We start from the raw sequence: 72,089 nt of genomic DNA, 5'->3' as shown, positions 1-72,089 counted from the left end.
GTCAACACTTGAAACCAGGAAGTGTTGGCGGTCATCTTGTTCGTTGCTATAACCGAGTCACAAGAAAACAGTAAAACAAATTTGAGAAGTAAGGGAAGGGTACAGGGTAGAAACATTCTGACCTTATAGGCTTGCTCAAGGGGGCGTATATGGATGTTTAGGGTATATATATATATATATGTAAATGTTTTTTTTTAAAGAAAAATTGCGGCGTACGCGTACGGAAATCCATACAATTATGAGCACGAGCTGCATGCTGATTGGTTGTCAACTGTCTGTCAGCACTCCAAACCAGGAAGTGTTGGCAGCCATCGTTTATTTTGAAGTATGCGGGGGTCACAGGTCTCCGACATTCTTCGGGGACCGCCACCTTCCTGGGGCAGTAGTATTTAAAATAGGGGGGTCTGTGATGGCACGGATTTCCCAGCTCCAGGGACATCCACTTCTCGGGACTTTTTAATGTTGGGAGGGGGTCGCGCGGCCTCCTTACTGGAACCCTTGATGGCCCTGGGAACCATCATTTCCCAGGGCCGTCTATTGCAGTATCTCGGGGTGCCCATCCCCAGGACACTGCTGTTTGCTATGGTAGGGCGGGAGCGCAGCGGCTCCCACTTTAGCACAGCAAACCGGTTTACTATTTGAAAGAGAGAGCAAGTTAATCTGCAGTGTCTTTCAAGTAGGAAAGCAGATTGCTTTTCGTTAGAGAGAGCAGCATGTAAGCTGTTCTCTCTGAGAAAGCAATGCCGGCTCTTGAAGGATACGGGGAGCCGGCAGGGACCGTGGGGGCATTGGCATTCTCTTCACAGTCCCCAATGTTATTTTTTGAGTCCCGGGGGATGGGGTCCCTTTGCAGCTCCTTAAACATTTGTTCATATAACTTTTGCTACATCTTTTTTTGTGTTGGGGAACAGAGTATTACTCCAGTGACTTTGTCATCCATGTATCTTTTTACTTTTTCTTTATTTGAATTCTGCTTTATTTGCAGTATGTTTCTACCTTTCTTCACACTGAGTTCCACAGTGTAGCGTCCGTTGCAGTGTTCTTACCCTTTTTGTTCTTTTGGTGACTTACCAGTTTGTGTTCAAGATTCGGTGACCTATTTGTGTTGCTTTCCTTTGTGTATCTTTAATGCAGCCTTTTTTGTGTATGTTCTTTTGTATCTAACTTTATTTATTGAGTGCTTCATCCCGTGTTCTAAATATAGCAGTGCATCTGTAGACATGTAGTTTACTCCTTTCCTTTGCCTCCCTTAACCCTAATTGAGAACGTAATGGGGTGAGTCAAACTAAGGCAGTGCTGTCGTCATTGTTTTAAGTTTGCAAAACAGTAGGTAGTATAAATAAATAAATAACACACTTGACACAATGCAGAGTGACACTGTATTTATTGTATTTAATATTAGAATATTTTGAAAATAATATACACTCATTTACAAAATAATATTGGTTTAATTGTAATATATTTCATATGAATCACCACATATGCTGATATTACATTTACATAAAATTAAGTGTTCTTGTTTTTGTACAAACACCTACAACATATGAAATTCAGTATGAAAAATCAACAAAATTTGAAAGACGGTTTCGACATTAGTAACAGTGTCATTGTCGGGCGAAGAAGTGTCCAGGCAGAATCCCAATCTCCTCGGGAGCAAAGCTAGTATCGCTCTCCTTCAGAAAGACACCACCCTCCAGGTGAATCAAAGTACACAAAAAAAGGGTAGGTATCTCACTAAAAGAGAGAGACCAAAAACCATAGGTCAGTCAATGTGTGGGGAGTGGGGCCAAGAGGTGCTCAATCGATTAGGATCACTGTAATGTAGGGAGAGAAAAAGACAGAGATAACAATATATTATTAATGTGCATAGTGATAGGGACAATAGTCTACACTCACATACATAGGCCCCTCGCAATGTGCTGTCCCACACTCACCTGACCTGATAATTCTGAGTGCATCGACAGTAAATAAGGAAGAACCTTCCGTTGGTCTCTCTTTGTGAAAGAAAACAGAGGTATCGCTTTATATAGGAAAAGGACGATACTCTGGACAACAAGTTTCTTCACGCTTTGTGTCAGTTTCCATAAAGTTCCAAAAAGACGCTTCCTGCGTCTGAAAACAAAAAGAGGCTTCGGAGCCTGGCAAAAATGTATCCAAAGGAAAAAACGCATCCTCGAGTATATTACTTTAGTGGCTGGAGGCAGGGAAACCAAAAACGCGCCCCTTGCGTTTTTGACTGGAGGAAGGGAAACAACTGCGTGCTTCGCGTTTGTAATGACAGCGGCTGAAGGCAGGGACACACTTCACAGGAGCAACACGGTCTGGCGTATTTGAAAATGCACACAGCAGGTGCGGGTAGTATTCGGGCGTAGACTCAGACAGAAGGATTTATCGGCCAGAGGCCAATCCGCCGTAGGAATCTCATTTGCTGGATTAGTCAATAAAGTTTTGAATAAGGAAAAAAAGGACCAAGCGTCACCATGTTTGGCAGGAGGGATTAAGTACCTCCCATGATATCACATGACTAGTTTCTATGGCAGTATGGAACAGCACATTACCTAGCTCTAGTGTTGCATTCTGGGATATTTAGTGTTTACTGACCACTAATACTAACAGTCATAGAAGAGCTAAACATAATTTTTATAAGTACGAAGAATGAAGAGGAAGATATAAATGCTGTAGATATCACATTGAGTATGATCATATGAATTTGTGTAATCAAGAAATTGAAGTAAATCATCCCAAGCATAGTAAGCAGAGCATAGCGTAAGGAACTATGTAGGAGTTTCTAAGTTCCTTAGCATACATTTTAGTTCTCCATGACGACGGTTCCAGTACTCATTACTACAACGCTGACATGCCATGAGATTAATGAGGTGAGATTCCAAAATATTATCTTTCTGCTGTACTTTATGCAAAAATGTGTTTGCTGAAACATTTTGCAGATGTACACCTGTTTTCAAAATATTGTTTTCTGCATAAGAAGTCCAGACAAATCACTCTCAACCAAAAGATGGAACAAATATGGAATACATTATTGAAATCTTGGATTTTCTGCATATAATATTGATATCCGGTATTCAGATGCAGGAATCTGCACAGGTCGGTCATCACATCGTCCTCTTTTTCGTGTGGGAAGGAACTGAGGGAAAGAACAATCTTCAAAGCTTTTTTCGCATACAGTAATGGGACTTCCCTTTGCTTCTTTCATTTGGAATAACTCTATAGTATTCCCCATCACTTCTTTAGAATGAAGTGGATGAATACTGTAATGTTCGTAGATTTCTTCAGTTATGGAAACATCCAGTTTTTCAATTTGTCCAGATGGGAAGTCAGTATCTTCTACAGTTATTTATTCTTTTCCCACATACACATTTTTGTAATATTATTTTTTTTATAGCAGATAGAACAGAACGTTGCCTTTTTCAGTTTCCTAATATCTACTAATTCTTGCCATATTTTCTTACTCTTAGTAGGAACGTTATTGACAAGAATAACTAAATGTTTATCCTGTACATTTTCTACACCAATTGTCTGTGTTTTAAGTAAATCATGATTGTTTTGAATGTTTTCTGTAGTGCTAGCACTCTTGGTATCTAGTGGTGAACTGTACTGAGCGGAGAATTGATTGAAGGCACTTCTAAGCACACATAGTGAAGAGAAATTTACATTGAAAGCTGAATTAAAGTTGTGAACCCCGCTGTCTGTAATGTAGATCGTAGGTACTAATTGATACAAATATTGATGAATGCTATTTTGTACAGTTAACAGAATCTGAGGACAGAGTAGAATTGTCTCTACGTTAAGGAAAGCTAGGGTAGATTCAATGGTGTCCTTAATGTAGTAGGAAAGCTGAATTGAAGTTGTGAATCCAGTTGTCCGCAGTGTACATTTAATGGTGGACTGTATCATCTGTAATCACAATTGAAATGAAAGATAGAACATGTATGGAATGCAATGTCAAAATATGTATGTTTCAGGGACATAGTAGTTCAAATTGTGACCTGTGTTGTCTGTAGCGTAGACTGTCATTCAGTGTTCTTTTGGACTTGCCAGATGAATTTTGTTATTGTACGAAACCTATGACTGATATAAAAGAAGTTCATGAAATTCAAAAATAATTGATAACCTTAGCCAAGTAAGGTAGCAAGTGTTCAAATTTTTAACTGCGTTTGGGTGGGGTAGTAGCTACATCAAAAAGGCTCAATAAAGTGCCTCAAGTTTGAATCAGAATATACAATTGAAGAATAGTTGATAACCACAGTGAAGAAAGGCAGCAAGTAGGTTTGTGTATGTGTGGATGATATGTTGATTGAGTGGAAGATGAATAAGGTGAAAAATAAGAAATGCTGAAGATGTGCAAGCTACCCATTTCCTTGTAAGTGAAGTGAGTGTTTGGTTTTCCAGTCCATTACACCGACAGGGTGTCGGATTCTGCAGTGGGAGGCTGAGAAATGCATACCACATATAAGGAGGCAAGCTAGTGCAGAAAGTACACACACTGTGTGGTAGAAAGGATGCAAGAAAGGACACAAGTGTGCACATTACCCACTGCTATTCATGGGTAGTAGTATACAAGAAGGGTCAATGAAGGGCCTGTAGTTTTAATTTCAATTTCAAGAACAATAATTGATAACGCTAGCGAAGAAAGGTTGCAAATGTGGGAACTTCTACGACAAAAAGGCTAAATAAAGGGCCTTGACTTTGAATCAGAATATGAAATTGAACAGTAATTGATAATCTCAGTCAAGAAAGGCAGTAAGTGTCCAAATTTGCCAATGCCTTGGACTGGGGTAGTAGCATCAACAAAAAGGCTAAATAAAGTTCCACGAGTTTGAATCAGAATATGAAATTGAAAAAGAATTGATAACTGCAGCCAAAAAAGGTAGCAAGTTGGTGTGTGTTATGTGTAGATGATGTGATGATTGAGTGTTAGATGAAAATTGTGAAAAATAAGAAAGGCTGCAAGTGTGCAAATTACCTAGGACCATTTTAAGGGTAGTAGTTACCAAGAAGGCTCAATAAAGGGCCTGTACTTTGAATTACAATAACAAACAGAAGATTTGATAACCAAAGACTATACTGGCTCTTTTTTAATATTTTAGACTTTTGTTAAGCTTTTTTTTTAGACAGTAACGGCAGGAAGTTTGCAAATTACCCACTACCATTCACGAGTAATAGTTACCAAGAAGGCTTAATAAAGGGCCTGCACTTGGAATTTGTATTAGAAGAAGGATAATTGATAACCCTGGCCAAGGAAGGCAGCAAGTGTTCAAATTTCCCACTGCCTTCGGCCGTGGTAGTTGATTGTAGAAAAAGGGCTCGATAAGGGGCCTGTACTTTGAATAGGAATATGAAATTGAACAATAGTTCATAACCCCTGTGAAGAAATGCAGTACGTGAGCAAATTTCCCACTTCCTTCTGGCAGAGTAGTATCTACAAGAAAAAGGCTCAATAAAGGGCCCACACTTTGAATACAGATATGAAATAGAAGAATAGTTGATAACCATAGCCAAGAAAGGCAGCAAGTAGGTGTGTGTACGTGTAGATGATGTGTGTTGATTGAGTGGTAGATGAATAATGTAAAAAATATGAAAGACTGAAAGTGTCCAATTTACCCACTGCCATTCACGGGTAGTAGTTAGCAAGAAGCTCAATAAAGGGCCTGTACTTTGAATTACAATAACAAACAGAAGATTTGGTATCCATAGACTATACTGGCTCTATTTTAATATTGCTAGACTTTTTAGCTTTTGTTTATACATGAACGTAGGAAGTGTGCAAATTACCCACTGCCATTCAATTGTAGTAGTTACCAAAAAGGTTCAATAAAGGGCCTGTACTTTGAATTTCAATACCAAACAGAAGATTTGATAACCATAGACTATACTGGCTCTTTTTTAATATTGTTAGACTTTTAAGCTTTTGTTTATACATGAACGGCAGGAAGTGCGCAAATTACCCTCTGCCATTCACGAGTAATAGTTACTAAGAAGGCTCAGTAAAGGGCCTGCACTTTGAATTTGTATTACAAGAAGGATAATTGATAACCCCAGCCAAGAAAGGCAGCAAGAGTTCACATTTCCTACTGCTTTCGGCCGGGGTAGTAGGTACAACAAAAAGTCTCGATAAAGGGCCACGAGTTTGAAATAGAATATGAAATTCAAGAGTAATTGATAACCCCAGCAAAGAAAGGCAGCAAGTGTGCACATTTTCAACCTTCTTCGACGGTGTAGTTTTTACAACAAAAAAGCTTGATAAATGTCTAATAACTAATGTTGAGGACAGCGCTGCTCCTGTTTCTTGTTTTTGATGAGGTTGATATAGTGTTTGCATAACACAAAAGGTCATCACAATAAATGCATAGAAATTTAAGTTAACGAAACTCAAGATCAATATGCGAGTATGGACTGTTTGCTAAATATAGTGTTGTAGCTGTTGATGTGCTTGGTGCAGCAGCAAGTGGTTGTCCTGCAATCTCTGTGTTGCAGCGCAAGCAAAGTTGTTGGGGTGCAAGTAGTTTATGGGTTTTGAACTATATTTGATGTGCCAAAGGAGTATTTTTTAGATTGATCACACCTTGAAAGAGTTGTTTGGCAAATTTTATAGGTTACTATTGGTTGGTGCGTTTCAGTTAGTATGTGTTTGGACTTCGCTTGAATGCTTAAGGGACGCATTAGGGATTCCATAATACAAAAATACTTTGTACTTAGTGACATCCAATTCTATTTTATGAAGAACGGTTGAATTCTACATCCACCTCTAGGAGTAGTGGGAGGGTAGTATTTCAAAGTGTTTGACAGGTTACACTACATGTTTCTATGTAGCTAAAGAAAAGTTAGCTTGGTTATTTATGGGCATGCTCTCACACAAAACTCAGCAGTCAGCAGTCAGCATTCAGGATTGCAAAGGCTTACCATAGGAGTGACTGATGAGTTTACATATGTCAGTTTAGAAAAGAGAAAACAAGTATGATTGTTTTACATTAGAGATATACAGACCTGAAAGACTATGCATGTAAATTCATGAAATATTTTTTGAAGGTTTGGAAGAAAGCAGTGAAAGGGTGTTTAGAAGCAATACTGTCCAGCATAAAAAGTGCATAAGCATTTGGACACTCCTGCAGTCTAGTCTTGTGTCCAAATTATCTTAAAAAGTAGTGTTGAGACACACTTTTTTTCACCTGTTATGATTTGCACAATTCTTTTAGAGTTGCAACAGACTTCGTCTAACATTCCTACTTAATTTTCTTTTTGAAATTGAGTAATTATTTTGTTTATCTGTTGAAATATAAATTTAAATCTTCCTCTTTGAAAGTGAAGAAGCAACACCGCTACTCTACACATTAATGTTGACTAAAAAGTAGTGTAATTCCACTATCACCAAGGAAGATATCTGACAATAGAATGAATTATATTTTTAGACCACTATTCTATAGTCCTAATTCAAAAGGTGTGTTTAGACTCAATAAAATTAATACATTTTTTACATATACAGGCAGTAAAAGGCAAGTATGATTTACATTTGCTTTTGTGAATTGAAGGTTTAGTCACCTGCTGCATTCGAAACATTGGGCCTGTTGAGAAGAAAGTGAAAAATATGTTGTAATTAATATTGCATTGTTTAAAGGTGAATAGCTTTTTGAAATAAAAACTTTGTATGTTTTTACATGGTAAACATAGTTCCAGGGTCAGAATGGCCTTTTGAGTCTGTGCAAACCCACTAACTTCCATGTTTTATGCGTTTTTAAGAACTCTTCTCTAATCTTTTGTTATAGTGAAGAATGTTGGAAATTTCTTCCCGGCAATGGCAGACATCAACCTTCTTCCTGAGTTGGGAAAAAAGGTGTACGAGGAAAAGTGAATTTGCAAACAATCAGATTTTCGCACGAGCAAATCTACACATGCAAATTTGCTCATGTTAAAATGTAGTTCACAAATATTTTCTAGGAGTACTATTTCTTGTCCTGCTTGTGTACATTTTTGGGAATTCACAAAAGCTGTATAGCTGTACTTAATGCTAGGACATATTCCATGGGTGCACTTTTGAGACTTTCTTGAATAATTGGGCCCCTAATTCGGTCTGGCATTGACCGTGACCTTTTGCTTTTATTACATCTCTCTCTCTCTCTCTCTCTCTCTCTCTCTCTCTCTCTCTCTCTGTTAATTCTACTCTCATCCGCTCTGCTCTCTCTCCTGTCTCTCTCTCTCTCTCTCTCTCTCTCTGTCTTTGTATCGGATGGCTTCACTGTAAGTCACAGCATTATGCTGTTTCACAAGGAGCATATCAGCACACAAAGTGGTTTTGTTCAGTGCCAGTAACTACTGTGGAAGTTTGTGCTTTTTAAAAGCAAAAATATTTTTTGCTTTTGCTAAAGTTTGTTATAATAGTGAGGGCGCAAACACGATGCCAAAACAAGTCACACATTGACAAAAGTAAAAAGGTGATCATCAATTTCAGACCTACTGTGTTTGCTAATGCTTGTTGAATTTTGAAAGTAGTTACAGAGATTTTCCATAATGAATATTTTTGGGAAATACTAGCATGGATTAACACGTTATTAAATGATGCTGCCAAAAAATGGTTACAGAAATTTTATAGTAGTTTAGCAAAATGTTTTTTTTCCTGCTTTGTCTTTTTTTATAAACATTTTATTTTGAAAGCAAAGTATTATCAAACTTACTTTTAAGCTTCTGCAATTATTTGCGTCAATTCGCAGAGTATTCTGGGAGCAGTATAGATAACCTCATAGTGCTAAACTTTGGAAGTGTGTGTACACTGTTTGTACTACAGAAACTGTCAGTAGTGCAGTCTGAGTTTACAACATTTATTTGGAAGAGTCACTCTAACTAATAATAATGACTGCATCAATGTTGTACAAGTTTGTAGGTCTTTAACATATGGACACAAATATTAACTCAGCAGTAGACATTTCTGAAAGACATACGTGGGTCAGGCGTGTTTCAGAGTTGCACGCTTTTGTATACTGGAGCCACTGACAGTTGTGCACTAAGAGGTTACAACATTTACTTACAGTGCGCGCCCGAGTAATAAATGCATTCAATTAATGAACCATAAATACAGGTTTGAACAGTATTAATATATGGGCAAACATATTACGTTAACTACAGACAATGCCCTTCTCTGACCCATTATGTGGTACTGCTAACTGTCAGCCATAGGGTTTGTGCTGGTGGGAGTTGGGCCTACTTGTGCCAAGGACACAATAAACATGAAAACTTGTTGCCCTTAACCTCAAACAATATGTGCTCTGTGTCGGGCTATAGGAATTACACATCCTTGACGGTGCATAGTCAGCTTTCAAATATAGTGTAGCAACTCAGAAAAGATTCTTACCATAATGATGATGCTTTTTGGTTGCAGACAACACAATACTTTTCAATAGACTGTAAATGTAAAAAAGATGTATATTAGGGAATCATAATAGTAATGCTAACCATTGAAAAGGTAGTTTGCAAAATAAACGTTATCCTTGAAAACCCTTTTTGGTATTTACGAGTTTTTTAAAGAAGTTGGATCAAGCAAAAAAATGGTCGCAAACGGACAGATTCTCAGAATCTTTCCATTTGTGACCGGTATTTTTGCATTTGGGATGCATCATCCCAAATGCAAAAATCGCAATTAAGGAATCTCTAAATTGAGATTCCTTAAATTGCGATTGCATTTAAGCAGCCATGGCTCATGCAGGGCGTTACGTCCAGTGGTGACGTCAGGCAGAGGAGGGGCAGGGTAGGGGTTGTAAAATGCGGGATATAGACGATGTCAGGTAAATACCCCAAAAAAAAAACGAAATTCGTTACCCGCGCTGCATCGCCAAATGTGATGCAGCGCGGGCAACACATTTTTTTTTTTTGGTACTTACCTGACATCGGCCATATCCCGCATTGTACAACCCCCACCCTGCCCCTCCTCTGCCTGACGTCACCGCCCGGCGTAACGCCCTGCACGAGCCATAGCTGCTGACGTCACCGCCTGGCGTAACGTCCTGCAGGAGCCGTGGCTGCCAATTACATTCGTTTAGACTTACAAGTATTCGAAAACGAATACAGGCTTGGGAGTGTGACGTGACGCAGTAATAAATATTAAAACTAATGGGAGAATTAGGAGGGAGCAAATACGATGAACCAGAAAGCATACATTTCAGAAAAATAAAGCAAAGCAGAGCTGGGAGGGCCATGTGATGGATTGAAAAAAAAATAATAGTATTATGAACGCACAATGTATAAGAATACAGGCTAAAGCACGTGACAGTTAAAAAATACGAAACCAAAATTTATGTACGCAGAATTTATAAAAATACAGGTCTGGAGGACTTCGTGACACAGAAAGAAACATTTATACTATGTACATACAAAATAATTGAGGGGTAGGGGGGTCACGTGATGCAGAAAAGAATACCATCATGAACAAACAATAAAAAGAACACATTGTAAAGCACGTTACACACTTCAAAAATAGGATACAGAAATTCATGGAAGCTCAATTTATAAAAAAAGGTGTGGGAGTGCTCCGTAAGACAGAAGGAAATATTAGGACCAACAAAGGAAGATCAATAAGAATGGAGGCCTGGGACCAGGGCCGGACTGGGAACCAAAACCGGCCCTGGCAAAGTGCTAGGCTGCCCCCCCACCCCCTCCCACGGGAGGGTGGGAGTTGGGGGTGCGACTGAGCTCTTTGTAGGGGCCGGTTTTCAGCCGATTTTGTTACAGGCTGCAAAAACGGCCCTGTAACAAAATCGGCTACCAGGGGCCCAAAACCGTCCCCCACCCTTGAGGCGCACCGGGGGATTGCCTGTGCCCGCAACGGCCAGTCCGAGCCTGCCTGGGACGGCCTTGTGACGCAGAAAAAAAATATCATCATGGACGCACAATTAATAACTATAGAGGCCTAAGCACGTGGTGTAGTACAGAAATAAGGCACATAAATTTATGGACGCATAATTTATAAAATTAGGGGTGTATAGGACCTCGTGACACAGATAGAAACTTTTATACTATGTGCATACAATTTAAAACCATTAAGGGGTAGGAGAGCCATATGATGGAGAAAAAAATAGCATCATGCATATACAATTTACAGCGGAGTCTGATGTTGTGACGGTTTCTCTTACCTTTGCTTCTATCGTCTTTTGTCGTGTCTTTAAAGGCTGCGGTTTCGCTAGGTCTGGGGTGTTTTGGGTGCGGGTGCCGCCGACTCCGCCCATATGGTATTGTGGCTGGGCGGCAGGCCCCAAGACACTAAATACTATCTGGGAGGTGGTCACACCTCTCTGTGACAGGAGTACCTATTGTTCTGCCTTCCCCTGCTCGAGCTTTGCTCAGCGGTAGGAGGGTAGAATCATGTCGCTGGTCATAAGCAGCTACGTTGTGCTGTCCGGGTCTAGAAGGCTGGCACCGAGAGCACTCAAGAACATAATGAGAGTTAATAAGCAAGGTAAGAATACTGTGTTTTTTTAGGTATTCAATATTTATATAAATAAAGTTGTATATAACACTATTTGCTGATTATTTTATCACTTTTTTTTATTTTCCATTTATCTTAATTTGATATTTAGTAATGACTTTGTTTTTTTCTTTGCTTTAAATGTATTATTAATAATGCATAGTTTGCATATTTTATTATTTGTAATTGTTTGTAAGTCTGTTTTTTAGGTGGGAAGTGTTTTTATTCTCAATCTTTTACATTTCTTTATACTTTTGTATTTGTAATATAAAATATGTATTTATCAAATGTAATTGTATACGATTTATATTTAATGATTGTTTAACTTGTTAAAGATAATTCAGCATGTTAATATTTTGATCTATATTTAAATAATTTAATTAATACAGTTAGGAGGGAAATAGTAAATCTGAACCCCCAAAAGGCCAACACTTTCCCTATTGTTGATAACATCGGTGTGGGAATAGTTAACCCTACATCTCCAAAATCCAACACTTTCCCTACTTTTGCTAAGATTGGTGTGGTAATAGTAAATATTTCTTACCTGCTGAAACGAGAAATCTCCCAATAAAGGGTTGGCCACATAAGACACTTTGATATCATCATGTCAAATGACAGACCTCATTGTTCAAAATGGAGGAACTGGAGGGGTAGTGTAACTGTACACTGTAATCAATATATGGCATTTCTCATTAATACCACGGGTGCACTTGCTTTGTTACCCTACTGTGGCTTGACTGGAAAGCAAATAGAGAAAAGTGAGTGTAGCCAATTTTAATACAGGTTTTAGGAACAGAACACATACAGAATACATGAGAGTCTAAATGGCAGTATCACAATTCCCACATCATGATGCCTGCAATTGAAACTCAGAACTGTGCCAAAACCCTGGGTACACCATGCAGAAAGGCTGCATAACTTATTTATATACAGGTGTCATTTCTAAGTGTTGTAGATGAGTCTCTATTTGTGATAGTAGTACAGAGCTTAAGCAATTCAAGTCATCAAACTTGGAATGATGAAAGTGTGATTTGGATTTGCCAGATTCATATGTATGAACACAGGTCACAAAGGCTGTGAAGGGCTAATATTTAACTAACAGAGACATTTTGCACACATGAGCACATTTTTCAGGACTAAAATGCACAAAGATGGAGTGCATGAGAGCCATGTACAATGAACCTGAGTAATGTGTTGTGACTACAATACACCTGGGTGTGAATGAATAAATGAATGAATATTTTGAAAAAATACTTTACTCTTTGGTTATTCCAAAACTTACAAACATCAATAAAAGCCTGTTGGGACAAAGTTAAATTAGAGTAATTCAGAGACTGCATCAAGTTGTCATTATCAGCATGATTCATAAACCCATTAAATCAGGACCTTAATTACAATAATATGGTTCTTGGTCTGATACAGCACTGGCTCTACGGGATTAGAAAAAAAAAGTAATAAATATTCAGAGTGTGTATAAACCATGTTTTTTTTGTTTTCTTTTTGAAATATTATGAATTCACCCCAAAGGCATTGGAACAATTTATATGAGCACCAGATCACATTAAGTAATGATAAAGTCAGATAAACTTTTTGGGGAGAGCTAGGAACTTTGACTGTCAAGTCATATCTTCTCTTCAATATTTGTCAACATTATCCATATAGTTAATAAGGCTAACCGGAAGCTGTGGAACATCTCCTGAGGGCAGCAGATTGTTTACCAACAAATTTGAATTCCAAGATTATTTTAAGGCACCTACAGCCACATGCATCAAGCGGTTTTGGAGTTGCAAACGGTGTGAATCGCAAAATTCGTCCGTTTGCAATTCCAAAATCACTTTTTTGGATGCATTAAACAATTTTTTAGAAATCGCAATTTTTTGCGATTTCTAAAAATGCGATTGCATTTAAGGAATCGCATTTTTGCGATTCCTTAAATGCAATGCATGAATGTTTAAAAAAATGCGAATTCGCAAATCGGGGGAGCAAATTAACACGAGGTTGCGAATTATTCATGCATTGCTTTTTGCGATTTCTAAATTGCGATTCCTTAATTTTCGCAATTTAGGAATCGCAAACGGGTGCAATGATGCATGTGGCCGTTAGATCCATTTCCTATGAGCGTGGACTTATACAAAAGATATGTAGCATGGTTTACATCTAGTGGCCACAAAGATGACATGGTGTGGTACATATAGCAGACCATAATGCATCATGACAATCTGCAGACGTATAATGCAAATGAGTGCAGCCAGCATACCTACACTGCATATGTGTACAGAGCAACTGATGTTCAATCATCATGCCCTTACCCATGTGAACGTCTCATGTGGCTCAGTTCGGAAGTCATACCTGGTCTAGAACTATTTGCTGACCAGTGTAACCCACTTTAGCTTCTGGTATTGGATGTGGTTACAGGATTTAGGTGTAACTCAGTAAATAGTCCTCACTTGGCCTTCGCTGCGCTGCGTGTCTTTATGACTTCTGAAAGAAGAGGATTTTATAAGAGGATTTCTTGTCTATCCACAGCGAAAATAGTGCCCACGGCTTTGACGTGATTCTCATGGGAGATTTTAATATCCACCCATGCGACATGGATTGCCGTGAGGAATATGAAGATTTTCCCCCTTACCTCTGTATTCCACACTTTGAACACTCATCGCGTGGGGAGGCACTAGAATCACTTTTAGCAACTTTTAACCTTTATGAATTTTCTAGTAGTAATAGAGACTTGAGGTTACCGACATTTGTGGGTAACAACTCTGGCACAATAGTAGATTATATCTTTTTGTCGTCTAGTGTTTTGTCTGAGGTCTCAACCTATAAGGTAGAAACCTCAGTCTTCAGTGATCATAACCCAGTAATTTTAGAGATTTTATCTCAGGGAGCTTTTGGAAAGAGAGAAGCTGCAGCCTTATGCGCGACTAATTTAGTCCTGGGAGATCAGAACCGTAGGCTGAAGTGGGATCAAGTTACCCCGATCACTTTCATACAGGACACCCTGTCCAAAGTTGAGGGCGAGGTTGCAATCTGCCTGGATAATAATAACCCGTCTTCTACCTTGATAGAGGCTTTTAACATTATTTGCATCCAGGTTGATCTGGATCTGACTGTAAGGAATAAGGGCCGGACATGTAGAGGCAAAAAATGGTTTAACATAGACTGTTCAAAGGCCCACTCAACTCTCCTAAAGGCTTTAAAAGCTGAGCCAAGAGATAAAGCACAGATAGCGTTGTTAAGGAAAAACTATAATGACGCTATCAGAAAGAGAAAATCAGAGATTAAACTTGAGGACTGGAACGATTTGCTGTCGCCCGATATACAGAGAGATAGCTCAAAATTTTGGGCGATAATAAATCATCCCTTTTTTGTCGATCCAGATAAGCAGAGAGCAGATTGCACCATACCGGACGATCAATGGGTCACACACTTCAGTAATATTTACAGTTGTCCTGATAATATTTCAGGCAGTGGACTACAATCCACACAAGCAGTCCCTCCCATTTCCCCTTTTAGCATAGAAGAGGTAAAAAAAGCTATCAGCGACACACATTCTAAAAAGCCTCCAGGCCCAGACGGGGTTCCCGCTGACTTTTTTAAAAGTGCCCCAGAATTAAGCGCCAAAATTCTGACCAACATTTTTAATGCCACAAGAGATTTAGTTTTTCCTAGTAGCTGGTCGAAGTCTACCATTATACCTATTTTTAAAAAGGGACAAAGAACAGACCCAGCCTGTTACAGGCCAATCTCCCTAATCGACTCAAGTGTCAAGATCTTGGGAAGAGTCCTCTTAGGTAGACTGACCCAGCTCCTAGAAGAAAAGGGCATCTTATCGAATGCACAATATGGCTTCAGAGCGAAAAGGGGAACCTTAGACCAGTGTTTGAATTTAGAACTGATCATAAGCAAATATGTGGCAGCCAAGGGGGGCTCTCTGTACATGGCCTTTATGGACCTCTCCTCAGCTTTCGACCTGGTCAACCGGGCTAAGCTGTGGGGGGTCCTTTTGTCCATGGGCTTTGATGCCCCACTAGTGGGATACTTGGCAGAGTTACATAGAGACCTCAAGACGTCGGTCAGAGTGACCAGGGAAGGGAGATGTACATGCCACTTTGAGTCAGGGAGAGGGGTTAGGCAGGGATGTTGTAGAAAATTAGAAATATTGATGTACATAAGCAACGTTCATTTCCCTTTTCCCACTCCTCTCCCTGCGCGTACCATGAATACCGTAAAGCATTAACTACATCCTACTGCCAGCAAAGGCCTGTACCCATGTATACATGACAGCCATTTTAGGCACCCTGGCCTTTTTGCCCGCCTAAGATTAGAATCACCGGCTCCCCTTCTGCGTGTACACGACCCTGCCCTGAAAGGCAGCCCCTTTTGCTCGACCCACGCAAACCCCCCCATTCCCTCTTGAAGAGGCATCCTTCGCCTTAGCGGACATAGCCCTCCCCAGCTGCACCCGACTGCCCCCGCTCTCTCATGTACGGGTCATAAGATCTATCTCTCTCTCTCTCTCTGTGTGACTCTGTCCCTGTGTCCACCCTGGCTCCCCCCTCCCTTCTCCTCACACAGGCAAGTCATAAACCTTCTTTTGCAAGACCCTGTCCTTGAGAGTCGCGGCCGCGCCTGACCAACACCTCCTTCCCTTCCATGAATGCCCCTCTGTTGACAAGCCTTCCCTCCGCGCTCGATTGTCCACGCGGCATGAATACCACTCCTTTGATGACCCTTTCCCCCGAGTCCGGCTGACCACACATGTCCGAGGCCATCGCCTGGGCCAGGAGATACCATTTACTGCCCTTATTGTACGAAGTCACTCCTCTTCAAAGGATCCTCTATTGGTCTTAGCCACCCCACCCCCCGGGCTATGATCCGGCGTACACATCCTACAAAACACCCAGCTGCGTGATTGCCCTCCCCTCTTATCAGCAGGTCAAGGGTCCCCATTGTGAATGTATATGGGTAGGATCACCACGAGGATTATAGGATCACCACGAGGATTATAGGGATGTCTTTCTTTTGCGTCATACAGTCCTGATTGTGTTATCAAGTGTTCTGTAGAGTATAAAAGCCAGAGTCTCAGCTCACTTGTTAGAGCACCTCCCGAAAGACACTGTGTTTCGTGTCCGAAATGACATGCTCTCCTCATGAGAAATAAACTCTGCTCTTGATTCCTGCTTCCAGCGCCCGTCTGTTTATTTTGGTAACTGATCAACATGGGAACTAAGAGGCGGTTTGCGCCAGCGGCCTGGGCATCGATAGGATTATGGGCTCGTGTTCCACAATTGGCGTCCCAACGCGGGGTCCATCAGTGACATGGGGTGCGGTAAGAGAGATCCAGACGAAGAAGTGAACATCTAAATGATCGGAGCATGCCTGCCTTGAGAGGGCTCTCGCCCGGCTGCCGATCGACAGAGCTTCACCAATTCTGAACGGACCTCTCTTGAAGTGACCTATTGTCCTGACTGGAAACCCACAGGAATGCTACATGGAGTAAGAGAACGAACAGGCGCTGGAGGAGGAAATCGAAGAACTGTCCGTATGGTCCGGTCCGGGTAAGATTAAGTAGGGCGTTTTTACGCCTGATTGGTAGGGTGGTTCTATCCACCTGATTGATTGATTGTTTGTATTGAAAATCGGTATTTGTATACCGAAATTGTTGGTATTGGTTCATTTAGCTTTGAGGGCTACTTGACATATTGGTTCTCTTCTGAGAACGAGACATTCTCTGTTTTCAAACAGCGGCGAATAGGAACGTCGTCCCTCTTTGCAGATAGAGAAGGGTAGGTAATGTAGACTTTTGTCCCCGGTATTAATCCGTCATGCCTACTTTTCTCCCCACTGAATTGTTTGAAGTCGATTGATAATCGATTGTTGTTCTTTAAGAATTGTTGAAGTCGATTAATAATCGATTGTTGTTCTTTGAGAATTGTTTGAAGTCGGTTGATAGTCGATTGTTGTTCTTTGAGATCTTCCCTGTCTACAAACTGAGACGAGTAGAAATATTCTGTCTTCCTTTTTGGATAGCGAAGGGCAGGTAATGCAGACATTTGTCCCCGTTGTAATCCGTCATGCCTGTTTTTCTCCCCACTGATTGGTTGGTTGCCTGGACATTGTTGTTCCAGGAATTGTTTCGTTTGAGGTATTTTCTGCCTGCAAACAACGTGGAATAGAAATATTCTATCTAGTCTTTGCAAGTAGTAAAGGGTAGGTTATGCCCCTTTGTGAATTCGTCAGTCCTACCCACTCCCCACTGTTTGGGGGGTGGCTCGCATGGTCCGCCCAGGAGACTACCCTTATGGAGGACATATGCTTCCCGCTCATGGGCCATTTAGTGGAGGTAGACCATCTGGTCCGTCCAGGAGGCTACCCTAGTAGATGGAAATACATCGCTCGGTCTGTCCAGGATGATACCCCAATGAAGGAATATATGTCCCCCTTTTTTGATCGATAATCTCGTTCCACCCCGGACCATTTATTGGAGGGAACTCGTCTGGTCCGCCCAGAAGTACCCCCTAGTGAAAAGGACACATAAAAATATGAAGTGATCACCGTTCCCTACTAACAGAAAGCCTTAGCTCGAAACACGCTAAGGAAGAGAAAGAAAACTAAAAAGAAATCAGGCTAAGTCAGTAACCCCCTGATGAGCTTTTGACTTCACTAAAAATAAGAAACATTAGAAATAGTTCATAATAAGAAATATAAAATGGCGAAAAGTTTGGCAGCAAAGATAGCCACGAGGTAGCTAGGCTTCAACGCCTGTTCCTGCTCCCAACATGCCTGCCTCATTGCCCGCCACGCCCAAATAACGATCACATGAAATAGAAACAATCCGATAGGTACCTACCCTCATTCCGGAAGCTCCCAAAATGCAACAGGTCCGCGGTTACGCCCATCCGGAAGGTGAGGCCTCGAGGCACGAGGGGCTCGCCTGACCACGGTCGGGAGGAGATGATGTTGGGCAGGCGGTCCAAAGAATGGCAGAGTCCTCTCCTTCTCTCCTCTTCCGCTGCCCTGCAGGCCACGGGGGGGGGCTGTCTTGCTTCAGCCACCGACCACCCCCCCCCCCTTCTGTCTCTCGCCTGGTCCGACCCACGAAGAAGGCAGAAGCCGAAGGCGAGAATGGCGGCGAATCAAGTAGTCCCGCCACATGTCAAATTCCCTGGATAGTTACAGGTAGTGCTGCCACATGTCGACGCCTGGACAGTTCCAGATAGTCCCGCCACATGTCAAGGGAAAGGGGGGGCTGTCTTGCCTCAGCCGCCGACCACCCCCCCATCTTCAATAGCCAGCACGGCCAATATCGAGACGACGGAGCCGAGTAACGGCGCGGGGTCGCTGGAAGGGGGAGGTGACGCGAACGAGCCTCCCCCACCTCCCTCCAGGTGGAGGCTTCCAGCGACACCCCAATGCTCTTACTTAAAGAGGGTCAACATCATAAAGTGGTCTTCTGCCCAGGATGGGCACACGCTCCATGCCTTCTCCCCTCAACCTTGAAGATTCTATAAGAGCCGGGGGGCACCTCGATCCCTCCGCATGGGTGCCCCCGCCCCCTTCACTGGGAACAACGACACCGGTGCAACTCCTGTCGGCACCAGCCTCGGATTGGAAATGGCTAAAATGAAGTCACGGCACGGGCTTGTTCAGTTCCGGAGGAACGCCAGGATGACCCGGTAGGAAAATTATTGCCGCCCTTCCCACTCTTTTGACTCATGGTCCACATTTGCTAAACTATTAACAACATAGCGCAAAACTTTTTGAACTACCAACGGAAAGTTCTGGGCCAACAACGCGAGACGAGAGACTCTCTGACTGTACTGGAACTTGCCTGACCCCACCTAAAATGGCGCCGCCGCAAAATGAAAAGTACTTTGAATAAACTTTGTTGCACCCAGGTTGCGCAGCTTGTTGTCCCGAGATCTATGTGCAGTTTTTGGGATAATGAAAGTAGATATGAAGGGCGTTGAGTATGTGCTTGGATAATGAATTGACTTAGGGTGGGTACTGATTATGATTAGGAAAACGAATTGGTGTAACTTAGATAACGAATGAGTATTGGATAAATGAATTTTTGAATTAATTAAAATGAATTCTTGACATGCATCATGTTTGCTCTGTAAGGAAATTTTAATACGATTTTATTTGCACTGCTGCACTTTATGCAATGAACTGCCACCAATTTCGTTTATTAAAAGTATTTTGAAGAAGAAAGCATGGTCGTAGCAGTTGCATTAATGAGTTTTGGATGCCTTACTACTGTGAGCGAAGAGTAAGTATGATGAAGGATGTAGATCAAAGGGGATCAGACATTTAGCAGCCACCTTATGTGCCACAAGCAGCCGGAAAAGTGTTTCAGATACCCTTAAAATGATACCACAGAAAATGCCACCTGACCATCACCCTTGCACCCGATAAAGAGGGTTACGACCAAGTAGCTCATGTAGATACTCAGGTCGTCAATGATTATCTATCTGACACCACTGGTCCCTCTGGGCTGAAATGCCGAGATGGCAAGGGAATGCAGTACGAGGAGATCGGGCGAGTATATGGTAGGTAAAAAGATTTTCAAACTACTGCATGATGATGTGCTTTGAATGCTGCCCCCCACCCCTTCTTTTCCTCCCTTCTGCAGGTCACGTCAGAACGTCGGCTGAGGTGTGGAAGAGCGACGGTTGGACCACCGACGAAAAAGGGAAAGGGGGAACATGTGTTTAGTCGTTGTAACGATAAGTTTTTAAAAGACGTAGGCTTAACATGACTGTTCCTCCTTAGGACATAACGACTGAGAGGATGGACTGACATAGAAATTGGACAGGTACTGAATGACGAAAAAATTGACTAGAAATGACGTGTTAAAATAATGTAACTGGACGTTTGACTACGTAGGGAAAGGACAAAGAAAAATTATACGGGCAAGGGTTGCCACAGCACCACCCGTCTAGGAAGTTCGAAAAGTTGCTGATGTTCAAAATGCGCTACCCCCTTTTCTCACACTCTTATAGATATAGCCAAGCTGTCCGACTGTTTCCCCGATCAATACTAGCTGTTGCCTCAGCCTGAAGAACTTCCCACCAAAGGAGGAAACAGAAAGATGGCTTAAGATCCTACCATGGGTAACTAGCACGACCAGGTTAATTACTGATCGACCAACCGAGGTGTGAGTATTGGTAATAGGGAACGCTCGCAGGCGTGACAAGCGAGAAGGGAAAAGGGGGGGAAGGGTAGAAAGAGCTAGGCACGTAAATAAATAGGATAGTAAAGATACGTGGGATATATATATATATATAAACAGATCTTGTAGGCTAACAATTGTTTCCTGTCTTATCGTGAATGTCTTATATATGTGTAATACATGTGCCGTCTTCCCTGTCTGAGTTTGTGTATAATGTACGGATTTATGTCTTCCCTCTGTTTGTATCTGCACGTTACCTAACCTTTGCTGTCCTGTGTTGTGAGCGCACTAAATGACCTATTTTTGTACACGTCTCTCTCTCTCTCTCTCTCTCTCTCTCTCTCTCTCCCTACATGTCATACGTGTACCGAATGGCTCGTTTAGATTGCGGACGACTCTCACTCTCTATGAGAGTCTCCCTATTCTCTCTCCCCCATTGGTAAAATTGTGCCCCACCGGCACCAGTCTGATTTGATACATATTGAACGCGAAGGTGTTCAGTGAAATTGGCCGAAACTAAAATGATTGTATCTCGCCATATTACTGCCTCTCCTTTCTGCAAAAATGAATGAACTTGAATTGGCTGAGAAGGAAAGGACAGGTAAGACGACTAAAGTCCCCCAAATCTGGCCATTTATAGGGGAACTGTATGTCAATGGCACCTTATGTCTGTTTTTCAGAGACGAACGCCAACGTCCAGATTGAACACCCAACGCCCGGATTGCCCCACCCCCTTTCGATTGAACACCCAACGCCCGGATTGCCCCACCCCCTTTCGCACCCAAGCGCAAGCGCCCGAAGCATCCCCGCCCCATTTTTTGATAAACCCCAATTGCTGTCCCGAATATAAACTTGATGCACATGAGTAGCTGTTGACCCTCAAAACCCTGTTTTGCCTGACTCTCGATAATGGCACCCCCGCCCTGTTCGAAAAGGTTAGCCAGTCCTGATGGGAAATGCTCTGTAAAATGCTGAATATGATGTAATGCACAGTTGATGGGAACCTCACTTGATTTATAAATAAGACGATGAATAGACCTGCCATGAACCCAGTAGGAATACTGACGCATGCACTGCTTGGTAATGGACCTCTGACTGTGACCAATGAGCGTATCTCCCAAATGCGTAGAGTTGAGGGAGGAATTCACATGCATAGATATCTTCTTTTGCCATTTCACTGAAACCTTGTCTTGTACCTATTCAAAGATTCACGATCACCGAAGGAGATGGGTCAGAAGTGACGTACAGCCTGGCTGCGGATCTTGGGACTCGTGTGATCTCGACCAAAGGTGGAGCCGCAGGGCAACAGGATACGGGACGAGACCGCAACTTCAACGTGGAAAATGAAAAACGGCGGGCCACCTCGAAGCCACCCGCCTGCTAAACCCACGTGTGCCTGGAGTCTCCGTCCCCCTTCCTTGAGCCCGATGGATGGGCCTGCCTGCTTGTTATCCTTTGCTCCCTTGGTCCCTTTTGTGTGTCCCAGGAACTCTGACCCAACTCCACCCTCTCCCCTATCGACTATTTGGACCACACTCACCCTCTTTTCCACGTGACTTTTTGCCAAAGGAATGAACAGCATCCCACTGGGAATAGGGTGCTGCCATAGAACTATGGGTGCCGAGCATGAGGCGCCACCAACCGGATTGTTTCGGGAACAGGGCTGTGGTCTAACAGCAGAGGACTGACCGCACCCTGCAACGCGAAAGGATAGAACAGAGCTGGACCTATAGCTCCACCGCCGGTGCTCAACAGCGCCAACGAAAGTACTCGGACTAGAGCCTACCAGTGATGGCTCACTGACAAAAAGACACTGGGACGAAGAAATATTGTATATTGAACTGAATTCCGCTCTCAACTACCTGGTCAAAACTGTTCATTGGTTACATTTTTTTAATCAGAAACATTTATGCTATGTAGTGCTTTGAAATGGTAGGAACTCGACAAATGCAATATCCTATGTGCCGTATTCTACCAAACACATCAACTGTCCATGATTATATACCATATGCTAATATTGACAATGCTAATTCTGCGACCGTGCCTGTTTATATGTACCATCATCGATCACGAAAATGAACTTTTGCTATGTAAAAAGGGGCGACTGTAGAAAATTAGAAATATTGATGTACATAAGCAACGTTCATTTCCCTTTTCCCACTCCTCTCCCTGCGCGTACCATGAATACTGTAAAGCATTAACTACATCCTACTGCCAGCAAAGGCCTGTACCCATGTATACATGACAGCCATTTTAGGCACCCTGGCCCTTTTGCCCGCCTAAGATTAGAATCACCGGCTCCCCTTCTGCGTGTACACGACCCTGCCCTGAAAGGCAGCCCCTTTTGCTCGACCCACGCAAACCCCCCCATTCCCTCTTGAAGAGGCATCCTTCGCCTTAGCGGACATAGCCCTCCCCAGCTGCACCCGACTGCCCCCGCTCTCTCATGTACGGGTCATAAGATCTATCTCTCTCTCTCTCTCTGTGTGACTCTGTCCCTGTGTCCACCCTGGCTCCCCCCTCCCTTCTCCTCACACAGGCAAGTCATAAACCTTCTTTTGCAAGACCCTGTCCTTGAGAGTCGCGGCCGCGCCTGACCAACACCTCCTTCCCTTCCATGAATGCCCCTCTGTTGACAAGCCTTCCCTCCGCGCTCGATTGTCCACGCGGCATGAATACCACTCCTTTGATGACCCTTTCCCCCGAGTCCGGCTGACCACACATGTCCGAGGCCATCGCCTGGGCCAGGAGATACCATTTACTGCCCTTATTGTACGAAGTCACTCCTCTTCAAAGGATCCTCTATTGGTCTTAGCCACCCCACCCCCCGGGCTATGATCCGGCGTACACATCCTACAAAACACCCAGCTGCGTGATTGCCCTCCCCTCTTATCAGCAGGTCAAGGGTCCCCATTGTGAATGTATATGGGTAGGATCACCACGAGGATTATAGGATCACCACGAGGATTATAGGGATGTCTTTCTTTTGCGTCATACAGTCCTGATTGTGTTATCAAGTGTTCTGTAGAGTATAAAAGCCAGAGTCTCAGCTCACTTGTTAGAGCACCTCCCGAAAGACACTGTGTTTCGTGTCCGAAATGACATGCTCTCCTCATGAGAAATAAACTCTGCTCTTGATTCCTGCTTCCAGCGCCCGTCTCTTTATTTTGGTAACTGATCAACATGGGAACTAAGAGGCGGTTTGCGCCAGCGGCCTGGGCATCGATAGGATTATGGGCTCGTGTTCCACAATGTATCCTTGCACCCCTTCTCTTTACACTTTATATAAATGGTCTTGAGGCAGTTTTGGCTGCGTCCCACATGGATATTCCGCGTGCAGGAGAAATAAAGATCCCTGTCCTCCTGTACGCGGACGACGCCGTCCTTTTAGCACGCTCTGGAGTGGCACTGAGCAAACTACTCTCAGCTTTTGGGGATTTCATGTCCTCACTGGACATGAAAACTAACGTAGAAAAATCCCACGTAATGATAGCAGGAGCCGCAGGCAGGAAAAGAAAGACTAAAACTTTCTTTTGCTCAGGGAAGGAGGTCAGGAGAGTTCCATCTTTTCCCTACCTGGGCGTGATCTTTGACGAAAAAGGCAAGTGGGGCCCCCAGCTTTTGGCCAAAAGCAACTCAGTAGCAAGAGCGGCTGCTGGGCTGCTTGGTTTTGCTAAAAAGCTTGGCGCTCGCCCCATGGAGAGCATTATAAAGGTCTACAAATCCAAATGTTTATCGGTCGCCCAATACGGCTCTGTTATCTGGGGGTACACTAATCATGAGTATGACAAAATTCAGAAAGTAGAAAATAAATTCCTGAGAACTCTGCTTTCTGTCCCCCAGTCAATTTCTACATACATAATACACACAGAGCTCGGCTTGGGCTACGTTACCGATATCCTGAAGGCAGCCCCAGTTATTGGTTGGTTGAAAGTGTGGCTCAATCAGGAGCTCACTCTCAACCATCATATTTTTAAAGATTGCTTAGCCTTGGACAATGCTTATAACATTCCTTGGTTAAAATATGTCAAGACACAGTTAACTCTAGTTGGTCGAGCTGAACTTTTTTCCTCCCCACATTTGATAAATCTAGAAGACGTAAAGACAGTCAAAAATCTTTTGACTGAGCGTTATGTCCTGGAGAGGGAAGCCACAGAGTTGAACAAACACACGGTTAGGAAACATTGTACGATAATAACTGTTCCAGGTATGGAACCATATCTTTTTTCGGTACACAAACCATACCATCGTTTCCTCCTAACAAGATTTCGCCTTGATTTAATTCCTTTTATATTGGGCAATTTTAAAAAGTGGTCTAGACCTGAAAATGCTGATCTTTGTGATTGTGACCATATTTCTATTCAAGACACAACGCACTTTATCCTGTTCTGTGGTCATTACAAAGAAAGTAGAAAAAAATTCTTGCTCCCTATACTGTGCAATATGGGTTTTACTCAAGTCAAACCAGCTATGCTATTCCTGCAACTTTTACCCAATCTAAAAGTGGCATTTCATGTTGCTAGTTTTTTGGTTGCTGGTGCACGTATAAATAAGCATCGTTTTAGCACCAGGCACTCTGTCCCTGATTAATGATTACCTTTTATAGCCAAATGAATTTTTTAAGATAATGGTATAATTTTATTCTTGTATAATGTGTTTTTAGGGTTTTTTATAAAAAAAAAATTTAATTTTATAAATTTATAAATTCTTCTGTATGTATTACTTTGTGCCATGATGAAATGTTACCATGTATTGCTCGTCCTTCTTTTATGATTTTAATTAATCGAATAAAGAATTTTGACTGACTGACTGACAATGGGAAGGTTTTCCTTAATTGTGATTCGCAAAATGTGAATCGCAATTATGGAAAATTAAGAAATCGCAAAAATATTTGCGAATTATTCATGCATTGCTGTTTGCGATTTCTAAATTGCGATTCCTTAATTTTCACAATTTAGGAATCGCAAACGGGTGCAATGATACATGTGGCGATCCATTTCCTATGAGTGTGGACTTATACAAAAGATATGTAGCATGGTTTACATCTAGTGGCCACAAAGATGACATGGTATGGTACATATAGCAGACCATAATGCATCATGACAATCTGCAGACGTATAATGCAAATGAGTGCAGCCAGCATACCTACACTGCATATGTGTACAGAGCAACTGATGTTCAATCATCATGCCCTTACCCATGTGAAAGTCTCATGTGGCTCAGTTCGGAAGTCATACCTGGTCTAGAACTATTTGCTGACCAGTGTAACCCACTTTAGCTTCTGGTATTGGATGTGGTTACAGGATTTAGGTGTAACTCAGTAAATAGTCCTCACTTGGCCTTGGCTGCGCTGCCTGTCTTTGTAACTTCTGAATGAAAGACAGCTGCATCTCTTCTGGTTCCAGCTCATTAAACTAAAGACCAACTGATCTGAGTGCGCCTGTCATGTTCCGGGAGCACATTATTGTGCTCTATGGTGTTGAGACACTAGGACTCATCAGTTCCCGTCTTCCAGTTTCCACATCTGCTGCACAGTTCCCTCTCTGCGTCTGCTAGAAGATCAAGATGCAAGTAAGTTCAGTCAATCAGATAGAGATGCAGCTTATGTGCTTCGTGCACATTTCACAGTTTTACAACTGAAGACTGAGCTTGGTACTAGTGTATAACTGCAAATGAACACTAAGTGTTACAGCATTAAAGGCTCATCTGGTTTCATTCACACTGCTGGCAGTCAAGGAACTACAGAGGTTTCTTTTGCACAAGCATCTTAAGAACTCCAGCCCTCTCAATTCTTGTCTCAATCCATGACATGATAATTAAAGATGAAGGGAATACCCGACATTACAATATGAGCCTTTATTAGTTTAAGCAATATGTCTTTGTTAATACTATTTCATTAGTAGCTTTAATAGATTTGTGTTAACCTTGCTTGAATGAACTTAGGAGCACAATTAAATATCTGTACACTAACTGAACAAAAAATGTTGTACTTAGAGGGCAGTACAAGCTTTTCAGCAGTTATAACCTATTTCATGTAATTATACATATTTATTATAAAGGAAGACATTTCTAGAAACTACAGATTCAAATAATAGTTTCAAAATAAATAACCAAGTACATTGGTTCAACAAAGTTATCAATTCCCTCTGAGAACATGAAGATATAGGTTGAATATCAAGTGATTTATATTTAAGGAAAATTAATAATAAAGCAAATAAAAGTACAGCTTAGAAGCAGAAGATTCAAGTGAGGAGGCAGAAGGTTTGTTGCTTGTACTTCCAAACTCTGGTTCACTCTTGGGGTGTGGCTTAGCCTGCTGCAAGATGGCTGCACCTTGAGTGGACTCTGTCAGCCAAGCCTTTAATACTTCATCATCCTGCAGACCTCCTAATCATCGCTGCCTGTTACCCCATCATTGTTGCTCATCTTCATTTGGGGCATATTCTCAGCCATCTATCGCGGGCCTATGACCCGGCTGCGCCTGGTTTCGGCATCTCTGGAGCCCCGTGCCCTGGTTCCTGCTCGCTCGTAGGAGCCTGGCCTGCGCTGCCTGCTCTGCGCTACCCGGGGGCTTGACATCCCAACCTTCACTCGGTGGCCGCATCTCCAACCTTGAGTATCGCTGCTTGGGGTAATACGTGGCGGGCTTGGGAGCGCGCTCACCGTACCGCCCCGCCTGGTCTACCCTTGAGAGGGCACCCCATGCGATTTCCATTGTCAGTGCTTTTGGGCCAGGTGAAGTGGGTGGCGTGTTCCCCACGTCTTCCTGCTGCTGGCTGCTTTCCCCCTCGCTGGCGTATTGTCTGCTCCCAGCTGTGCTCATCTGCTGTCCCTGTGCTTCCAGCTGCCCTCATCTGTTTTCTGCCCGCTTGTGTGTTAACCAGCAGCTCACTGGGGCCCGCTGCAGAGAGCCGCATCTGGAGGCTACGCCATCTTGTCTATTATGGCTGGATGTATGACGTTAGCACGCATACTATTACCACGCATACCTTTACAACGCGGTATTTACAACGAATACCGTTACAACGCATAGCGCTTTGAGGTGCTGGATAGTGGTAAGTATAATTTTATATTCCAACTCCAGTCCCCGTGGACACTAGGGAAGGTGTTGGATATAAAATTAAACTTATTCCCTATCCGAGAGCGCCCCCCAGCGCAATGCGTTGTAATGGTATACGTGGTAATGCCTGCGTTGTAATGATAGTGCGTTGTAAAAAATGAGTGCTAAACGTTGTATACCATTATGGCCTACCACTTGCCCTTGGCTCCTACTTAAATCCTCTGCGGTCTGGGGGTGGCCTGTTTCCCTGGCCAGGTAAAATTACCGATTCGGTAATTTCCGAATCGGTAAAATTACCGAATCGGTATGTTTTTATGGCCCCTACATACCAATGTGCAAATACCGGTCGGAAACGGCTGAAAATCGGTATTTTCTGCCGTTTCCGGCCGGTATTTGGACACCTACACCTGGCCCTAAATGTTTAGCAGCTTCTGGTCCCTTACTTCACCTTGTGCCAAGACACCCATGGGCATTTGCACGCTTTATAAGTCTTCAAATCAAATCAATCAAATAAAATCAATCATTGGTGTACACAACTTGCATATTTATTTTACTTGTAACTCCATGTAAAGCAGTATACCATAAACTCAGGGTCTGTAACCTAAATGCTGCTATGGGTCTGCAGCACTGGTTTTGCCAGCCACACACGTTGCCTGCAAATCGGTCTCAGACCTGTCATTGCAGGTCCTGTGTGTGCAGTTTACTGCCAACTCAAACAGGCATTTAAAACTACTTGCCAAGCCTTAAACTCCCTTTTTATTACACATAAGTTACCGCTAACTTAGGCCATAAGTAGCCAATAGGGCAGGCTCCTGTGCAGGTATAAGGTAGGACATGTGCCATTAGGTTTTGCATGTCCTAGTAGTGACATACATCTACATTTGTTTTTCACTACTGTGAGGCCTACCCGTCTCGCTCGCAGATTAACATTGAGAATTCCTTAGTATACTTTGAATCTATAATTCTTGATCAAAAAGGAGTTGCTGCTTCAGGTTTTACACCTTTGGAATGCTAATGAATAATCTTTTTTAATGGTATAGTTGAATTTAACATTACTATTTTAGAAATGCCACATTTAGAAAGTGCAAAAAACACAGTTGATGGACAGAATGCATTTTTTGCACTCCACACCACCCCAGTTCAGACATGGCCATATGCAAATCAGTCTGACCCTGTGCCTCATGGGAACAGTCCAGCCCGAACTGCCAAGCCATGCCTTCCCTGGACCGGAAACAAGCTTCCGAGGACCGGTTTCTGGCATTCCAGCCATCTTCAGCCCGGCTTGCTTGAATCGAGTGGTGTGGAGAGCATGGGACTAACGTCTGAGCATACCCATCCCACTCGTGGTGACAAATGCAAAAACCCCAGTTGATGGACAGAATGCAGAACAATGTCTTACATTCACCCCAGTACAAAGATCTGGGCCTAAATCCATAATTTTTTTGCACTCCACACCACCCTAGGTCAGACAATGGCTATATGCAAATCAGCCTTGACCCTGTGCCTCATGGGATCAGTCCAGCCCGAACTACCAAGCCATGTCTTTCCTAGACCGGAATCAAGCATCCACGGACCGGTTTCTGGCTGCCTGGATAGCTTGACTCCAGTGATGTGGAGAGTCTGGGACTCATGTCTGAGCATACCCAGCCCACTCGGGGTGAAAATTGCAAAAAACACAGTTGATGGACAGAATGCAGAACAATGTCTTACATTCACCCCAGTACAAAGATCTGGGCCTAAATCCAGATCTAAAATGAAAAATCCCCTGATGTCATTCTGGAAGAAAATAAAAAAAATCTTCACATCCACATCAATGGCATAGCAATGGCATAAAGACTATGGTGCATTTGTACTGAATAATTGTTCACGGCGGAAACTCTGGTGTTTATCACCGACCCGGCTTCCTGGATTAAGGACAAACTGAGCCACCCATGATTGGAATGGGATCTGTGTAGCAGGGGGAGAGGCTGTCTTGCCTACAAGGTTGAGCTTTTGTTCACTGGCTCTGTGGTCTTCCTGCCTGACAATCCTTCACAAGCTGCAACTGTACCACCGCAAACGAACAGCAACAACAAACTGCATCACTTTAGCCAGTTGTCAGGAACATCAGACTGCACTTCTGGAACTGTCCAGACTCCATTGTGTTTGAACCTGCGTCTTCTGCTGTTCAATCAACTGTCTGCTGATGGTTCGTAGCTTAAAGCTAAACTCTGCCTCTCTTCTCAGAATTCATCAAATCACATGAATATTTTCTCTTCAGTGATACAGAAGAAAAAAATGAATGGGCGAAAACAAGTGGAGAATTCCCTGTGAGTGTTGGAGGAGGAGCCTTATCTCAGCTGCGGTCTGCCGGAGCCGGTGTGGAGGTGCAGAGAAGCCGGCGCGCGCGGTGGTGAACCCGGTGTTTACCGATTGTGACCGCACAAGCGCTGCGACCTGAGTCGGGCAGGGCAGGCGGAGAACAGCTTGCGACAGCCCGGAGTTGAAACACGTGGGGGCAGCGCAACAGATGCAGGATCCAAGAGAGGCAGAGGAGACCCCGAGGACCTTAGCCGAGGAGCTCAGCTAGGCGGTGTAGCGGCAGCCGGGCACCCGAAATTTGGAACCGCAGAGGGGACCAGCGGAGGAAGAGGAAAGCTGAGGTAAAAGGAGGAGGCGGACAGGCATGGAGGGGAGAGAGAGAGCCCTTTAACCTGCGCCGCACCTCGCTTAACTCTTGCCTTGCTTTTTGCCTCGCACTGCCCCACAAAACTGTCAAAACTGTCAATACTGTCAGCAAAGGTGTCTGGGCCTTGCTTTGGGCCTTGTTTTTGCCTTGATTCTACCGTGCCTCACCTTGCATTGGTCCCACCATACCACCAGCAAGGGAGTTTGGGGCTCTGCGGAACTTTGTGGGATCAAGAGATCTCAAGAGGATTTCAGACTCAGAGATGGTGTAACTAAGCAGACCACTTTTGACCATTGTGTAAGAGTGTCTGTAAGAGGATCTGTGTTACAGCACTCGTTGTCTGGCACATCAATATAGAAAGCACATATATCACATAAAGCCCACATAAAGCCCATGCGTAAGAACAAAAACAAATCCAAGAGTGAATGTAAAGTTTAAAAGCAGAAAGCTAAAAAGCCAAAAAGTCAAAAGCCAAGGAAGAGCCGGAGAGCAGCGGGGCTGACCCTTTTTTAAAGGAAAGGAAGGAGAAACCTTGTAGACTCGAGGTGAAGGCTAGTAGGAAAAGGAGGGAGAGGACAAGCAAGTCCAGGGTCAGCTGCCAACTTTCTGCAGCGATGGCTGGAACTGTACACAACTCTACTCCTATTTTGGTCTGTGTAATTGCTAGTAAATGCTACTTGCATAAGGGAACAACAACAAAAGTGCAGCCGAGTGAATCTTGAGCGGGCTAAAGCACTAAATGATACCAGGACATAAAAGGAGAAGGGGGGTGAGTAGCTGCTTTGAAAAACCTGCATGACATGGTATTCTCTAAAAGGAAACTTGCATAATTTGCGTTAAAAAATCACACAAAAAGCACACATGAGTGGCATAAGGAAAAGGCACACATAGGAATCAAAAAGAAAGTAAAGACAAACTGGTAAAAGCACCTGTCACAATGGATTAAGCAAACTACAGAGGGTATGAGGCCAGGAAAAATGTGTCAAGCACCGACACGCACAATTAGGAGAAAGGTTCTTACAAAAGACCCAACCCTGATTGCAAACAAAAGCAAAACTAAAGAGGAGCCCATACTACAAAAAAGGAGATTGGTTCCGCTTTTAACTCCAGAACCATTTAAGTTTGGTGGAAAGAAGCAGAAATTCAATTTTTTAAAAGATCCAATGGCGGCAATTTACGCACCGACTGAAGAGGTGTCTGGCCTACAAAGTCCAATACAACCTATAAACCTGATGACCCCCAAAAAATCAGGAGAAACTCCAAGAAAATAAGGAGAAACTAGCCCTTGGAACAGGAAAAAAGTGTAAGAGTAGTTGTTCAAGAAAAAAATTAAATGAAAACATGGCTGATAAAAACAACAGCGCAGGTACATCAATCATCGACTAAGCAAGAAAAAGGGAGGAGGAAGAAAAAGTAGAAAGTGGAAAAAGGCAAAGTAAAAAAGGAGATTTAGGACAAACTGAAAACCAAGTAAATGCACAAAAATTAGAGTAGTCAAGATCCTTTTCAATTTCAGAGCAAAAATAACTTATTGAAGCGCTAGAAAGTAATACACAAACGGAAGAGGTTCTACAGACAAATAAGCCAATGAACATGATAGAAACCGACCCATTTCCAAAAAGGAAAACGGGGGAGGAAGGGTGGGCAGCTTCAACACCTATTAAACTCTCATTTAACATGGACCAACAGGAGGAACAAAACAATGAGAACTATGGCTATCAGCCGTCTCCAGCCAGGATTGCTTGACTCCAGTGGCTTAGTGAGCACAGGACCCACGTCTGGGCATACCCTTCCCACATAGGGTGAACAGCAAAGCACACAAGATGATGGATGGAATGTTGCACAATGGCAAAACATTCACCCCCAGTCACAGATCTGGATTTAATCCATTGTTATTTTGCTCACCAAGCCACCCCAGTTCAGACATGGCCATATGCAAATCAGTCTTGACCCTGTGCCTCATGGGAACAGTCCAGCCCGAACTGCCAAGCCATGTCTTTCCTGGACCGGAATCAAGCATCCTACGACCAGTTTCTGGCTATCAGCCGTCTTCAGCCAGGATAGCTTGACTCCAGTGGCAGAGTGAGCAAGGGACCCACGTCCGGGCATACCCTTCCCACATAGGGTGAACAGCAAAACACACAAGATGATGGACGGAATGTTGCACAATGGCAAAACATTCACCCCTAGTCACAGATATGGGTTTAATACATCATTATTTTGCTCACCAAGCCATCCCAGTTCAGACATGGCCATATGCAAATCAGTCTTGACCCTGTGCCTCATGGGAACAGTCCAGCCCGAACTGCCAAGCCAAGTCTTTCCTGGACTGGAATCAAGCATTCTTGGACCGGTTTCCGGCTATCAGCCGTCTTCAGACAGGAAAACTTGACTTCAGTGGTTTAGTGAGCAAGGGACCCACATCTGGGCATACCCTTCCCACATAGGTTGAACAGCAAAATACACAAGATGATGGACGGAATGTTGCATAATGGCAAAGCATTCACCCCCAGTCACACATCTGGGTTTAATCCATCGTTATTTTGCTCACCAAGCCATCCCAGTTCAGACATTTCCATATGCAAATCAGTCTTGACCCAGTGCCTCATGGGAACAGTCCAGCCCAAACTGCCAAGCCATGTCTTTCCTGGACCGGAATCAAGCATCCTATGACCGGTTTCTGGCTATCAGCCGTCTTCAGCCAGGATTGCTTGACTCCAGTGGCAGAGTGAGCAAGGGACCCACGTCCGGGCATACCCTTCCCACATAGAGTGAACAGCAAAACACACAAGATGATGGACATGATTACATGTTGACATGATTCCTTCTCTCCTTTCACAGTGCAGGGCAGAGACATCAGCCGCACCATAGGGTGTGGAGCCAGCACTTTGGAGTGCAGGCACAGTCGTATTCAGGTTCCAGGTGCAACTACTCCCAACCATCCAGATGCAGATCTCTCTATTCACCACTGGGTGTACTCGTTCTGTCTCCTGGAATCCTGGACAGTCAATTCACAAACAGCCAAAGGCACACAGATAAGTCAGACAGGAAAGCAGCCACTTTCTAAGAATGCCGCTTTCAAACACAGGATTTAAAAACCATCCTTCCTAAAAGATGTGTTATTAAATTCTGAGTTCAGGGATACAAGACTTCACTTTTCTATCTTGCTCCTATGGGAAGATATGCAGGTAAAAACTATACACAGCATTCCACAGTATAGCCTATGGGCAAGATAGCCCTTCAATAGTGAAAAACCAAAATGGCTATAATTCACTACCAGAGCATGTCACACACACTAGTACATGCTCTACCTTTCACATATACTGCACCCTGCCCAGAGGGGGTAGCTAGGCCTTATATAGGGGTGTCCAATGTATGCAGAAAGGGAAGGGTTAGGCCTGGCCAATGTGGACACTGGTCAGGGCAGCATGGCAGTTTACAGACTGCACACAGGCACTGCGGTGGCAGGCCTGAGACACCATTTTAGGGCTACTCCTGTGGGTGGCACAATCATTGCTGCAGTCCCACGGGTAGCATTTGAATCACCAGCCCTGGCACACTTAGTTCACTTTACTAGGGACTTCTTGGTAATGCAAATTTACCAATCATAGATAACCAATCACAATAACAATTTACACAGAGAGCATATGCCCTTTAGCACTGGTCAGCAGTGGTAAAGTGACCAGAGTCCTAGTGCCAACAACCACAGGTCAGGAAAAACAAGGGAGGAAGAAGCAAAAAGTTTGGGGATAGCCCTGCAAAAAGGGCCATTTCCAACACTATCCATTGAATCTCATAAACCTATTTCTATTCTCCTTTATCATAAGTTTGCCTTGTTTGTTTCGCCCTCAGCTGGTTCTGCATCCCTTGAACCTCAAGGCACTATGAAGAAGTTTTTTCTGCCTCAGCTCTGTCTGCAAACCCTTTGCTCATTACTGGAGCTGAGCTACAGGGTGCTAAATCGACAACATTTAATCATATACTCATATACTCAGGCCCTGCATATTCAGCAATCAATGCTCAACAGAGGGAGAGGAGACAGGTGTGAGACAGAAATAGGCGAGAGATGGCTGCCAGAGAATGGGAGTACAGAGGTAGTAAAGAAGCAGGCAGGTGGGAAAGGACGAGGAGGTGAGACAGAGAAGAGACAGGTGTGTGAGCAATAGACATGTAAAACGCCATGGGGAGCCATAGTGGGAAGCCAGTTTAAAAGGTACAAAAGAGACTGTGGGAAGAATAGAAATAGCTGAGAGAAAGAGAGACAGAGAGTGAGATGGGGTTGGTAAAGAGACAGCCATGTTATAAAGGACAACTGAGGGTAACAGTGCGAAGGAGACAGATGTGAGAGAGATAGCAGACAAGTGAGAGACAGTTATAGATAGAAGGGGGAGAAGTAATAGAGATGGGACATTAAGAAATAAAGACAGTTGAGAAAGAGACAACAAGTTGTTGGGAGAGAGGAGATAAGTTAAACACATATGAGAGATATGGAAGGAGAGATTTGTGTGAGAGAGGTGATAAAGACAGAGTTATTTGAGAAAGAGACAGCTTAAAGGACACATAGGGGGGCATGGTAGATGGAGAAGGGCTGAGCAAGATAGAGTGGGTGAATAAGAGAGAGAACTGTAAAAGGACTGCAGAGTAGAAAAGACAGAGATAGGGAGGAGACAGGATTTTGAGAGAGATGAAGAGAGGTGAAAGACAACTGAGAGAGGTAAAACGGGTGGCAGATGAGATAGGTTATAAAGAGACAGCCAAGAAAGCAATAGCCTTGAGAGAGCATAAGTAGTCACAAAAGAGAGGGATGAGAAAAAAACATATAGTTTGGAGAGAGAGAGATGTAGGAAAGAGATGTAGTTAATGTTATTTCACGTTATCATGCGGACCTGAAAACATTACCGAAGCTTACACCAACTCTTTTGCTTTGCAACCAATTTAACCAGCATCCCAGCAAACTCTGTAATTTTTGTTGTGTTATCATGCGGACTTGATAACATTAACGAAGCCTACAGCTACCCTTCTGCTTCGCAACCAATTATACATCTTTGAACTTTCTCCGATGCTGCGTATCCACTGGGGACGACCCGTACATTGGGGTTGAAACTGTCCCTCTGGATGAAAAACATAGCTTTGACTTCTCAAATTCTCACATTGGAGATTATCGCACAGTATTCATCACCTATATATAAGCTAAGACCAGATTTTAATATTTATACTAAAGAGCGAGGCCACGATTTACCACTCTCTTATCATTTCATTCAGCCTTGAAAAAGTCATGGTACGGATTGGATATACCGTCAAAACACGTGTTGGCTGCTCTTGTTAATTCTTTTTTATGAAGACTTGTGAATAAAATGGAAAAATGAACATACATGGACTATAGTTAGTTTTGTACCTTATCTGGAAAAGAAGTTTCATTGATTATTTCAATTGGATTCTATCTAACTGTTTGTCTCAACTTTTGTAATTACATATTGCGTGTTTTACATCTGCTTAGGATTGTGCTTCCCTTGACCCTATTGTGCATACGCTAAAGTGTGGGCAAGGAGAAGAATGTGGAGCAGTAGTGAGCAGAAGGACAATTGAGGATGCTTAGATGCACTGGCGAGGTTCATGTATATTCATATTTTGTGCGGGATTATAATGATCCTGTCTCCCTCAAATTCTCTCTTCCCTCTCCTTTTTTCTGCTGTTCTACACATCTGCCTTTGTTGATAAATGGACAAACTAAACTAGGGTTTAGACTTTTGCCTATTAGAGGCACCAACATCTTCCAACGTGTCTGTAATGCTTAATAAATAAAGCCTCAAGGTTTCTGCCTACCATGTCCCCAAATCCTGAAACAAAGTATTGAGCTTGTCAGTGCTCAGTGCTTAGTGCTTTTGGCATTTGCACTACATAAGCCTCCTGATTGATTGATTTTCATTCTTGTCTAACGTCGTTTGCTTTCGGGTCTGCCATTTCCTTAGTTAAATAAAAGTTATTTTTAGATCTTCTGATTTCCTCTCTGCTAGCACAAGCATTGCATACACTAAAAACAATAGTAATTTGTCTAAGATGCCTCTCTTTATTGTTTCAGTAACTCTGCAGTTTACCACCCAGTCTGGGTGATGCCATGTATTGTGTGCGGCCTTTAAGCCTTTTTTCTCTTGAGGCACAATTCAGTCTCAATCCACAGCAGGAAGATTTGTGTAATCTGGGAATAGTTCTGCTGAAACTGTCTATATGTTGTGCGGTTCTGAAAGTCTTTGCAAAGGTGATAGGTGAGGGACATAGGTTGCATGTAGGTGAGCATGGCCCCTTGCAGGGGGGCCTCCTAAGGTTTTCTGACCCCACTGTACATCTACCCATCCATCTTTGCACTCGCTTTTCTGCCGAAGAAACCAATCACTTACCTATTCATTCATGCATGGAAATAATCCTCCAACCATTGAATACTGCTAACATGTATCTTGTCACCCAGACACAGAACCAGGCATGCAAGAAGTCACGGAAAAGCCATGTGGTATGTTAGTGTGTCCTTGTGTGGTTTTTTGTGCAGTTTAAAGAGTCCGTTCTTTTATTTAATGAGGCACTTTATGCTGAAACAGAATAAAATAAATCCCTTGATTATTCACAAAAATTCCAACAAAGCTGACTTCTTACTAACACAAGTGCAAAATAATGGATCCATGCTTACACACAGCTACAAACTCGACACTGACTGCAAACAGTTCAGGGATTTTATTCAGAAGCTCTAATAGTTGTTCCAAGGGTAGTGCATAACATGGATTTAATAGGCCAGAAAAGGCAATCTGGCTTGTCCAGACATATCGAGGCCTAATTTGTGCTGACAATCTTTTGTTGCATGCAACAGAGGTGAAGTAGAAATCATTGTGTTTGTGGAAAGAGGAGGGGAAGGGGTCGGCGCTGCCTTCTCGGCGCAGTAGACCTTTGCAGCAGAATCCCCTGCTGCTTGAAATCCAATTATTATCAGGGTAGAAGTAATTCTCCTCTCTGCTCAACACATTTCGATAGAATATGAACCATTTTAATAGAAACCCTTCAAGTTTGAGCACGAAAAGCTTGAGAGTGCGGTGATTTCACACACATACAGGGTTGAGTACATGAAATATTTATAGAGCAAGAAATATTTATGGGAACTTTATAGAACCTTAATAATACTAACAGTGCAGGGAGAGCCCTCTTCATTCTCACAAAAACATGTTTTTCGTATCGTACCTACTGTAATGACTAGTTGTTCTCTGTTTTCTAGGTTTGAATATGAGCATACAAAAAATAAGCAATGACCCAAAGTACTTTACCTGCCCTTTGTATTTTGAATTTCTCCCTTTTCATCAATTCTATTCAAGGGATACCTAAGGCTAGATGTGTTTCCTTTCTCTCGGGGATTAGTGTGCATCCTGCTGAACGAGCATGGACTGGGCCGAAGAGTCAGACTTTTCCATTTCCGTTCCCCATTCCTTGTTGGGCCAGCAGTATTTGTTAGAATGGGGATGGTTGGAAGTGGCATAGGTAACATTTGTGCGGTAGTGGTGGTGGGGCATGGGCTCGACCTTCTCCATGAGCCTTGCATGTACATTTTAGGGCCAGATGTATTTTTACACTGATGGAACAGTTCAGTAGGCTTAAGGAATACAACCTCCTTGCCAACTACAAGCTTTCTGGTCAGGTTGATGAATTCAGGCCTCAGCAAGGCCTGTGAGTGCGAAAAGGGTTCGCCCTTCTGTATGATAAGTCCTCAGACTACATAAGAAATTGGCACGGAAACTGGAAATACAAAAACAAAGTTTAATAAACCTTTAAAGGTGGTACTACAGCCCACACAACACTCTACAGTATTGTACAAGGTAGCACAAAGAACTCATACACGCGGTCCCCTTTTATACACAAAGAAGGGGCTCATAAGTGGGTGGTTACAACTCAAAGAGCATGATTTACTTCCATATATGGGTATTTCGAAGACATGATCGATACATAGGCGGAGTTAACGGTTCATGGGACACCTCGAATCCACATTCCAATCCTCTCTAACCAAGAACAGATGTTACACATACTGGGCATGCGCAAAACAGGCTGGAACTATTTATAGCCTTTTGCCGGGCAAACTTCAGGGGTGACAGTCAGCGAGATAGGACTTGCCTCGTGGTGAGCACATGGCGGAGTATAACATTCAAGATGGACGTCAGTAAACAAGATGGAGTCCGGCCGTATTTTAAGCATGAGCGGGAAAACTACACTGAAGACACAACAACATGTCTTCAGCCAATGCTTAACATTATCACTGTTTTATTTACAACTAGGTGGCTTTTTGAAAAGGTCAAACCCGGTTCACAAGGTACACTTACACTATGTTTACTTCTATATGTCAAATTATGTTTTTAATTAAGAAACCATTCTCTTCACTTTCCCACCAGTGATAAGGGAATACTAATTAGTTTGACAGACACACATAAGGGCTGTACACATGTGTTACAAGTATTTGTGAACACCCACAGAGTTATAATGTTATGGGAGCAGTTTCAGGAGTTTTCAAGGCAAGGTCCTACAGAGATGCACCTCTCTTTTTTGAATGTATACTAGCTAATTAGGGTTGAAAAGGCAAACTGTACTAACTAGAACTATCTGTGGCTACCTCAGGGCGCCTAATTAGCTCTCCCATTTCTTGAAATAGGCAGAGCAACCGACAGGTTTGAAAGAGAGCTGAACAGTCTTCCTTCTCCTCATTCAAAAATAGCTTAGAAACTCAACTATTTTTGCTGTTTGCCTTCCACAACTCTCAGTGGAGAAAACTGTGAATCAGATGTTCAGTGTTGGAACTGGCATCTGGGAGCCTGGGTAGTGTGCAGCAGTTCCAAGAGGTCTGGGAGGTGAGGATCGGGATCAAGGCGGCAGCTGTCGGAGCTGCAGGTATGTACCTTTTATTTATTTTAAATTTTGTTTCCCAAGATGTTTTATGTTTTTATTCCCCCTCCCCCGCCTCACCACTTATAAATAAGAGCTGCTGCTACTGGAGAAGGAGCAGTAAATCTTGCTGGAATCATGTTCCTCTGCCACTGGACGAGACGCAACAACTGTTACATGCTTGTGTGAACTGTGGTGTTTGCAGTTCCCATGAAAGCTGCTGCGGCCTTCCTGAGTTCCACTGTTCCACTGTGGGGCGCATCCGGTACAGGTCATTGGGAGTCGTGGCGCTGTGTTTATTGGCATGTTAAAGGGAATCTGTAGCAACATTTGCCTTGAGGGCATCAGCACTGCCAGCAGCAGACGACAGACCTGCTGTAGTTGCACCGCGGTGTAGCCCATGGTATTAAGGGCCTACACAGCACTGAATACATTACATGCCACACTCTCTGGCTGTACTGTGGCGGGGAGACCTCGAGCGGTCTTCCGCTGTTTATTTATTTCCCCGGGTCGAGCTCACCCCGACAAGTGCGTGTACAGTGTAGAAATGCAGCAATGTAGTGGAGAGCCCAGATGCCTCTCTACATCCCCCCTTTGCTTTAGACAGAGTCTATCAGGATTCTTCAGGTTGCGGGTAGATACCCACAAAGCCTCTTAGCCGCTGGCAGGGTGCAGGGTTCGGCCGGAGACCATACCTCTGGCTCCCGGAGTTGAAGCTGGCCACTGCATCCAACTGAGTGTTCGGGGATAAAACAACCCATTCTGACATTTAGCTAGCCATGGAAATCCACCTTGCATGGCCCTTTGTGGCTCAGTAAATTGAGAGTAACGCGAGGAAGAACAAATCACTGCTTTGTCTCACTCTGCGCCAGGAAGGCATTACATGGGTAGAGAGTGGGTGTTTTCAGGCATCCACCCATGAGTTTTGGCACATTCCCAAAAGTATCAAGACAAGTAGAACTTGGAATGTAACTTGGGATGTGTCAAAATTGTACTTTTACCCACTAGAGGCACAACAAGGAGAAATATTTCCTTGTCATTTCTTCTTTCTTCTTTCTAAGTGTGCTGCCTACTGCAGCACATCTAGAAAGAGGAACATGCCTCCAAGGATTGTTATATAATCCTGACTGAAATGCAAGAACCCTTGCACCAAGATACTTGGGTGCCCGCATTGGTGTTGAAGTCTAAAAGTGAGCCAACATAGAGAGAGCAGGAATTCGCCATATGTTATTGAGTATGGCGCATTCCTGTCAGCTCCATTTGAGGCAGTGCAGCAAGTTGTCTTGCTGTGTTTTGCTGCTTCAAACATTGGCAAATCTGCCACTTGGAGTATGAATGTTGGAGTGGCTGATGCAAGCTGATCAGAAAGCATCTACACAGACTATGGCATGGAGAAGGCAATTAAAATAAATGTCACATTGCAAAGAGAACTGTAGTTGTTGTGAAAGCTCTACATAATTGTTGAAATTTAAGCTATTGATGTAAGAGTGATAGGAATGTGTGTAAAGGTGACTGGGGATAGGACTTGATTCTACACTATCTCCAGAAGTTCATGTTACATGCATTAGCAAAATATGTTTTTCCATCTGACATCTTTATGGCAGATCTTTGCATTTCCCAGCATAACCCAGAGACTAACATTATAAAAAGAAATCTTTCCAGGGACAACCTGTCACAAGGTTACAAAACTACATATTCTAAGCTGCTGCTCAGAATAAATGCAGCATAAGCAACATTTTGCATAAAGAAATTCAACTACTTCTCTTGAAAGCTCAGTGTAAAGATGGTCCAAGCAGTTGTAATAGAATACTTTAATAAGCAATAGTAGAAATACAGGTGAGCGCCAGGGAGCAGCTGTAAGGAAGGACTGCTTCAGTATAACTGAACACCAACATCCAAAAGATGCAAGCAAACACATTCTAACCTGGCGTCATATACATTCTAAAGAGAACATAAGCACGAGTCTTAAAGGCATATAACATAAGGCAACATAACACATCCCCCCTCCTTCCAACGAAGGAAAAATAGGAAGAGGTAACAAGAAAAATAAAAAACTTAAGGAATACAAGGAAACAAAAGGAAACTAAAAGAAATAGTACAAAACAAAATAAATATAAAAAAGGTTCATTTCATCACGTAATCCTTAAGCCAAGAAGGTAAAACACTTGTTCTTTTTCCATGTCCACCCTCCAGAACACTGGAACCACCGCCACTGTTAAAGTCATTGTTAGCACTAGCACTAGTACTAACAACCCCTCCTCCTTCTTCACAAAATGACTGATTAACCAGTGGAGAGCCATCAACAGCTCCATTGGTATTACTTTCCACCACAGCCATTTGTGATTGTAAACAACTGTTATCAAAATGGTCCTCAATCCATTCGTAATTATCTCGGTCACATACAACACTATCACACACATTACCACATTGCTTGGGATTAATAGCAATGCTTTTCATGTTCCACACTCTTCCCTCACTCAACCTCACTGCATTTCTCAACACTTCAATTATTTGTTTTGGTGGTTCAAAAACACTTTCACCTTTAGGTACTTTAAAAGGTTTCCTGACTCATACCCAATCTCCTACACCAATTTCCACATCCTTCGTGCTATAGTGATTATCATAAAACTCTTTACTTTTTGCGTGGACCAAATCCAGATCACTCTTGACCTTAGCTGGAGACCATTCTGTGACCTTGCCCTTAATCAACCAACCTGGGTTGACTTTGCTTCTCACTAGTCTGCCTCTCATCATAACAAACGGAGACAAACCTGTACTTGCCTGCGAAGTTGTCCTGTACGACCAAACCGCTTTCTGTACCTAAACCTTCCAATCCATTCTTTTGTTAATGGCTGCCTGAATAACACCCTTTATTACCCTATTAAATCTTTCAACTGTGCCATTTCCGCTAGGATTGTAGAGGGCTGTAGTTTTGTGCTTTACACCACACGTTTGAAAATAATTGTCAGCCATATGTGATAATAACTGTACTCCATTATCTGAAAGGATGCAAATGGGTAACCCTTCCATTATAAAAATCTTGTCTAAAAACTTCAGAACGGTATGTGTGTCTGCCTTATCCACAAATCTCACAATAGGCCATTTTGAAAATAAATCTGTAGCAACGAAACCAAATTCTTTCATCTCCCCAATTGGTCCAATAATATCCACAGCAATGGTATCCCATGGTAGATCTGGAATTAACCCCTCACTCATACACGGTTTCAAAGTCCTGAGAGTTTTATCTGCAGAATTACACACATCACAGTTCCTGACAAACTTCTCAGTATCCCTATCTATACCTGGCCACCAAAACATGTTTTTCACAATCAACGTATTCCTGTCAATGCCAAAATGTCCCTCATGACATAGCTCTAAAATTTTCTTCCTTAAGGAAACAGGGGGAATGACTCTATCACCTCCTAAAAGTATGGGGCATATTACCAACGTATAGCGATATTTATCGCTAATGATGCTTAGCAACAAATCTTTTAACGCTGAGCATCGCCAGAAATTATCGCAGAGATAATTTGCTATTAGCAAAGTTTATCTCAGAAGTGATAAAAATCCTTGCGCTAACTGCCAATTGAGAAATTATCGCTGGAAAACCAACGAGAATCTTTCGAAGTTTGGCGTTAGCTTGATAATAGGGGCTCACAAACTTAGCCATGATATCCACCTTCCATAGGTCAAGTTTCAAAGGCAGAGCAAAATTTGAATACCTATGTGAAAGAACTCACCATAATATGGTGTGGTGGCCAGCAGATATTCAGGACATCTATGCTCATGGATAGTAAACAGAGCACTGAGACCTGACCCATTTTTATCGTAGCTTAGGTCTTTCAAATGACTTCACCTGTGTTATTCCAATAAAACAATACGCTGCAAAGTTTTGTCAATAAAGTTAAGGTGGCCATGTTAGAATAGGAAGATATCTACGAAAACACATGGTCATGGAATACTTCAAATAACAATACCTACACCCAAAATGTATCGATTAAGCCACTGGATTGAAGGTAGCCTGGCTTATGAGGATTATGAACCCGAAACCGGTCCCAGGATGCTTGTTTCCGGTCCAGGGAAGACATGGCTTGGCAGTTCCGGCTGGACTGTTCCCATGAGGCACAGGGCCAGACTGATTTGCATATGGCCATGTCTGAACTGGGGTGGCTGAGTGAGCTAAAGAATGGTGATGGATTAAACCCATATCAGTTGACTGGGGGTGAGTGTTTTATTTGCTCAAACGCTCCGTCCATCATCCCCTTTTGTATCGCTTTGTTCGCCCTAAGTTGGCAGGGTATGCTCAGACGTGAGTCCCTTGCTCACTTGGCCACTGGATTCAAGATAGCCTGGCTGATGAGGATTATGAAACCGAAACCGGCCCCAGGATGCTTGTTTTTGGCCCAGGGAAGACATGGCTTGGCAGTACGGGCTGGACTGTTCCCATGAGGCACAGGGTCAGACTGATTTGCATATGGCCATGTCTGATAAAATGGCAATTGTAAATTCTTTAGAGCCATTGTAGGAGAATCTAGTACTTTTGTTCTTTCCAAATTTACATATGCAGCAGCCGACACGTGTAAAAAACCCTTTGGGTTTGTCTGGTAACCATGTTTTATTCAACGAGTAGTACTTGACGTAGCTGGGGCATAACGTGTCTCCAATCCAAGAGATGCCCCTTTTGCAAGTAGAAAGTGAGAAATCTAAGAGTGACTGAGTAGGTTGAGAATACTAAGCCTGTAAATATTCTTGTTTGTATGCAGTGGCGTCTACACACAGATCTCTTTTTAGAGGAGGAGACGCCATCCTTATTTCAAAAGGACAACCCCGGCAGTGACTAGAGGCAAGATGGCATCCGAGTCGGACGCGTAAGTTTGTTGCTCCTGCCGGACCCCACAGAGTGGAAGCATATGCGGTGAGAATACGGAGAAAAACGGAGAGAAAGTGAAGCTGCTACCCTCCCAAATATGCGTGAAGAAAAACGTGCTTTCTTATAATCGAATTGGTATTTATTATTTATGACTCCGCAAGGAACGGCTTCGATTTGGTCTTGGCGGCGGTTCTGGCCGCGGACGCGCTATACGTTGCTTCGGCAGTTCCTGATTGTGCAGTTAAAACAGCGCATCTGGTGGAAGCTTTTTCTCCACCCGAAGCAAGACAGAGCGGAGCCAGGCAGCGTGGTGTACGGTGTTGAGAATGGCGCGTGGAGTCTGAGCGCTGCTCCGGGCGTTTTGTTAGGAGATATGCGGTTGAAAGGCAGGAGAGCGCGAGGACAGGGAGCTGCTGCAGAGATGACTAACGGAGTGGATACAGCGTCGAGTAAAGCTCCAGAATTACCTGCTGGGCCCGCTGCTGCCGCTGCTTCGACTCCCCCTCCTCCAACAGTGAGTACAGTCAGTACACTGCAAGAGAAACCAGCAGGGAGAGAGGGGGAGGCTAGTGTCCGTAAAAAGATTCCTGGAATGTTCACGGCTTTGAAAACTAAAGAAGTGGACAAATTAACCTTAAAGAAAAGGCACTGATTGGTGAAGCGGCAGAGGTCCAGGGAACTGTTAACTTTCAGGGGAACGTCTCAGAGACCGCTTCTGAAAACGTGCAGGTTCCAAGTTTAGTTCCCATTTCTGCAACAGATGTAATGGATAATGAGACGGAGATAGAGCCAAATATAAGTGCTAATGGAGGCACTGCTGGGGCTTTAGTAGTCTTGACCATGCAAATGGATAAAGGGTGTTTAAGCATGAGTTCTCTCCCTGCAATTTCTGAGATGCATCATGAAAAAGCTGTAAACCTAGATGTAGTTACATCAGCTGCGGGAGATACTGACTCAGCAGATTTTTTTTCAATGTCAGAGCACTCAATGTCCTCTTCAGAAAGTTTGGTCGAGTTATATGCTACACGAATGAGCATGGAAGATGGTGGACCAGATGGTGGATTAGAAGAGGAAACATGGACAGAGGCTTTCCTGATCCTAGCACCGTTCGTAGACTCAGATTGGATATGAGTGGTAAAGAGCAAACACAAGATGGCACTGTAAATAGCAATATGGGCTATACCAATACGGGCTTGGCCACAGAGAGCTCCGAGGACATCTCATTTGATTTGATTTATCAGACTATGATGCAGCATAGGGAAGAGAATCGCGAGGACAGTATTAAAGTGCAGAATTCTTGCAAGAAATTACAGAACTCCATGAGAAGATTGGTCAAGTCTCACACCGAATTTGTGGCAAGAGCAACGGAGGCAGAAGCACGTATATCCTCATTAGAAGATGAGATGAATCAGCAGCGAAAGACTATAGAATTACATATGGTGACTAAAGAGGATATTAATTGGAAGCTCACAGACATTGAAAATAGATCTCGTATGAATAACTTGAGGTTCTTGCAAATTGAGGAGGGGAAAGAAGGGTCTGATGTACGAGGATTTATAGTTTCACTTTTGAAATCTGTCATGTCAGAGACAGGGAGATGGGATTGGGACAGGGAGGTGGAGAGGGCCCATCGATTCCCTTTCAGGGCTAATACCAGAGATAAAAAACCACCAGCTATATTAGTGGCCTTTAATAGCTTCCAAGCAAGGGAGGAGATATTTTTAAAGGCTCGCCCTGATAAAAAATGTAAAGGTCTTGGTTGCGAATTTTTTGTCAGACCGGATTTATGTAAGCAGTCTGTAGAGTTAAGATGGAAGTTCAGGCAGTTCATTGCGCAGTTTCAAGGGAAAGGCACACAGGCTTATTTAATGTTTCCTGCAAAGCTCAAAATTATTCATAAGGAGCGCACCAGGTTCTTTACAACTGTAACTGCTGCTAAATAATTTTTGTTGTCATTATGAAACCGGTCAAAGGGTTTAAATGTTTAAATAGTTTGGATCAATTGACAATTTCTCACCTAAAGTGAAGACATTTTTGTGCTCCTTAATGATGATGTCTAGAAACTCTGTTGGGGCGCGGTAGGGGGGAGTGGCAAACTTCCATCACAGGACCATAAGTCCTAAAGCCTCGGTGAAGGGTAGGGGACAAGGGGGTGGAGGGGGGGGAGAGAGGGGAGGATGTTTTTTGGGGAGGGACAGGGGCATGGGGTGAAAAAAAGGGGAAAAAAGTGGAACACGACAAATACATGGTGAAAATATAGGCGAAAGATATGATGAAAAGAAAACAGAGCGTAATAAGTGCAAAATATATTTCTTTATGAAAGGATGTATCGTAGATGGGATGTTCAAGCTTATGAGTTAGCAATGGCTAAATTGGGGATTATGATTATGATATGACTGAATATGGCGGGAAACAGTTTAAGAATATGCTCTTTAAACGTATCAGGGCTAAATAATTTAATAAAAAGACACTAAGTCGCAGCGGAGTTAAAATATATACAACCTGATGTAGTCTGTATACAAGAAACGCATATCCCATGGGTTAAGAAGGAGGTCTTAAAGGATTTAGGATTTATGTTGGTATCTGCCTCCAAACAATCTAGTATGATACGAGGGGTGGCTATCTTAACTAAAGATAGCTCAATAGCAGTCGGCCGTAAGGTAGAAGATAAAAAGGGCCGGTGGGTCATTGTGGAATTGAAAACTGGAAATTGACAACTTACTTTAGTATCGATATATGGGGCTAATTTGGATGACCCCGAACCATTGATAGAGATCAACATGGAGTTAGTTAATTTTCAACAGCCGATAGTGGTTTGTGGCGATATTAACATAAATCTGACCAATAATGCACTAGGAGATACACAAGCAATGTATAAAGGAGGTAAACCTAGGGTGTATATAGCACTTAAGAATTTATTACAAGATCATGGATTGGTGGATAATTGGGGTATGTTGAGAGAGAGGGATAGTGGATTTACATTTTACTCTCATCCACATAAAAAGTTAGTGAGATTAGATTATTTTTTTATACCTTGAAATTTACTTGAAGGAACCAATATTAGAATTTATCCCTGGATATCCTCGGATCATTCTCCTGTAGTGGTAGATATTCATCGCTTAGCCAAAAGGAAGATACAATCCAGCTTTTCATATGATCGAAAGCTTGGTTTAAATGAAGAATTTATTGCACATATGCAGGGCTGGATTCAAATCTTCTTTGATGAAAATCGAGGTACTGCCAATATCCCGGTAGTATGGGATACATTTAAAGCAGGGTTTAGGGGAGAATGCATTAATTTTGTAATCGGTCAACGCAAGAAGCTAAGGAAAGAATTGGACAATTTATATGAGCTTCTGATCAAAGCTGAGATTTGCTTAACTAGAAAAGTTGCATTGGGTAACAGGGGGCTATCTGAAGAGGAAAATGAGGTTATTAAGGCTGGGACCAATATTTTGGGTGTCTGGGATAAAGAAAGTGCCAGAAAATGTTTATCTTCAAAAGTGACGAGTTATGAATTTGGTGAGAGAATAGGCAGGACCTTGGCGACAAGGCTTCGAATGAAACAGACAGCCCAGAATATAAGTGCAATGAAAGACTCCCAATGTAATCTACATTCTGATCAGGAAAGCATTTTAGGAATATTTCAGACTTTTTACGCAAAGCTTTATGCCAGGGAGGACAGTATGGTTTCAGACGACCAATGGTATGATAGAATGTTGATAGATTTGAAGATTCTACATCCTGGATTAGCTGATGAATTAGATCTACGTATAACTCTGATTGAAGTGGAGACCGCAGTGAATAGTCTTGCAGTGGGTAAAGCCGCGGGGCCAGATAGATTACCCGTTGAAGTTTATAAACGCTTTTTTCATATTTTAAAAGATGAGCTCTATCAGGTAATTTTGGCAGCTCAAGATGGCAATCCCCCCGCTACATGGGGTGAAGCAACGATAGTTGTGTTTTGCAAAAAAGATAAACCCACTGATAGTGTAGGATCCTATAGACCCATATCGCTGTTGAATGTGGACAACAAGATATACTCAAAGATTTTAGCTAATCGGTTATCCGGGGTAGTGGCATCGTTAGTATCTAGATATCAACATGGGTTTATTCCTAAAAGAAGTACAGTTGATCATATTAATAAAGTTATCACGCTGTTTGATTTGGCCGCTGTGAATAAACGGAAATTAGCGCTTTTTTTATTAGACGCGGAAAAAGCGTTTGACCGAGTGTCTTGGGAGTACCTCTGGACTTTAATGGATAAAATGGGTTTTGGCCAGAGATATATCAAAGCCATAAGAACACTTTATCTTAAACCCACCGCAAAAATATCCGCCTTGGGAGGACTCTCTGAGCCGTTGTACATCACTAGAGGGACTCGTCAAGGCTGCCCCTGCTCCCCTTTATTATTTTCATTATATATTAACCCTTTTATTGAATTACTAAGCCGGAACCCCTTAATTCCTCCCTTTATTGCTACCGATTTTTCTTTTTCAGTATTCGCTTACGCAGACGATATAGCAGTAGTCACGGACACCTCTGAAACTGCTAGTTCGGAGATTGAGAGGATGGCTAAGGAATTTGGTATGATAACCGTGTATAAACTCAATGCGTCCAAAACTCAGATCCTTTGTTCAGATACCATAACTTGGGAGGATGAGAGGGTGGTTGGAGAGATCACCTATTTAGGGATACGTATTAAAATAGATATGGTTGAATTGGTTAATGCAAATTGGAGTAATACTTATCAGAAAATTAAGACTTCTTTGGAGAAATGGGATCGGCTAAATCTGACAATCATAGGCAGGACCAATGTTATTAAAATGAACCTCCTCCCTAAAATTCTGTACTTATTTCGGTCCATTCCCTTGGAAATTCCAAAACCTAAGCTGCAGGCTTCACAATCCCTTTGTGGCAAATTTATTTGGAGTCCTGGTAAACCTAGGCGAGCGATGAAATATCTCACTTTACCCATTGAAAGGGGAGGGCTAGGGGTACCTGACTTTTTCTTATATTATATAGAATGCTTTTTGTTAAAAATGAGAATTTTGTTAATAAGAGGTTCTTCAGAGTATACATACAATTATCCCTCCTTATTTGAGATTTTGATGGGAACACACACAAGACAAACTTTTTTTAACGAAATTTATGGTAACTATTACAAAAGGACCCGATTTAAGGTTCTTATTAGTGCCTATAAAACCTGGAAATGGGTGGCTCGTTCCATTGATATAAGGAAACTGTCATATTATACCCCCTATTTTTCTGCCAGATCTTTACCAATGATATATTCAGATGGGGCAGCCAGGAACTGGCAAAAAAAAGGGGTGATTTGTTTGGGAGATTTTTTTTCGAGTGAAGGTGAATGTAAATCGTTTACTGAAATGTGCGAAGAGTTTGGCTTATCCAGACGCTATTTTTTTAAGTTTTTACAAATAAGGGACTATCTCATAAGACATAAATTATCTCTAAAAAAGCATAAAATTGTAGAGGGCATTGCACAACAAGTCAAGATTGGTATTCTCTATCGTATGCTTATGGAAGAGAAGTCTGATGATTTGGATAAAATACAAGCAAAGTGGAGGGAGTTATTGGGAGATAACGAGATTGATGTTGAAAATTTGATTTTGCTTTCTAAAGATGTTTTGATGTCTGCTAATTTAAAAGCTCAATTTTTTAAAAGTTTATTTGATTTACATTATACACCTGCTCGAATGTTAAAGTGGAGAAGAGGTTCTGATGGTAAATGCTTTCGCTGTAAAGCTGACAATGCAGACAGCATACATATTTTTTTCTCTTGTCCTATAATACGAAGATTTATTCAAGATATTGAAAACTTTTTGTCCTTAATTCTTAAGGTCAAAGATAACTCCCTCTATGCTGATCTTGGGGAAGATCCCAGGTGACAGTCAAAATAACGAATTTCATTGTTTTCGACTTTTCATTTTCTTCACAATGACTGTAGCACGGCTATGTATTGCCGTAGAGTGGCTTCAAGAAAAACCTCCACTATTTCAACAGTGACAAGCACGGCTGTACAAACTTTATAAGTTAGAGTGGAGTCTTTTTTCGTTATTTGAATCAAGACGGAGAAAATAATTGGGATGGAAAATATGGGGGACTCTTTCAGATTTTTATGAGGCTTAAAAATCCTATGTCTTGTGTGGTTCCTTGTATATTTTCCTATTTTTTCTTTCTTTTTGTTAACGCTGTTATTTATTTATTATCAAATGTATTTTGTGATATATTTTGTTAGGAAGTATTTGAATATTGTCTTTTGTATTTTGTATTTTGCCGTGTTCCAATAAAAAAAATAAAAAGGACAACCCCTAAGAGTAATGCAGAATTTGTCAATGAGGGCCTTTATGCACCTCATAAAATGCACCATACAATAGCATACAGTAATAATAAGCTCCATCTATGCCCCAGTTGAGATGAAGAAGACAAAACTGGTTTAATGGTCGGGGAAATAACGATGGACTGCGATGCAGACAGAATAATTAATAGTGGCTGAAATGAATTCAAGCATTCCACCAGGCACTTTTTTCGATACCATAAGTGGGACCAAATATGCCCAGGTGTGGAGTCCCATGCACACTGTGCCACTGGAACGAAGCTATGCCCAACTGATAATCTCTAATAAGGATGAAGCCAATCTTGTGTTGCGTGGGACAAAATATGTCTAGGTGTGGGGGGCCCTGCACACTGTGCCACTGGAACCAAGCTATACCTAACTGATAATCCCTAATAAGGGTGAAGCCAGTCTTTTGTGACTTGTGTGGCAGTTCAGGGAATAGGAAATAAAAGTGGACTGGGATGCTTAACTATATAATTGAAAAAGTATAATACGCACTACTATATTTTAAAAATTATTATACACAATTCTAAAGAAATCCGACCTAGGTGAAGTTTAAATTACACTAGTGTAACTAGCGCAATTTCTGGAATTTTGTGTTAACCTTGTTATGCAAATTTCCCAAAATAACGTCATTACTCCTTGTTATACCTGGCACATTTTGCATGGGTCTCCCTTAAATTTTTCGCTGTTGCCTACTTTGTTTTTGCTGTTTGTTGGACTCCGTTTTGCTGGTCTAGATGCTTTGGGCACTTTGTCACTGCTGTTCAGTGCCAAAGTGCAAGTGCTCCCTGTGTAAATTGTGGTTATGGATTGGTGTTTCAATGATTGGCTTTTTGATTTACTAGTCAGTCCCTAGTACCGTGCATCGTATGTGCCCATGCCCTGTAAATCATATACTGTTAGTAGGTTTGCAGCACTGATTGAGCCACCCGCAGAAGCAGCTCATAAATGTAACTCGGGCCTGCCATTTCAGAGCCTGTGTGCAGTCTGGGACTGCCATTTTGACTTGGCCAGTGCACAAACTTGCCAGTCCCTAAACCTTCCCTTTTCTACATGTCAGTCACCTCTAAGGTAGGCTCAAGGTACCCCTGTGGGCAGTGAATTACTGCCAAATTCGTTTTTCACTATGGCAAGGCTACCTGTTCCCTTGAGACAGAATGGGGATGTTGCAAGGATCCACCTCATACACAGAACTGTGCACAGAGACCTAGGACATCAGTGACTTGTGGTGTACCAGAAACTCACCTCAGTACCTAGAAAAACCCCAACCAGCTAGCATCAGTGTCACATTAGCTCTTCGTCTTATAGCAAGTAACCAATGATAGTACAACCTAGAACATGTGACTTAGGACCATCTCAGGAATGGTGGGAAGTGAGAACACACTTTTGTGATACTCTCATACCAGTCCACAACAGGAGTAAATAAGAGACATGGTAAGGTTAAAATATTTATTTTAACAAAGTGATCTCATGTGCAGTATCTTAGCCAACATAAGCAGACATATGATTAAAAATAATATGGTCAGCATGGTTACAATTCCATAAAATACAAAAGGAGAAATCATATTACAATGATGGTGAAAACAGGTCCTATAGTGCCTAGTTTTATTACCCTCCCTATATAGGAATTATGTATCATAAACTATAGAAGGTTTCTTAGGCTTGTGTGGGGGACCCCATTACCTTTCCGCTCAGTAAGAGTAAATTACATATGGATCAGCATAGGCTCTCTGCATCCCTGGAAACGGAAATCTTCCAAGTGTGTGAAATCGGGGCAAGTGTGGAATAATAAAGGCGCCAGAATGTTACTTAGCTCACAGCTGCCAAAATGTTGTGTCTAGAAAGCGTTATTCCAACATGTCGAAAAACAGCTAACATGTTTTGATAACCATGACAGCTTCAGCACTCACTGTGCAGACTAGGGGCAGGATATAGGTCTGGAGATGTCGAAAACAAACCTTTTCTCATGTGTAGACCTTCGTGAAGGCTAACTTATGAAAATAGCTATGTAGTGTCGTGTGAAAAAGCATCAAAAGATAAAAAAGCATTTAAACTTCTAATAAGCCTAGCTAACATAACATGCATGCAAAGCAGGTCTTAGGCCATACTACAGGGAGTTTGTTTATAACATCTTATAAACATAACTAGCCCTAGAAACAAGGTAGAGAAATAAAGTTTAGTATGCCTAAATGTTAAAATGCACCTTTTAGTGAGGGTGATTTTTACATTCTGTGTTTGAAAATACCACTTTTAGAAAGTAGGTATTTTCATGCCTAACCATCCAGTGTGCCTCTGCTAGGTTTGTGTATTGCATGTCTGGCTTTTGGATGACAGAGCCTGGAGAGGGGTAGCAGCTTCAGAAGTCTGGTGAGTCAGGACTGGGCTGTATAAACCTGGTCTGCATTTAGCACAGGGGAGGCAATTTCCTTTTTACCTGAATGGGCCTGGGCTACCTTCAACAATGCTGTCTCCACCTCCTGCCAGGAAGCTGCAAAGCTGAGGACGGGACTGGTTTTGGCTGGGTACAGACACTCTCTGCCTTCAGAGAACAAAGGATCTGTGTGTATAAAAAGTGGGGCCCAGACCACAAACTTTTAGATCACTTCTGGGAAATCAAGAGGAACTTTTGCCGCCCCTGTGCTGTTTGCTGTCTGGGGTTGGTCTGCAGTGGCTGCTTGCTGCCAAGGAAATGAGAAAAGGACTTTGCTGTTTGCTTTGTCACCTGCTTGAAACAGAGCGTGCCTCCTGTTCTGAAGTCTCAGGGACACAACGACTTCTCACCTTCTGTCTCTCCGCATCTGGAACTGCTGTTTCCGCTGCCACAGAACAAAATTGGAACATCGATGCCGGCGAGCGATGCCATAACCTGCACCGAAGCTGTGGGCACCGCTCGTGAAGAGCACAACACACCCCCTGACTTGCAATGTAGGCCCAACGCCTGTTGGTGAGGCACGTCATCGCCGAAGCCGTAATCAACACCGGTACTTCATCAACGCAGAGCCATATCTCAACGTGGGTGACTACCGAATCCATCAACATTGTACCGCTGTAAGGGAACAGATGCCTCGCCGTCCTTGTGATGTCACCTCCCCGACACAGTAAGGAACCAATGTCTCACCTCCCCTACACCGCAGTAAGGGACAGAGGCTTCACCTCCCCTGTGGTCGTAAGGAACCGACACCGCTCTACGCCAACGAAGCATCACCTCCCCAACGCCGTGCACTGTCTTTGTTTTCATAATTTCCAAGGTACTGTTCTTTGCGGGCCCGCCGTCGTGCACCGGGCTGTTGGCCCGTTCATTGGGATTTTCATCTGTCACAACATCATTATAACTCCAGGTAGAGTTAGTTATTTGTTGCTACAAACTGTATTTGAGTGAATAACCCATTTTTAAGGATATCTTGATAACAGTATTGTGGATTATTGTTGTTTGTTCTTGTTTTGGTTTAGATAAAGATCACTTAATTTTCTAAATTGGTATGGTGTCCATTTGTAGTGTTGTCATTGTATTACTGTATGTGTACACATATGCTTTATAGACTGCCTCTGAGATAAGCCTGTCTGCTCGTGCCAAGCTACCAAGAGGGTGAGCAGGGGTTATTTTAGGACTGTATCCCCTTACCGTGACCAAGGGTCCCTATTTGGTCAAATGTCCCAACCATTGCCAACTAGACACCCCCATTTCTAACACTCCTCTTACCATAATTACATGCTATTTGTGGTAAAAAAGGTACATTGAATTGTGGAATTTGTCATAAAAACTTACTGCAAATGCAGGGGTACAAGCGAATACCAGCAGCTGCGGTTCTCTGAGGTTCCATTGAAAGTCAACCTTGTGCCAAAAACTGACACGAGAATGCATGTAATGTTAAAATGTACCACAAAATTATGGATTTGCATTCAGCTTAATATTTTCATAATTTTGCTGTAATTGTATGTTATTTTCATATTACAAATACATTTAACCTTTCATTAGTTTCTTGTGATATTTTGTAAACAACATTTTAGCTGAAACTCTATAGAATAACAACCTGTTGGAATGTTTGCCAATACCCTCATTACTTGGGGTCGTATTTATCAAGGGTTTTGCATCGCCCTTATATCACCCCAGGGGCACAGGCTGACACCAAACCTATAATGAGATTCACGTAGCCACCCAAAGGCATCTTGCAGGCCCTGCAGTGCTTGTTAAATCTGGAGAAACGCAAGGCAGCGCAGGTCACTGCCCTGCGTTAATCTGCTCCAGAGAGGTTTTCTAGGAGTGGAGCATCGGTGTTTCAAGCATCCACCCCTGGTTTCAGAAGCATTCCAACATTTACCAATACAGGTAGACCTGGGAATGCGCCAGAATTCTAGGCGTACCCGGGGGAGGCGTAACAAGGAGAAATATCTATATTTCTCCTTGTTTATTTTCTCTTTCTAAGTGTGCTGCATTCTGCCTTGTAAGATTGTTTTTTTGCAGGTGTACCAGGGTGCCTGTGTTGACGGGAGGCAGTAGTTTGTGTGCCAGTGCAGACAGAGGGCAGGCATACACCATATCTTGATAGACGTGGCACATTCCTCCCCTCCCCTGTTCCCTTACACACTGCACAGTGAAGCAAGATGTCTTGCTGTATTGCTTTGCATGACAGAAGGATAAATATGGCCCTACGTTTAAAAAAAGAAAAACAACTTAAAATATCGCCCTTCCTTGCATCAGTTTCCACGCCAGGGCTCCAAGTAGCAGTTCAACTCTGCACTCTACAGCACCAACAGACTTTTCAAGAGTGAACAAGCACCTAAAAAATATCCCCTATATTAATAATAATAATGATAATAATAAAAAGCCACCTAGAAGATAACCAATGTATCATTTGCATTGCATTTTTTTGCATGCTGTCTGCCGAACTATTTCCCTGTGCCCTTTGATAATATTTAAGAATTTCTGCTGCAAATAATAAACAAAACTGTTTTTAAGTGAGAGCTTCAAAAAAAGACATCTTTGCTAAATATGCTGCTAGGTTCAATTGTGTTCTTTAAATGCCAAAAACAAGTGCACTGCTGTCACTGGTAGATGCGTTTGAACTTTAACTTCTTTCTTTTGAAAGGAATATTGCTTTTTCCCAAATAGCACGACAATTTATATGTAAAGCTATTTAATCACTGGATTCATTGTTAAGGTTTTTCTTTGTTGCTTATGTCACATTGTACGTACTAAGGTATAATCTCCCTTCACCTTATAATCACCAGCTTTGGTCCATTACCTTTAATTTACTTGGTGTTTCCTGTCATATGTTGTAAATGCATCACATAGATGCATTCGCTGGAAGGTATTGCTGCTGAACCAGCTACAGAGCTTGGAGGGAGCACAATCGCAACTCATTTCAAGACTGCGACTGCACTGTCCTAATAGCTTAGCGATTTGTTTTGCCTTGTGAGGGCTGAAGACGAGAATTATGAAAGTGCTCAGAAGGCTTTAGAGCAGGAATGGAATCAAAGAGACAGGAGCACCTTGAAGAATTCCAAAAATGAGACTAGGGAGAACAAGAGCGACCTACCTCAGTTACGTACCTGATACTCCGAATTTAATATGGACCTGAATACACTTTAAAAAAGTATAGAATGGTCATGGTGAGTTGACTAAAGTATTAAAAATAAGAACAAACGCTTTACTTAAAGAAAAGTAAGTATAAACCTTTTAGGTAAGAAATCACAGAATACCCACATATGTTAAGAGCTATAGGGAAGATCCATAGGAAAATAATATCAAAAAAGGGTGGCCCCAGCACTAGAAATCTATAATGTGAAGGCCCTAGGGGCGGTTCTCTACGGGGCTGAGCTGTGGGGCTATTCTCATATTGAGGGCCTATCCGCAGTGGAGGAAACTTTTTTAAGAACCCTATTGAATCTCCCCGTAAGCACACCGTTGACCCCCTCTATACTTAGATTTGGCTCCAAAGAAAATTGCCAACAAGCTAGAATGATGAATGCTGCCTTATGGTATAGGTTATGGACAACACCCACTCTTGATTCTTGCCACAAGGGTATTAAAGATCTTTTGATCCCACAGTATGCACAGAAATACCACAGCTCTGTGCTATGAAGGACCTACATGTTAGATTGAAACTGGACTAATACTAGACCACCCATAAAAGCATGTGCTTGATTTGAAAGGCCAATATAAGGAGACAGTTTTGGGGAAATGTGGCAGTAAATAAATGTCAGTCAGTGCAAGGGCTCTCTACCTGTGTCTTTTATTTTCCGGAAACCAATGGCTGCCTATCAAGGCACATCAATGAAATTGCCCCCCCCCACCCCCCCCCCCACTTGGAAGGACACTATATCTTCAATTCTGGTATGGTACCCTACCCATAAAGTCTCTTACCAGGCATGAGGGAAAGGGTCGGAGTGGTGTTTTGTGTCCAGGCAGTGAGGAGTGTTCTGAAACGCCTATCCATGTTTTGTTCCTTTGTCCTTTTTAAAAACATATTCGAGTAAAATGAATTGTTCCTCTGTGCAAAAACTTGGGTTGCAGGGTGCTCCGTGAACGTTTAGAATATTGCAGAGTGGTGCTAGTCAGATTGTAGTTTTTTGTGTGGCTTTGTTTCTTAAGGCTTTTTGGATTAGGAAAGTTAAACTCATACAGTCTGTTACAGATTCTTTATACGAATTTTTAAAGTGTATAATGTGCTATGCTGAGATATTTCACATTTTTTAGTAGTAGGTCTTATCTGTGATGTTGATAGTCCTACACATTTACTAGTGATTGTGTAATAAATACCTATGCCTTTTATTGTGTTTTTAACTGATATACATTATTTATTGACACATTTAAAATGCTATTGTATCTATATGTCTGTTGTTGTGTTCAAAATATTTTATTGAGATTTGTAAATAGATAATACATAAAGACAATACAAAAAAAATACTATAAGACAAAAATTTCGAAAACATATTACAATAAAATTATCAAAATATATAAATAAATTACAATAAGTAAATAGAATAACAATTTCATATAAAAATAAAAAGAGAGAGGGAAGGAAAGGGATAATTACAAAATTAGAGCATTAAATATTGATGGAGCTACTATAACAAAAAATAGCATCAATTGAAGATATACTCAAGCCAAAACAACAAATTATCCATACATTACTTAATAGATAAATATGTATCACCCGGTAACCAAAATGATTGAAAATATATCGAATTAAGAAGAATCCCCTTCATAGATAGTTGAGCACCTCTTCTTGTAAAAAAAACCCGTGACCACCATGCATGAACAGATAATGAAGAACTAGCTTTCCAACAATAAGAAATAGATTTCAATGCTGCTGAAATCAGAAAATTGATAAGTTTACTTTCTAAAACATTTACATTTTTTGATAATATATTAGATTTGCAAATTAACACTTGATTAGAAATATCTTCTTGAATTTTTATAATCTTAGTTATAATATCCCAAACATCGGACCAAAACTTAAAAACGAAAGGACATTCCAATAACATATGCTGTAATGTACCAGGTTGTAATTTACAATGCCAACATTCTGCAGAAGAAGATGTTTAGAATGGAATAAACGTAATGGGGTCCATAACCGATTATTAAAATATAAGAAATAGTTTGGTAAAGTGAAACACGAAGCCAACCAGATATGCCACTAAGCCAGATAAAGAAAGTGACAGCTCATTATTCCAAAAAGTTAAAATCATATCTGTATTGCTGCCATGAGTATCTGATAACTTTTTATATAAAATAGAAACACCATGAGAAGAAGAAGAAACAGTTTAAATGTATATGGATAAACCATCAGCAACATTAGAGGGAATATCATCTGGGAAATAATCTAAAATTGAATTGCATAAATATTGGTATTTAGTGATATTGGATCGCGATAAACCAAATCTGGATTGTAAAGTTTCAAACGAAATGAAAGTAATATTGGTGTACACATCTTTAAGATAGAAAATACCAACTTTAATCCATGAAGACCAAAAATTATCATTTCTATTCAATTTGATGACATTACTATACCAAAGTGAAATCTCTTCAGTAGTAGTCACGGGGGAAAGAAAAATTAAGGGGCCCATTAGGATGGGGGGCGGATGGCCCCCGCCAGGCTGGCGGTAGCCACCGCCAGCCATCCACACTTAAATTCCCCCTGCCATATTAGTATGGCGGGGGGACCACGGTGGACGTAAAGAGCGTCCGCCAATATGGTGGCGGTGTCTATCAGACACCGCCAGCCATATTATGATGGGCTTCTCTAAATGCCTTTCTGTGGCGGCAATGCTGCCATGGAAAGGCATGCAAAGAATCCCTGCGGGGGCCCGTTGCGGGCCCCCAGGGACTCGAGGGTGTAGGGGGTGCACATGGGGGGTAGCTATGGTACCCCCCAGCAGTTCCATGCACCGCATGGCAGGCACCACGCGGTGCCTGCCCTGCTGTGCATGGAAGTGCACAGCATGCCTTCCTGCCATTGTGGCGGGCGGTGCTGAGTGCACTGCCCGCCACAATGGTATGAATGGAGGGTGCGCTTGCCACTGTGGCGGGCATATCCTAATGCTGCCTACTGGACCCCTGCCCTTATGGCGGGCGGTCCCGTACTATGACAGGGTGGCGGGCGAACAAAGTCCGCCCGTCATCCTAATTGGGTCCTAAGTCTAAATAATTAAACATAATTTTAGTAGATTTAATAATAACTGATTTATGAAAAATGATGCATTATTAGACATTGTAATCAAAGAAGGAAGTGGGTGAGGATTTACTAATGATTTTTTAATGGATAACCAAGCAGGTGGGTTATTTAAAAAAGAATGATTAAACCATAGCTAACTTTGTTTTAAAATAAAGGCTTTATGATAGAGAAAAAAGTCAGGGATACTAAATCCAGCATTACATTTGGGAATTTTTAATATTTTGTAACCAATACGAGGAGATGTGTTGCTCCATAAAAACTTAGGTAAAGATTTATCAACATCTTTGTAGAACTTTAATGGGAATTGAGTTCGAAGCATTGCAAGGGTATAAAAGATTTTAGGCGCTATAGTAATTTTTATAGAATCCAATCTACCCCACCATCAAAGATGCAGTGACGACCATTTAGACATTTTTTCTTTATTATAATTTAATGTAAAGTCACAATTTAAAGTCAATTTTGATTTTATAGATGTAGAAAAAAAAATCCCAAGATATTTTAATTTTCTCTTTTGCCAAATTATGCCATTCATGGTAAGCATATCAGGAGTACAATATATATTTAAAGGGAAAAATTCTGTTTTGTTTGTATTTAAAGTATAACCAGAAACTATAATAATATATACAATGTTACAATGTTAGTTGGGATTTGTTAAGCGCTCGTACGCCCGGAGGCTTCATGGCGCTGTAGAAGGAGCCAAACAGGACAGTCAAAGGACAAGCAGTGCTATCAGTAGTAAGCTTGAGAAAACAGCCAGGTCTTCAGAGATTGCCTAAAGCTAAGTATGTTATCAATCTGCTTTATATGAAGAGGAAGAGAATTCCAGAGTACAGCAGCTTGGTGGTCGAAGCAGCTGCCTCCGTGGCGTTTCCTCTTGAAAGGAGGCACAGTCAAGAGTGATTTGTAGGTGGATCGAAGGTGACGGGAAGGGCAATATTTTTTGAAAAGATCTCTGATAAAGGAAGGGCCAGAGTCGTTCAGAGAGCGGAACAGAATGCACCCAGTTTTAAAGGCCACACGTTGCTCAATTGGCAACCAGTGTAGTTGCTTAAGGCCAGGTCTGATGGATTGCCTCCTGGGTATATTCAGCAGCTGCCTGGCAGCTTGGTTCTGAACAAGCTGGAGGCGTTTAAGCTCACCAATTTGGAGGCCGAGGTAAAGACTGTTAGAGAAGTCCAGCCTGGATAGAACCAAGGAAAGGACAATCTGTGTAAGGGCTGCTGAGGAGAAAAAGCGGGCAATTTTTCTTATTTTCTTCAGTTGAAAGATGCTGGAAGATACCACCGCTCCAACCTGTCTTTTTAGCGAGAGATCCTCGCTAATAAAAATGCCTAGGCTTTTAACCACGGAAGATTTAGTAGGGGGGGCTCCCATGTTAGTGGGCCAGAAGTTAGGGTTCCAGCTTAGTGGGCTCTGTCCGGGCAGGACCAGCTCGGTCTTGCCCGGATTGAGCTTCAGGTGATTGCAGCTCATCCAACTCAGTATGTGGGACATGGTTCTTTGGAATATGTCCACTGAGTCAGTGTTGTTGAGAGGGAAGATGAGCTGCAAATCATCCGCGTAATTGAAGATGGTAACATTAACATGACGCAAGGAGTGCAGAAGAGGGCGTAAGTAGACATTAAAAAGAAGGGGAGATAACGAGGAGCCCTGTGGTACCCCACAGGTGGTGGGTATGATGGGAGCGGTGAAGGAGCCGAGTCTGACCGATGGTGTGCGGTCCGAGATAAAAGAGCGGATCCAGCTCAGTGCAGGGCCCCTGAGACCTGCCTGCTCGACACGGTCTACCAAGATGGTGTGGTCGACCGTGTCGAACGCAGCAGAGAGGTCCAATAGTACAAGCGCCTGGTGGGTTCCTGCGTCTGCATTCCGCCTCAGAGTGTTTAACGCCGAGAGGATGACCGCCTCGGTGGAATGGCAAGGGCGGAATCCTGCTTGATTCGGTGCCAGATATTCAGACTTTTCCAAGAAGCTGGAGATAGTTTCGCAAACATGTGACTCCAGCAGCTTGGCACAGTATGGTAACAGAGATATAGGTCTGTAATTGATGGGATCTAGCGGGTTGGCTCCTGCCTTTTTTATGAGGGGAACGAGGAGAGCTTTTTTCAATTTGCGTGGGACTTTGCCCTGTGCAAGTGACCCATTCAATAATGAAAGTAAGCACGCAGGGAGATTGGTGCCCACTTCTTTCATGATGTGAGGGGGGCAAATGTCATCAGGAGAGCCAGTTTTGACTTTGGTTAGTAATTTAAGTAGCTTGATATCGTCTATGGGGGGAAAAGAGTCTAAAGTGGCAGAGTTATAACAGGTGTCAGCAAATAATAGAGGGGACTGAGTAGTAGAAATGCTTTGCTTGATCTTGCAAATTTTATCATAGAAAAAAGAGTTGAGTGTGTTGCAGAGCTCTTGGGTAGGAACCGTAGGGAGGGAGGTTCTGTCGCTAGAGCTGAGATTTTCCACGATGTTAAACAACTCTTTTGACTTGTTTTGGGCCTTGAGGATTTTATCTGAGAAGTAGTCAGTTTTGCATTTGAGGATGAGATTTTGATATTCCCTGCGGGCCTTACGGAAGTTGGCTCTGTCATGCTCTAGGTAGGCTGTGCGCCATTTGCGCTCCATTTGACGAGTTTTAAGTTTAAGGGTTTTTAGATGAGATGTGAGCATCGTTGGGGCGGGAGCGAGAGAAATTAACGCAGGGGGCGTGAGCTTCAGCTGCCTGGAGTAGCCAGTCGGAGAAGACTGCTACTGATTTCTCTATGTTCAGATCGAGTGAGGGACAAGTAGAGGTTAACATTTGGAGGAAGGACGGAACGTCGACCTTTTTCCACATTCTTGCCTTCCCGCCTTGTTGAGGCGAAGGTTTGCTGTTTTTAGCAATGGTTATGGTGAAATTGATCAGGAAGTGGTCCGACCAAATGCAAGGCAGGATGGAGTTCACCGCCAGGGGGGTGTTTTGAGACCAGATTTGGTCAAGGCTGTGACCTTTCTCGTGTGTTGGAAGGTGAATGTGTTGGATGAGATTAAGATCAGAAAAAGTGTCCTTCAGTGTGGCTGCCTGAGAGTCAGACTCCGCTGAATCCAGCCAGAAATTGAGATCGCCCAGGAGTAGAATTTTATCGTGGGAGATAATAAGGGGGGCTAGTTGTTCCGATAGAGATGCAGCAAAGGTAGGCATATTTTGAGGGGGGCGATAGATGAGGATCACGAGAAGAGAGCCAGTGTCCGCATCCATTTTAAAGATTACATTATCTGATCCTGTCAGATCAAAGGATGGCAGGAGAGAGACTTTAAGGTTTTTGCGAATAATCGCAGCGACCCCTCCGCCCCTCTTACCAGCTGGCCTATCGACATGCAGTATATAGTACTCAGCGGGGACTGCCGCCAGGATATCAGGTAGGGATGCGTCGTTAAGCCAAGTCTCAGATAGGCATAGAAGGTCTGGTTGATCGGCCTGAAGCAGAAGAAAGATGTCCAGGTGATGTTTTACCATGGACCTGGTGTTTAGGTATAAACATTTTAAGGTAGTCTGAGGCACATGTGGGGGTGGGGAGGTAGAGCGTGGAGGGGGCTTAAAGGTTTTAGTAAGCATGAGGTCAGGTTTTAGTATGCCATATGTGGCGGCGCGCTTTAAAGCGTGAGCGGGCGGGGGGAGAGTGGTGCTGTCAGCAGGTTTTAGTGACAGCAGCGAAGCAGCGGAGTAACGGTAATTTTGACCAGGGGGTTTGGCCCCGAGCCCCGGACTGCCGCGGACGGGCGCAGACGGGCTTGCCTTAGGCGCGCCTTCGGCGCGCAAACGGCGCTCCCGCTGCGCTCGTCCGCTGCGCTTCCGGTGGCAGCACATGTTATACCCGGATTAGGGGCGTGGCTTACAAGGGGGGCGTGGCCTGCGTCTTCGGCGGACTGGCGCGAATGTTGACGTTGCAGCCGGCGCTAGGAACGCTGCCCAGGCTGTTTAGACTGACAAAGTAACAAGGAATTCAAGTAATTTCAATTTTAAAAATGGGTTAAGAACAAAGTTGCTCCCGGCCTTCGCCTGAGGAGTTTGGCACAATCTGGGGCGGCACGCAGCGAGCCTGCGCTTTTAAAGGGCGTCAGGGGGCGTGGCTTACAAGGGGGGCGTGGCCTGCGTCCTCGGCGGACTGGCGCGAATGTTGACGTTGCAGCCGGCGCTAGGAACGCTGCCCAGGCTGTTTAGACTGACAAAGTAACAAGGAATTCAAGTAATTTCAATTTTAAAAATGGGTTAAGAACAAAGTTGCTCCCGGCCTTCGCCTGAGGAGTTTGGCACAATCTGGGGCGGCACGCAGCGAGCCTGCGCTTTTAAAGGGCGTCAGGGGGCGTGGCTTACAAGGGGCTTATAATTATAATAATATTGCTATAATACTAATTAAAGATGGGAAAGAGGACATAGGGTCACTAATAAATAAAAGCACATCATCCACATATGCAAGGGATTTAACAAGAATGTCTTTAACCCTTTCGATGCTCATGACGAGCTCAGCTCGTCATGAGGTACAGTGGAGCTGAGCTCATGACGAGCTGAGCTTGTCATGACCATACCCGTTTCCATTGACCTTCAGCACAGAAGATGAAGATGTGCAGCATACATGTGGTTAATAGTGATTCCCATAATCTTATCACATTTTCTAATTGAAGAAAGGAAAGGTTCCATGCCAATTAAAAATAAAAGAGGAGAAAAGGGACATCCCTGTTCAGTACCTCTAAAAAGAGAAAATTGATGTGAAATTTGTCCATTGATAAATAAACGAGCAGTAGGAGAAAAATATAGAGCTGAAATCATACGTATAAAAGACTCTCCAAAATTAAAAGATTATAACGTATGAAATAAAAATTTCCAAAGAATCTTAATAAAAGCTTTTTCAGCATCTAAGGCTAAAATACCTGAGGGAAGCGATAGAAGTAGAACTTTGTTCAATAACATGTAGCAAAGTTCTGGTATTATTAGCAGACAATCTATTTTTCATAAAACCAGACTGATCAGGGTAAATAATGGAATCTAAAATAGGGCCTAATCTAGTAGCGAATATTTTTGCATATAATTTACAATCTTGAATAATTAAAGATATGGGATGATAGTTAGATGTTTGGGATCTTTATCTGGCTTTGGGAGTACAATTATTAAAGCTCCCGTAAATGAACCAGAGGTAGTACCTGTAGATCCAAAAAACTCAAAAAGTTAAAATAAAAAAGGTAAAAGGTGAGATTGAAATAATTTATACAATTCTGCTGGTATCCCATCAGGACCAGGAGATTTCCTTTTTTTTAAGGGATTTAATAGCTAATAAAATTTCATCTTTAGTGATGGGATTAATCAAATCCATTTTTATCAGATTGCGTAATCTTGGGTAAACCACAAGAAGCTAAAAAGGAATGAATTAAAGATTCATCATGAAAATCAGGTTTATTATATAATTTGGACAAGGAATTCAAAAATTCATTAACAATATCATTGTAAGAAAAGGTAATTTTACCATGAGGACCATAAATTGAATTGGTTTGGGTATTGTCTTTTTTATGCGTAGATAATTATATAAGAGTCTGCCAGATCTATTAGCGTTAAAACTAAATCTGGCTTTAGCATTCGAAATTTGGATGCCTGCTCTCTTACTAAGGTTGGAGTTAAATTCATATCACAATTTTTGGAATCAAACATTTTATTATGCAGCAAGTTAGCATCATACACAGCACAGCTGCCTACATCGACTCACCGGCAGGGCGTAAACAAGCAGTAATTAAACACAGCATTCGGACCTACAACCCGGAGGGCGGTCCTACGTAGTAAAAGCCATAGGCATTCCCCACCGGCATGGCAGAGTCCGCAAATTTCATAGAAAAGAAAACCAGCCAGAACAAAGAAATAAAGCAAAGAACACACCCTCCTCCCCTCCTCTCCTAGACGATCCCCCCCTTTCCCCCCACCCTCCCTCCCTACTCCGCATCAACCATCAGCCCAGGCACGTGCATCACATCCACAGCTCTGATCCAAGCAGACCCGTCCTCAAAAGTTAGGGCCCTGGAACAGCCCCCAACGGATCCAGAGGAATAAGCTGTAGGATTTGTAGGTAATTTGGGCATGTAACTTCTCTGAGTTCCCTAGATAGAAGACTCAGAAACGGAGCCCACAGGGAAGCATATTCGGACCCTCTACCATCCATATTCAAGGAGAGCCGTTCCATCGCCAAGGCATGCCACAGGCGCATCAGCCAGTCACGCACATCCGGGACGTCCGGGGAGCCCCAGCTCGCCAGCAGGACCTGTCGTGCAGTCAGCAATCCTGGTGCAATTTGTTGCCCTAGCGGTGTGCGAAGAGGGAAACAAGCAGGGTGTGGGAGGCCTAGCACTGTATGCTCGGGTAGCCTAGGCAATGTGATCTGGAACGCAGCGTCTAGTTCATCAAGAACTGTTTTCCAATATCGTTATAGCTTAGGGCAGTGCCATAACAAATGCAGGAGATTACCCGACATGCCGCACCCTCTCTAGCAAAGACTGGATTTAGCCCTGTCCCAGGATGCAACGCGCGGCGGTGTATAATACCAGTACGTCGCAAGCTTATAGGCCGACTCCGTACCCGCTGTATTAGCTGTCGTGAGATGTGCGCGGTAGAATACCTGCTCCCATTCTTTCTGCGAGAGTGGACGCCCCAGCTCCACCTCTCAACGCACCTGCACCTTTGTACGTCGCTGCTGTGGATCACGCAAGATCATGGCATATAGTTCAGAGATAAGGCTCCGGTAATTCTTTTTACGTAGGAGCCATTGCTCGAAGGTTGTGAGGCAGTGCAACATCAAAGCCACATTGGCCGGGTGAGACACTCAATGAGTTACTGTGCATAGGCAAAACTATCTGACACATCCAATAGGGAATGTTCAGACCGGAGCTCCGAAAAGGGGACAAGCCCCTCAAGATCAAAAAGCATACCCACCCTCTTACAATCCTTCTCTCGCCAGCGTTGAAAGACCGGTGATGCAAGGCCAGGAGGGAAGGCGGGATTATCCACAATCGGTGTCATGGGTGAGGGGAAGGCGTCCAATCTTTACGAATTGCCAATTGATCCCATGCCTTAAGTGTTGGTGACGTCACTGGCGAGGAGTATAATCCCTATGCCCTATCCTTGCAAGGCAACCAGAGTTCCCGCCAAATGTTGCAACCCGCCACAGTCTGGTCCATGAATAACCAATGTTTACTCGATTCCGGCCTATTCCATTCGACCACAAAGCGTAGACAGGTGGCCTGAAAATAGGCCGTGAGATGAGGGAAGCCCAAACCGCCAGCGGCCTTAGGGAGTGTGGTCGTCACAAAGGCCGCCCGGGGGCACTTGTTGTCCCAGAAGAATCTATTCAGCAAGCCCTGGAGTTTTTTCAGAGCCCCCCTCGGCGGTGTGAGGGCGAGCATTTGAAAGACGTAAAGTATTCCGGGCAGAAGAGTCATTTTGATATCCGCTAACCTGCCAAACCACGACTAATTGAGGCGCGATCAAGTGGAGATAGATTTGGTAGTCTGTTCCACCAGATTGGTATAATTCAAGGAAAGCGTCTGGGGCACGTTCGACGCAAGGCGAATGTCCAGGTACGTGATGTCAGATTGTGTCCAGCGGAAGTCACAATCCCGCTGCAGGTCAGCGACATCCTCCGGCGGGACCGAAATGTTAAGGATTTCAGATTTAGTAAAGTTGACCTTAAAACCAGCCGCGGCATGGAAAGCCGGAATCTCCGCAGAGAGGCAGCGTAGAGAGGCAGCAGGGTTCTGTAGCACCAGGATAACATCATCAGCGTACAGATCTATTGTATGCTTGTCGGCTCTGAAACGAATGCCCACAATGTCGGGATGGGATCTGACACGCTGAGCAAAGGGCTCCATATAAAATGCAAACAGGAGCGGCGAGAGAGGGCGCCCCTGCCGTGTCCCCCTGGTGATAGAGAATGGCGCCGATCTATAGCCATTGACCCGCATGACCACTTTTGGAGATGCATACAGGGCCTGAATCCAGCGCAGTAAATTGCCCTTTAGTCCAAAAGCCTGTAGCACTCGGAAAAGGAACCCCCACTAGATCCTGTCAAAGGCCCTCTCCGCATCGATGGATAGAAGGAAGGCCTGGGTCTTTGCGCGGTGGACTCCATCCAGCAGGTGCAGCAATCTCTTGGAGTTGTCACTGCCTTGGCAGGTGGGAACAAAGCCCGACTGGTCCGGTTCAATCACTCCATCCATAAGGGAGCTAAGCCGCGCCGCAAGAATACCCGCGAAGAGCTTGGCATCGATGTTGAGGAGAGAGATTGGCCGGTAGGAAATAAATCAGCGGGGTCCTTGCCAGGTTTAAGTATGACCGTTATGGCAGCATCCGACATAGAGGGCGTGCCCCAGCCCGTCTCCAGGAATTAATTAAAAAGGCGGGTCAGAAACGGAGCCAGTTCCCGGTAAAAGGTTTTATAAAATAGTGCCGAGAAACCATCGGGCCCGGAGGATTTAGCTAACTTTAGTTGGGCAATGGCGGAGATGACCTCCTCCATGCAGATCTCCATGTTCAGGTCTTCGACCGCAATCTCCAACAAGGGGGTAACGCCAGCCGCTGCAATGTACCGGTCACAATCTACAGGCGGAGAACCCTCCTTTGTGTACAAAGTTTGGTAGAAATGGCGAAAGGCCGCAGCGATCTCAGTGTCAGTGGTACGCGACACAGATTGGTGGTCCCGGATGTCGGTGATGGCACGAGACTGGGCCTGGGCCCGCAAGCGATGTGCGAGCATTTTACCTCCCTTGTCCCCGCTCAGATAGAATTTATGACGCAGGCGCAGTAACACGTATTCTGCCCTATCGAGATCTAGATGTTTCAGCATGTGCCTCTTAGTTTCAAGCTCTCTCCAAACCCTGCGGGCCCCAGTACGTTTGTGGACAGCCTCCAAGCCTCGCACCTTCCTCTCCAGCTCCTCCCTCTTATCTCTACGAAGCTTGGAGTATGTGGCTGCCAAAGCAATAAAGTCCCCCATAACCACCACCTTCAGCGCCTCCCAAATAGATGCTATCGCCGTTTCTCCGATGGGGTTCTCGGCGAAGTAATGCGTGATAGTGTCCCTAATCTTCTCCTCTACAGTGTCAGCGTGAAGCATGGAGTCGCGCAACCGCCAGCCAGCTGAGGGAGGGAGCGCGCCGCATAGGGTGAACATGACCGTCAGGGGCGCACAATCTGAGAGGGATTGGGGGGCAATATCCGCATCGTGAAGGTGGGGCAGCAGGGCGGAGGAAGCCAGAAAGTGGACAAGGGGCACGTATGTCTGGTGTGCAGCCGAGTAATATGTATAAACGCGCTCCTAGGGGTGTTGCAGCCGCCACACATCATGCAAACCACCATCTGCCAACCACTGCTTCCCCTCTGCTGACCAGGACCCCGAGCTGTGCAGGCTATTCGCCGACCTATCGAGAGTCTCATCCATTACAAGATTAAAGTCCCCCCCCACCAAGAGGAAAGCATCAGGGGAAGCAAGGACCTGGGCCAAAGCTGTCCGCAGAAAGGATCCTGCTGTGTGTTTGGTGCGTACAAGGACCCAATGGTAAAAATCGAGTCCCCCCACTGTACCCGCACCGCCAGGAATCTCCCCCGTATATCTACCAGATGAGTCAAGACCTTACAGCGCATCCGGGAGCTGAAGAGGAGGGCAACTCCATTTTTCTTAGCCGGGCCCGACGACCACAACTGAAGGGGGAATCTCTTATCTCGCATTCGACGCTCGTCCTTGTGCAGGAGGTGCATCTCCCGTAGGAGGAATACATCACCCCCAGACTGCTCAAGGAGGGACAGGATTGTTTAGTCCCCGGACATTAAGGCTCACAACTTTCAGCTCCCTAGCCATCCCAGTCTAACTAGATCTGCATCGTATGTGCGCCAAAGCAAATCTAGGGGCGAGCATAGCCAGCGCAAGTGTTCAGAGCACCCACCAATCAGCATGAAGGAAAGGAGCAGAAATGAACATGTATGCACAAGCGGCAAAGATCTGATGCGGAGTTCCCCCCCTGCACCCATCCCCCCCCCCCAACACACACACCGAACCTCCATAACAGAACCAAACTGAAGTAGAAAAGACAGAGTGAAGTACGCAAGTCCGTAATGCAGGCCACAAAGGCAAGGGGAATAGGTACCAGTCCACAGTCTTCCACTTCCCGATACGGGACTCACTCAACCAACAGGACATACTAGAGTACCTTCAGGGGATGCCCCCCCTCCGACACCAGCAGTGTACCCTCCCAGGCCTCACGGCACCTCCGAGACATCATCCGGAGCCGCCTCTGTAACCAGAACAACGGAGGCTACAGCTGCGCCCCTCTCCTGGAGACATGCTGAGGAATCAGGACCCTTCTTGGGTGCAGAGCAGCCCACTTTCTGCCATTCCGTCAATCGTCGTCGTCACCTGAAGGTATCGCTACCGCCCGCTGACTCCGCTTCTGTGAGTTCGATACCCAGGAGGTCCATGGCAGCTGTGAGCGAACGCAGCTGAACCAATTTGTTTTGCCAGCGGAAAATGAGCCGGAAAGGATGACCCCACATATATGCGACGTTGCGTGATCGGCTTGAAGTCCCTGCGCTTCTACAGTCAGTTACGGTCGCTCCCTCCTGCCCCTGCTCTCTCCTGCCTCAAGCTGGGTATCGTTTGCGCAGATCCGCTGCTAACCACAGAAATTGTCATTCGCTGCATTATTTGTGTATTTTTCACCTGTATTGTCCTGCCTTGAGATCGTGTGCCCGTGTTTGTTGTTAATTGCTGCATTATTTATCTGTTTGTTTATACCCCTGCATTAGCTGCCTTGAGATCGTGTGCCCGTGTTTGTTGTTAATTGCTGCATTATTTATCTGTTTGTTTATACCCCTGCATTAGCTGCCTTGAGATCGTGTGCCCGTGTTTGTTGTTAATTGCTTCATTGTCTGTTTATTTTTGCTCCCTGCATTGGCATTTGTGTGGCTGCCCCGCGTAGTTATTTGGTCGGTTTCACCCGACCCGGTCGGCGCTTCCGCCCCAGCCGCCATTGCTGTTGTTGTTGTTGTTGCCCAGAGCCCGCCCCCTCCACCACGCACCTGCCTCCCAGCTGCTCCTCCCTCGCCCCTCCCCCCTCCCACTTATGACAGATGCTCTTGCGCGCAGCGTTCACGCGCAGCGGTCGCGCCCCATGCGCTCCGAAGGTGCGCCAAAGGTAAGCCCGTCTATGCCCGTCCGCGCCTGGACCGCGCCCAGCACCAGACCCCCTGGCCCTTGTACCACCTACCCCACCCGGATTACATACGACGCCACCACCCTCTTAGCCCTAAACCCCGGCCGTCTCCCCAACTGCATCCAAGCCGCTCCTAGACACACCCATGGACCCTTCTCCTGCAACTCCTGCAAGTATGACGGCACCAAGACCAACTCCTCACCCACTAACACCAAACAGAGATCTGACACCAACCACCTAAAATGCATCCTGCTCAACACCTGCTCGGTCCACAGACACGCCATCGACCTTTGGAATCTACTAGACACCATCTCTCCGGACGTCGCCTTCCTAACAGAAACATGGATGAACGCCTCTTCTGCCCCAGACATCACCATTGCCATCCCGGAAGGCTACAAGATCATCCATAAGGACCGCACCGACCAAACAGGAGGAGGCATCGCTATCGTCCATAAGAACTCCATCCGCATCTCAACCAGCTCAGACGTCAACCTTACCAGCGCCGAACACCTTCACTTCCAGATCCACACCGATCCCAAGACCACACTCAGAGGCACCCTCCTCTACCGACCACCAGAATCCCGTGCACAATTCACTGAAGACATCACTGATTTTATCACCCCACACACAGAGGGACTGGGTTTTTCTAAGACCCAGCGGTGCCAGGAATAACACCTAAAACCTTCGTGGGTAACCTGTTCCGGCGTACAAATGACAGAGACACAGGACACTTCCTTCGGCGTCAAAGATTCGAGGTTTATTACTGCAGGGAACACAGAAGTCACAGGAAGTACAACATGTGCAAGTTCGAGGAGTCTGCTTCAAATTGTATCTGTGGATCGCTCTTCTTATACAGTTTTTGCGCATAGGATAACATGGTGAACAAAAGATTACAACCTGGTTCCCATAGTAAAGGTCATAGGGGGTCGCTTTCATGTATTCAGGGCCCGGAACATAATTACAGTAGCATTTGGCAGTTCCCAACTGTAAAAGTACATCTTCCCACCATTAGTACATTCCGTTTGGCTGTAAACGAATCGAGGAAGAGACAGAAACAGGTGCAGAGGAAGACGAGGACAGTGGACAGATCGAAGAGGGTGTAAAAGGGGTGGTATCAGGAAACACGAGTTGCAGGCATCAAAGGAGACGTCCCTAATGAATGCACAACTGAGACAATAGACCAGCACGGCAAGATGAGCCTCGAGCGGGCCATCTGCCTTACAGTATCATCCCCCTCATCATAAAGACACCTTCAAAGGAACACGTGTCTTCCGCAAGAGTTTGGGAATCCCAGGGCCGCGAAGTGGACAGCGTCCGTTCGCTGGCTACTTGAGGGCAAGAAACAAAATGGATGCCGTATCTAAAATGGAACCCGTGGGTTCAGATGAAGAAACCCACGAAACAAACGAACGGTTTAGGCTAGCACAGCGAAAACGCGTACACCCACTAAACTCGTCATTTGCGGTTCATAGGTACCAGACTCGACCATATTCGTACGAGTCGAAAACACCACTTACAATTGTCACGGAACCTCAACGCCCTCCCCTCTGAGGAATACATTCTACTAGGAGACCTCAACTTTCACCTGGAAAAGAGCAATGACAGCAACGCCACCACCCTTCTGGATAATCTCGCCAACCTCGGACTCAAACAACTTGTCACTACCCCCACCCACATCGCAGGTCACATACTTGA

This window comes from Lissotriton vulgaris, unplaced genomic scaffold (assembly GCF_964263255.1).
Source record: "Lissotriton vulgaris unplaced genomic scaffold, aLisVul1.2 SCAFFOLD_928, whole genome shotgun sequence".
NCBI classification, from domain to species: Eukaryota; Metazoa; Chordata; class Amphibia; order Caudata; family Salamandridae; genus Lissotriton; species Lissotriton vulgaris.
This window is presented reverse-complemented; position numbering follows the sequence as displayed.